The following is a 71,070-nucleotide window of genomic DNA, read 5'->3' as shown; positions in this document are numbered from 1 at the left end:
CCAGGTACACTCCAGGCTTCAATAGAAGACCCTTAGTGTCCCTGGCATTGCTTCATTGTTCATGGAAATCTAATATCAACATTTGTGAAAGAAGTTCATCCAACAGAAGTACTATGCTACTGTAAGCTGCCTTAAATACTCAGGTTCCCTCTCAGCTGGATAAAGCAGCAGGAATTCATCTTCAAGTGAAGGGTGAGGAAGAAAAGCTTAAGCAGCTGACTGCAAAACAATTCACTTAACTGAAGGCAGGGAGGTACACTGCATTTTTTATGGTCTGGGAGAGAAAAGTGTACAATATGTGACATTAGTGCAGAATAAATGTTTCATGAGTTGGCCTTCTAATGGACACATCCCTGAGAAGGGGTTGGCATGGCAGTGACAGCCCCAGTGCCTGTAGGAACATGCTATGAAGTCTCTGTTAGCTGGTGCAGTTCTGTCAGAACCTAGTTTTTAATTTTTGTTTTTTTCTATTGAACTTCCATAGATATTTGATAAATAAAACTGTGGCCTCTTCATAGCAGAAAGGTGGAGTGCATCTGGCAGACAATGCATTGACAGATATTTCTACTGTGAAGAAAGGTTGAGAGAGCTGGGCTGTTCAGCCTGAAGAGAAGGCTCTGGAGTGACCTTATTGCAGGTTTTCTATACTTAAAGGGGGCTTATAAAAAAGATGGAGAACAACTTTTTGCTCATGCAGACAATGACAGGACAAGTGGTCCTGTCATTGAAAACATGATAATAGCATTGGGAAAACTCTGTGTGGGAGAGAGGAGAAAATTCTTTCCTTTTATCAAACTCATTGTTCTACCTTTTATGCTATCTCAAATATGTTGAAGCAACACAGGTGAGAGAAAAGTTCTTGTCAACACCTTGCAGTGAAAACAGCTGGTGTGGTGAAGGAAGGGGAGGGGTTAAAACATAGATTTTTTTAAAAGTTATATAATTCTGTAGGATACTTTGGCAAGTATTTAAAACTATTGGACCTCCAGGGCATTGTTTCAGCTTCCTAGTATCTAATATGGATGTCTTATCTAAATATCTTTTTAGAGTAACAAAGTCAATTACTCCATGTTCTTCTCCCAGAAAATCACTTTCCTCCACTTTAGGAGTGAAGGATGAGGCATCTCTTCCTCCAGCTGATGCTGATGGACAGGTCCTTTCAGAGTCCCACCACCAGAAGGTGCTAAAAGATCTTTTTACTGACAACAGCATAGTGATCATCACTACTTCTGAGATGTACAAGTCATCGATTTTAATGCCACAGTGGGGTGACTCAGTGAATAAGCTGAAATATTAAGCTGGCCAGAGCACTGAGTTACCATGAAGAAACCAGGCTTGAAGCTTGGAATGACAGTGCTTTTACCAGGTGGCTGGGGGATCAATTTTTTTTTATTATTTTGTACAAAGCTTGAGCAGGATCTCAATGTGCTCGTCTGGAGGTCAGCAGTGCTACTTCTGCGCTTGTGAATACTTATGCAACTTTTTTGCTATTTGGTCTCGCCCTTGGCGGCTCCCATGACAGCTAAAATCAAGGTAGTTCTTCCGGGCTTCTTACTGCTTAGGGGAGCTGCCTTTCACCAAGATCCACCTGGAAGCTGCCTGGGGCAGGAGGGTGTTGTTATACAACTCTCCACTTAGTGTCCTCGCATGCTTGGTTTTTTGCACCAGCTAGGGAAAGTGAGCGATCTCGTTTCAGGAGGGACAAGCCTAAGTACAAGAAGCCTAAATATCCACAGGCGTTGAGTAACGATTTAAGCTTCAAAAACCTTGGGGTTGGCAGCATCTGCCTTGATGCCTGAAATCTGTCAAGTTAGGTTTCCAGATGCAAGCCACATTTAGTAGGCAATGTAATGCACATTCCAGGGCTTGGCCTAGCTCCTCTGAAGCCTGCGGAGTGCTGCAAACTAATTGGCAGGACCTGATAGAGAGCTGGGAATCCCTCCTGATCCACCAGCCCTCCTGACCCTGAGCATGGCAGACCCATTGTGGATTTCCACATCATATCAGCTAATGACTTACTGAACATACTGTAATAGTCTCATTTTGGGCCCTGGTTCTCTAAAACGTCTGTGCCTCACACTAAAGGTAATTCCTCCTTCCACGTTTCCTGTAACCAATTGGGAAACCTCATGTAGTTCTGTTTTTATTTCAAGCTGAAATAAAGGAGAGCTACTCATCTATTTTTTTTTTCTTGACTATCCTTGTTAAGCTAATAATACAGCATCTACCTTTAAGCTTCATATGACACATTAATAAGATCTTATTTCCTAGATGCCTAATGCTGGAAAGAATAAGGTCTGTGGCCAGTAGGCCATGTAATGGAGGCACATCACAGGCCTCTTGACACCATGTAGAACTGCAGAGGAAACTCCTCACACTTCACCCTCACACAACTCCTCAAAACTGAAATGGGTCTCTTTGTAATGGACATCATTTTAATAAACCAAATAAATGAATTTGTTACTATTTAATAACTTCAGTATTATAACTATTGCCTTAAAGAAACTTCTTTGCAGCTTTTGTATTATGCAAACAAGAAGGGCACAGAACAATGGGGCCTGGTCCAAATGTTTTCACCAGCTTGGATAGAGAAGGGATTGAACCAGGGCCCCATGTTGCAGATCAGCCCCAGGCTTCGGCCTACTAATTGTTGTGCGGAATCTTTCTTTTTGTCCTTGGGACTGTGGAGTCCTGAAAGCTTTACTTCTGTAGCTGGGATGAAACAAAAACCTACTTCAAAGCTGAAGTCTTTCATGAAGGAACAACATTGTATTACAGATGATCCTAATTTTACCAAGTTCCCCTATTTTAAAGTCAAAAACTGTGGGGGTTTTTGACATCTTATACAAAGGCATCTTGTCTCCATACAAAAGCACAAATGGGAGAAAATCCAGCATTTCCATCAGGGATTTGTTCCAATGATAAACACTGACTTTGGTTTAGAATACTTTGCCTTATTTCTTCTTTGAAACTTATCTAGCTTCAGTTTGCAGCAAGTCACTCAATTACTGCCATTCCCTGTCAGGATAAACCCCAGAGAGATAAAATTTCTTGTTAATGGTGAATGTTTGGACACACCAATTCATGAGTCAGACTTTCACCCAATAATTCTACCAACAGTTTAGTAGCTTGATAAGATGATCACCTCCTTCATTCGCATTTCTGCTTCCTTAGCTCAAAACTCATCAATAAAAATTCTTCCAATTATTTTATAGGGCTTCCAACCTTTGTTCAATTGATCATTGAATTGTCCACTTATATGTTACAGCAATGTAAAGCTATTTAAATCCAGCTTAATTTGATCTTGCTCCTTTGCTATAAAATTTTTGGTTTCTTTTCTTTGTCCAGCCAAATCGTAGGACCTGGACCTCTGATTTGGTCATTTTTCTTATGAATACTCAGGATCCAGCAGGCCACTTTGTCTATTGGGATCCAGTTGGCAGAGCTGTTTTTGTGTGGAAAGACAGGAGAAGATCCGGAAAAAAAAAAAAAAAAAAAAAAAAAAAAAAAAAAAAAAAAAAAAAAAGCATCTCCAGGATGTACTCTGAGAGCAGCTGGAAGGTTTGGTGTGTCACTTGTGTATTAAGTGTTGGATGACTGCTGTCTTTAACTAGGTGAATCTCTGACAGCAGAGCCTGTTATTGATGGTACCAGCAGTAGGACTGCATCAATGGGCCAATTTTCACTGTAACTGTAAATCACACTGCATTTCTTTGTGGAAGAGAAAACCCACTGAGAGAACCAATTCTATTTAGGTGAGTTGTACTGAAGCAATACTGCTATTTTAGAAATAACTGTTATTGGTTTTGATTTGATGTGGAATACAATAAAGCCCAAGCTGAATTATGTGGGGTTACTATAATTATTTTGAAAGCTCAGCATGGAAAAATTGGTAACAGCTCATGTGCTCACATCAGGGATCATTTCAATTTTACCCTCACAACCAGTTGTTCATTCATTGCTGATTGCAACAATCTTTTAATCAAGAAAACAGCATGGATATTTTATTCCAGCTGGTAACAGGGGTTGGGGGAAATGGTGAGATTAATTTTACAAGCCAAATTTGAGAACTGAATTTCTTCAAAGTAACAATACTTGCTAAAGAGAATTAAGTAGCTTTAAAGCTTCTTAAAAAGAATGATGGTGTCAAATTCGGTCTTTGAGCAGTGAGTTGCAAGTGTGCTCTGATCCTAGAAGCAGCAGTGGGAAGGTCTGTGGCACAGACAGTCCACAGAGCTGGCTTTTCCCATTGCTCTTCGTGTGGCAGCAATGGACTGGAGCTCTGGTTTGCTTCCACCAGCAGCAACTGATAAATCACTAAGTGAATGAGCCAGCACACAGCAAAACAGCTGGAAGCAACGATCACCCCATTCATTCTCCTCGCTGCCCGAATTAGCTCATTTAGTGCTTGATTTCTCTTCAGTGCCCAAACCCAGCATCTTACTGAGTGCCTTAAGGGCTGATATGCCAACAGAAAAGGTGGATGGATGCTGCAGCTGGATTCCCAGACAGGTCGATATAGGGAGGGGATCAGATAAGTCTTTTCTGTGTTTTCAAAGTCCTGTTTCCTTTGCAAGTTACTTGCTATCACAGCTGTCTGGGAAGCACCTCTCATTATTTTCCCACTCCTAATGTGACGGGTGGGAGAAAGGCAGCCAGGTGGATCTCCTCAGCTGTTAGTGAAACCTATTGCATGGTTGTTTTTTTTGTTGTTTGTATGTTTGTTTTTTCATCAGGAATATGGTACTTCTGTGTGAAAGAAACCCAGCTTTTCTGATCACTCTTTGACCAGCTTGAGGACTACAACAAGTCCTTCAAGTCCTGTTTAAAGTCTAAGAGTGTTTTCCATCATCATTTTTAGGCAGAGTTTGTCCTGGCATGAATAACACAAGCAACAGTACTTGCATTGCAGAATTGTCTTGGAGAAGCACCCATAAGGGAGTCAGTAGTGCCAATTGACTGTTCAGCCTTGGATTGTTGCATGGCTTAGTTGCCTGCTTATGCCTAATCTGGCTCTGACATGGACCAGATTGGGTCCGTGCTTCCTCATGGGGACATGGAGACACCAGTCTGAGAGTAGGATGCTAGTTAGATTTCTAATCATGCAGCCCATCTGAGGAGACACAAGAGCAAATGAGAGTTTACCCCATGGACTTCACAACTGGTTTCACTTACCAAGTTTGGGAACATGTGAAGGAAACACCCAACCTGCAAGAATCTGGTCTTATTCAGACTACTGCAAATAGGCAGGTATGGAATAGGACCAAAGCCCTGCCAAGGTATGCAAATAACTATCTGACACTCAGGAGATGATTAAGTAGTCTATGCTGAAATTGGGTGCTTTGCCTTTATAAGGGTTTCTTTAATCTACTTAGCAGAGGGAAAAACTGCATCAAAGATAAATTTTTAACGGTGAAGTGGCACAATTAAGTTATGTACAGTTTAGGAGCTTTTCCTTCAAGTATAAAAGAGCATGGGCAAGACATTTTTGTCCTTTCTAGGCACAAGTGGAGTGACTCCAGATATCCAAAGGTACAACTAAGAGTTTTCCCACCTTCCTGCCCCAGAATTCTCTTAGTGGTTTCTCTGGGAATCTTGCATACCTGAAGAATTCAGGTTAGAGCGAGATTCTGTTAGTGCAAGAAGAATCAGATGGGAAAACCCTATTTAGGTATGCCATTACTACCTGTTTTCCCACCTTACTCTTCAGATATATAGGGCATCGAGGGCTGTTTTTTTGATGTGTTTTGTTTGTTTGTTTGGTGGTGGTGGTGTTTTTTTTTAATATTGCAGCTGGTGGTGAATGCCTAACGTCATTCTCCAGGAATGCTTGTAGGGAGATGGAGACTTGACCCTATTCAGACTGATCCCTGGCAATTTCTCATACATTTGTATATTCAGATCATTCCATAATCAGGAAACGTTTGGATTTGTTACGTAAAATCAAGCCACTTTCATATGCCATGCTTTCCACTTCCCCTTGCATTCTATATGGAGGGAGTATAAATTTACCTCTGTCATTGTCATATTTTCTTTATCATTTTAGTGGCATAAACACAGGCAAGTAAATCTTCTGTGGAAGCTCCTAGCACAAAAATTAAACATAAATATTTAATCCCCATGGAAACAGTTTATCCTGGATGGAGGATTTCCCCCAAAATCAGATTTTGAGCTTCCAAGAACACATCCTGGAAACCGTGATTTCACATCAAAACTGAAAAGGAGAGTGGGAGGAGGCAAGAGGAGCTTTTGGGGCAGGGGGGAGGGTGCCCAACTGCTGGCCTTCACCCAGCCTGGGCAGTCTCAGCCTATGAGAGATAATCCTGTGGATTTAGTGTACATGTGTGCACTTCCACAGATTTTAAGCACTCCAGGCAGAAGTGCCATTGTTAGGTATTTAATCTGAAAGCAGAGGATCATCTTTCTTCCTTTCAAATCAAAATCCCTTGTTAGCTTAATTTCTTAGGAGAAAAACACAATCTGATCTTTTTCCCCTGAACATAATTGAGAGTCAGTCTTTTTTCTTTTATTTCTTTTTAACTCCCAAAGAAAAAATACAGGTCACAAAAGAATGCTTACTTTTTCTTGAGGATTTTTTTCTGATCAAGTGCATGGGATGTGTCAGCTCCTTAAATCCCTTTATTCTGTGTCTGAGTCTGTATTCTTTCAAGTGTTTTATTTTCAGTCAGCTGTCACTTTCTGCTTTCCTCAGAGGTTCTTCTTTTAATTACAACATTTTAAAACTTGACACCTGCATATTATCATGTCCAGACTATCTTCTCTGGTCTTAGATTTCCCACTCCTGTTAGTGGATCTCTACTTCCATGAGTGAACTAGGAACCCCTGCCCATGTGACCCAGCATTTATTTTCTTCCTGCAAATGACTGATCTTTTTCTCATACTTTGTTATGGTATGTCCCCAAATGTCACTTGGACTTCATTTTTCTGTAGCTTACTTGTTCAAAGAATGCTGCTTAGGCTCACAAATTATGTAATTCCTCATGATCTTTGCATAACTGAGGGTGACTGCATAGGTCCTGGTTAATAGCCCACATCAGAGCCTTTTATTTCTGATCTTCCTAGTTCAGATCTTAGCTGGGTTCTGAAGGAAAAAAATTGTTTGACAGCAAACAATTTATTTTCTAAAGGTGCATAGATGATATGGTGTACTGAAAATTTTGGTGGCACATCAGTAGAAAAAAGTCCAGGGACTGAATTAGCATGCAATCTTATTTACAGGGTCATGCTAAAGGATCCGTTCAGATCAAATAAATTTCTTATCAGTGCAAACAACCTCCATGGGTTCATTCAGGATACCCTTTAGGTTGTTCCTCGGAACCCAGACTGTCACACAATTCAAAAGATTATGTTCTCGGATATCAAGATGCATGCAAGCAACATGCTTTATCCAAATGGATTTCAGAGTATCAGTAAGCTGAAGGTGGAGCCTTGATGCTACAAGCAACTTTTCATGCATCTGTGCAGCTATATACAAGCAGAGATTCCTAGAGCATTGGGAGCCTTCGTCTGGAGACTACCACCAAAGTCCCATGACCCTCAGCATTATTTCTTGCAAAGAGATTTGTAAAAATAAACAGCCTTCCATAACCACCACCCAACCTGGTGAGTGAGGCACTCGGGGGAGAAGGATTGAGTCCTTGTTCACTCAGGCAACATATCATTGATTTTTCTCTGAAAAGAAATAATTTACTTTTATCAGAACTTGGCAGCAAGAAGAAGAAACATGAAGAGTGGCAAAATCCAAGCAGCATCCCCATAAGATCTCCACGTGGTTTCTGGATGTGAGCAGTGACTCCTCAGGCTGAAACAATTAGTCTGTCTTTGAAACTATTCCAAATTCGACTCTCCTTCGGGAAACACACACACACACACACACAAAAAAAAAGCTAACTTGTACCAACCACAATGCAATTTCAGTGACTTTCCATTTCAAGGCAGTCCTTTTTCGAATAAATAGTCTACATTTGTTTGTGACCTGACCCTAATGCCTAGCAGATGCACTGAGCAGTGAGTAGGTTGTTTCCTTCTAAAATTTGCTGTGTGTGAATGTTTCCTATCAACCACCTTCAAAACTGCGGGGCAGAGCACCTTTGTTTTCCCATTTCCCATACGTGAAATGAGGTAATAATTCCTGCAAGGCATCATTTACTGATGTTAGTAAAGCACATGGTAGTTTCAGCTTGGGGATTTCAGAGGGCTGAAGTTCTGTTTAGTGTAAGTACCCTGAGTTCAGCAAAGCTATGAACTAGATGAATATCTCCATCTTGTGCTAGTAACTCCTAACTAATCTTATTAAAACCTTTCCAGACCCAGATCAATATCTGAAATGCACTCTGTCCTGTAATTAATCTGATGAGACATGCTATCCATGTTTACAGGTCCCTTCAAATTTTTCTTTAGAGCTTTTTATTTTAAAATTAAACTGGTTAAGTAGAAGCAGGGTCATGATCTCTGTTTCTCGGTAGCTTTTTCATGCACTTATTAAATATCCTGTACTGAGTGCACTCAGTAATTCAATGATCCTGCCCTGGTGAATACTGTTAGATACCAAGGTCTTAAAGACCCTGCATGGAGGCAAGTCTGTCAGTTCGATGGTTTGCATGTGAAAGGCACCAGTCAGAGCAGCCTGACATATGCATGGATATGTACATCAAAGACACAGATGTGTGATGAAGTGTGTGGAATGGCATGAGTTAGGGCAGCACCATGTCAGCAGTCCTGGCTCCCACCTTGTACTCTCACACCTCCTCTGCTGTATTCAGTCTGCTTCACCTCCTGAGGCCAGGGGCAATCTCTTCGGACAGTCTTCTGACACCTGGCTCTTTTGGAGTGAAGGACTATCCAACAACAGCACTGTTGATTAGTGATGGACTAAGGTACTTAGTCTTGATTTGTGAGGGCATGAAAGCACCAGCCTTAAGTTTTATGTGTCTTCCAAAAAAATGGGCATGTGATCTTAATAGGATTCAGCTTAGAGAAAAGGAATCTGAGGGGAGGCCTCATGGTGGCCTGCAGCTCCATCACGAGGGGAGCGGAGGGGCAGGCGCTGAGCTCTGCTCTCTGGTGACAGCGACAGGACCCGAGGGAACGGCATGGAGCTGGGACAGGGGAGGGTCAGGCTGGGGGTTAGGGAAAGGTTCTGCACCCAGAGGGTGGTCAGGCACTGGGACAGCCCCCCCCCCCCCAAGAAGTGGTCACAGCACCAAGCCTGCCAGAGTGCAAGAAGCATTTGGACAACACTCTCAGAAACATAGTTTCATTTTTGGATACTCCTGTGTGGAGCCAAGAGTTGGATTTGATGATTCTTGTGGGTCCCTTCCAACTCAGAATATTCTGTGATTCTATGATCCCTGAATTCATTAATTGTATAGGTGGCAACAAGACTTGGACAGAAGTAAGCTGTAGGAAAGGAAGGAATTAATGGAATAATATTGTGATTTAATTTTGTTGCCATTGACCAATAGTCTCATAGCTCACATATGGGAGAAACACTCCTCTTTCTCTTCCTTCTGCTCTGGGTTGGGATCCAGGGCTCAGTTTGGCCATACGTGTGAGCCTCGCGAGGGGAGTGACCCATGTACCCCCATTGCTGCAACTGAATTTTAGGAGAGGTTTCTACAAAGCTGGAGTATCCCAGTGTGAAGTGGGGGAAAGGAGGCAACTCTGGGTCTCCTCTCTCCCTTCCTCCTCATGGGAATTAAACATGAGAGCTAAGTGCTTGCTTTTCTGAAGCTATTATTGGCAACCAATACAAAATGTCCCTTTTCATGACAAGTAAATGACCTGCTAAGTACAAGCTATAAAAATTCAGGTCATGTTTTCTGTTTCATTAATATGCTGCCTGACAAAGCCATTGCCTGCTGGGGCTCTCCGCTGGGGAATGGGAGATAGAAAACCCTTAAGGATTTCTCACTGTCATTATGAGATAGAAAGGCAAACAGGCTTCTAAAGGAAAGAGGGCTCCCAAAAGACAGGCTGCCTTTGTGTCCTGATCTCATGAGCAACCACAGGAGGAGGGAAGTAATGCCATTTACACACAGTCCCAGTAGTGTGGGGTCTGAATGCTTTTATGTTTCACTAATAGCTGGGCCTGACTGTCCCAGAAGTCAATAGAAAGGTTTTCCTTGATTGCAACAGGCAGTGGACCAAAAATGTTATTCAGCCAGAGAAATGTTTGTAAAGTTAGAAAGCAGGGGGAGAAAAGCAATATGAATCAGAATGAGAATCCAAGGGAGAATCTCTTTGAAATGTTTTCTACAAAAATATTTGCTACCGTAGTGTTTGTCCCAGTTGCATCGAGAAGTTACTGGAGACTGTTGTTCTTTGCACATAAATCTCCCTTTCAGAAATCCATGAAGAGTCTCCCTGCAGGTGAAATCCAAAGTGAGATCAGAGGGTGCATCACTTCTAGGTGTAACTATCCGGCTTCCCCATAAAAAACGCAGGGAGGATGGGCTTGGCTAAGGCTGAATTCTGCCATCATATAATTCTGAAGACGTTTGAATCCATGGCACTTTTCCCTTTGTAGGAAGTTTGGGCTTGAAGGAGTTTGAAGAGCACTGGCTTTTGCTCTTGGCAGTGTTCAGTAGGATGCATCCTCCCCCCCCCAGTTGTGTTCTCTGGGCTTGTGTTCTCTGACGTGCTGGCAGTGAGGACATGCTGCCCTGCCTAGGGCTGAGGTTTGGCTTTCCATCTCCGGATCAGCTCCCATTCCTCTCACCTATCCTGCTTCCTCAGCTATGTGCTGATAAGGTGAGTTTCACATGGAGGCTAAGATGCAGCAGAGAGATCTGGGATGTGACCTGACAGGTCAGTGCCGTTCAGAGGGTTATAAATATTTCTTCAAGCCAACAGGTATTTCCAGGTTTGGCATCCAGGTGTTCTGCTGAATTGCTTCCTACCAGAAGTGGGTTTTAGGGATCAGGCTGCTTCATTCTCCCTTCTGTGTTTTTCACCACCATGTACCTTGTTCTCAACAATGCTCTCACCGGCAATGCCAATGTTTTGGAGCAGCACTATCAGGCTCATTCCAGGGATACTCAGCCTGCAATGAATGCATTGATTCATAGCTTATTTTTAAAGCCAGAAGGAATTACTATGCTCATCTGCTCTGACCTCGAGTATGCAATGGGTACAGGAGTATTTATAGCTCTGTTTACAGCATTCTGCTCTGTATACAAGCCAATAAGGCCAAATAAAGAGCAGGGTCCCTGCCCCACTGTAGGTCTGACAGCCATTACAAGCTCAACTGCTTTATTAAGGTATTGCCCTCAGTAAGTGGCAGGTCAGACTAGCCCTGCCAATTCCTGAGTGCATGGGGCAGAAGGTTGCCTATGCACAGGGCTTGCTGCACATACAACTGTGGCCTGTTTGCAGCAGAAGCAGAAATAAACTCCAGGTGCAAGGACAGCTATCTGGGAAATCCTGGATTTGTGCTTTAGTGTTTCTTGGGCTCCATGCTGAGTCTGTCTCACATCTCTTGGGGGAGCATCCCTCCTATGTTCAAACTGTACTGTGGCAGGCAAAAAGATGCATAAGGTCATCAAATGAGATGGTTGAAAAGAGACAGAGAAATAATAAATAACTTGTAGGGAGGTGCCCGAGAAGAGCAGGACAGAGTCACCAACAACTGCACACAGCTGCTACAGCTCTCCCAGCAGAACACTGCTCAGTGCGTGTTCCCTGTTTTGTACCTGGAGTTGGAGGCAAAGACACGGTGTGTTCCTGAGTGCCTGCCATGGTGCTGCACCTCAGATGTGATGCTTGATCTGCCCTTCCTAAGGCTCAAGCACTCCAAGATGAGCTCTCTTGTAGGTATGCAATTGAGATCACTAAAACTGAAGTAATATTAATAGATAACCCCACTTCCCATGTGCCATGCTCTGTGTTCAGCATGCAGCCTGTGTCCAGGCCACTTGTCTTTCTCCTATGCTTAATTTTGTTGCCTCGGCTCTTGACATGCAGTGAGTGTCTGACCAGAAACTTCAGCACTAACTAGACAAATTAATTACACAGATTAGCCACTTTTGCTTCCTGTTTGATGTTAGCTCTCTGCAGGGTAGCGCACTGCAACTGCTGTTGCGCTGCCAGCAAAATGTAAGAAGCCCTTGTCATTCTCTTTCCAGTTAAATGGCAACTGCAATGTTTCTTAGAATAAGTTTTTAATAGCTAAGTTTTGTTAGTGTTGACATGTGTTCATTCAGGTTCAAATTCCCCTGAGAGCCTGCCTTCTTCGTGAGACTGTGTTTGTGAATGAACGCCCAACTGACTGTATCATTGCATATTGCTTGAAATTACTAAAAGGGAAAGTAATTGCCTTTTTACATGCTGAAACAGTAAAGTCAGCCAGAGCTAATTTTTTGATAGCTAAAGGGAATTGGTTATTAATGGTTCTGTGTGAAGACAGCACAGCCACAGAGACCCTTGCAACTGTGAATGTCTCGGTCTTGCTCTTGGGCAAAGTGTATGCAGTCATCTCTAATCTGTTCCATCTCTCCACAAGCAGCTCACCCAGCAGTGTGAACAAATTGCCTGGAAATGTCGTCATCAGGCTTCATCTGGCACTATCTCCCCTTCTGTCTGGGTCATTGATTTCCTCATCTCCTCTGCCTTAAAACTCACATCATACATTAATTTGCGACTCTCCAGTGCTGAAGCAGCTGCACTGTGCCTTCCCTGCTCAACACCAGCAGCTTTCAGCCTCTGAAGTGTCCTTTACTGCTGCTCATCTGAAGACCTCCTGAATGTGTCTCAAGTGGCCTCCCTGCCTGCTACATAACAGCATGTGCTCTGCCAGCTTTTGTTTCATCACAAAAGAGTTTAGAGCTGTTCTGCTCTCGGAAATTGGGTAAGATACGGTCTCCTTCCTACAATGACTCAGTGTGCTGGAGAAATGACTCTTGCCTTGTGCGAGCAGCTATCACAGTGCACAGAGCTGTGCCAGCTTCTGCTAGCCACCAGCTCCCCTCAGGAGCGCCCCTGAGCCAGCAAGGAGCCAGGGCTGCTCCACCCTCTGCTCTTATGATTGCTAAATATAGAGTCCATTGATAAATAAAACAAATCCATGAAGGGTGCAAGAACCAGCAGTTGTTACAGTGTTGTCTTAGCTAACACAGCCTTTTCTTTTTCACAGCCCATTCTCTTTGTGGCCTTTCCTTTGCAATTTGAGTACATATCTGCACTCCCAATTAATAATCTATTCTCATTGATGGGTTTCCAGGATTAGGTATACATTATGTGCAGTTCAACCCTGAAAAATTATTCTGTAAGAGAAAAAAATCTCTTGTCTTACCACTCACTGAGGCTGTGGTTGCTCTGTGCTTGCACTGCTCAGAGCTTATTCCCAGTCGTGGTCTGCTGTAGTCATTTTGATAGCCAGGTACCACCCAGCTCCTGCATTAGACCTGTTTGCTGAGCTGAAGCAAACCAAGGCAGCTAAACTGCAAATCTTTGCCTACTGTAGGTTTGCACGGCTATTTCCAAGGATCTAATCTGGCCTGCAGAAACTTACTTTTCTTGAGTTTTATGAGAAATAACAAGGTCCCATCTGTCCTCAGCACTTGTAAACTGAGTGCATCTGACATGGAAGTAAGTGCAAGATGGTAAAGCCCCAAATGTGAATCTCTTACCCCTAAATTAATGGTAATCTTAATGTGAATAATTCCATTCACAGGAAGTGTCAGATGAAGTGAGTCTATTTCCTTAGGGAAGTGTGTTCTTCTATAAAGCTCTGCTGATCCTTTTCTCTCTAGAAACCAAATTGTCAGTCTCTGTTTTGCAGCCAAATTCCTCATCCCAGGTCTGGAATAAGTATGGAAAAATATTTCCAGAGAATCCCGTTATAAGAAAAAAAAAAAAAAAAAAAAAAAAAAAAAAGAGCAGCAGGCTGAAAAAGGGTATGGAGAAAGGTTTCACCTCTTGTACTAGGAGAGAAAAAAAAATATCTTGATCTGGAGGCTGATGTTTGCAGTGTGTGTTCAGGGTGAGTCACATGAAAGACAAATTGAGATAAGAGCAGAGTCCTGAAAGAAAACTACTGATTTTAATCTCTGTATCCCAGCTTGCAGGGACTTTGCTGCAGAAATTAAAGAGCTGTGTTTCCCTGTGATGTCTTCTTGTTAAAAAGTGCAGCATCACCAGCTCCCCAGAGCTTTCTATGCTCTGTATGAGCTCTGTATGGAATATGTGCACATACATATATATATATTTACATGGTATATTATAAATATATATATATATATAAAGCCTTTCTGGGGCTTTTCCCTCATGACCTATTTATATTGGGTGCTGCATGGTCAGCTTGTCACAGCCCTTTTGCAGCTGTTACAGCCGTACTGTATCCTATCTTTAGCCAAGGCATCTTTTAAGCAGTCACACATGAACTTTTACCGGGTTTATGTAGTTACATCTGAATATCACTAGATGTCCTCTCCTGCTAAGTAGCTTTACCTCAGTACATGCCAACAGCCACAGAGAAGTTTAGTGAAACAAATCTTAGCTGTTTAAGCTATGTTTTCTATAGTTCAGTTGTTCCAAGTCCATAGATGCACAGTGATATTCCTTGTCCATAGCCTGAAGGAGTGCTCCAATACCTCTTACCCACTGGACTTACAGTGAGAGCAAATGTATTGTTTTGGTTTCATGCAGATTTGGAGCCATCTGGCATGTCATAGGAGCACCCCAACTTTATCCTTTGCTTCTCATTTGAGACTGGACCATAAGGCAGGGCTCAGGCTTTGGCCTCCTTGTGCTCATCTTCACGTTCAATGCCCAAGGCCAGGCCCATGGGGCTCTGTTCTAGTGCCATCTGATCCACTGTAGGATGCCACAGGAGTCTCTGCGGGGTGTAGTCGGGAACAGCCCCCTGCTCTGGCGCAACCCAGCTGGCCTCCAGGCAGTGATGCCTTGGGTTATCTCATGAGAGTACCACTGCTAGCCCCCGGACCCCATCTCCATCCTCTGCCTTCTCTGCAGTGACCACTTATCATAGAATCACATAATAGTTTGGGTTGGAAGGGACCTTAAAGACCATCTAATTCCAACCCTCCCTGCCACAGGCAGGGAAACTTCCCACCAGACCAGGTTGCTCAAAACCCCATCCAACCCTGAACACCTCCAGGGATGGGGCACTATCCCTGGCTGTGTGACAGTAAGGGCAGCACTACACTGGCAGGAACTTTTACAGACAAAATTTTACCCTTGCAGAGAAAACACCGCTTATTCTGTGCAAACAGTCCTGCCGTGCTATGCAAGCCCATGTGCCTGCAGCCACCCGCCGCAGATTTCTCCTCTACATACAGCATGCAAGGGGCAGGCAAGGGAAGTGTCCCCCACCAGCCTGAAGAGCAGCCACCAGCAGAAGAAGCCGAGAGGCCACGTGTGGTTTGTACAACATTAACACACTCAGCTGTAACATGGGGCGGTAAAGAGCCATGCCATCTAGCCCTAAGAGTGAAATGTTACGCTGTACAGATAATACGTCCTCTTAGAGACGGTTCGCCTGAGGTACAGGCTGATCCGAGCAGTTCAGAGACTGTACGATCACTTTAATCTATTAAGGGATGGTGAACCAGACTGGAAATGTCATGTGCTTAAAGCCGTATGGGGTAAATCGCTGGCTGAAATGTGAAGGCACTTTTTTTCTTTTAGCTTTCCATAAAGTTCCCAAGTTTGAAGTTTTGCCCATTCTGCACTCACGTCCTGCCAGGGAGGGCTGGTGCAGGAGGGCTCTTCATGACAACGCATCTGCTGTCAAACCAAAGGCAACCCTTTGTTTGAGGGCTCCTTGGGGTGACTCAGCAGGATACAAAAATGCACTTAAATAGGAGCTGTATTGTGTAAGCGCCCAACCACAGCAGCAATTCCCCTGTAGCAAAGTTGTTAACTAATACACGCTACAAGACATTTAATGCCGCTCCAGATACTGGCAGGAATTGAAAGAAAGATGAAATAGGAGTTTTTGGCTTTCCTCCTTACATAATTTCAGTATTTCACATGGGCAGGAAGACTACTGAGAACTGAGGGATACCCAGGAGACCTAAGTGCGGGAGCCAGTCCACGGGGCTTTTTCTCAAATGCTACTTAAGTTGGTATGAAACACAGCCAAGATTTTCAGATCTGGGTGTCTGAATATTGGGCTACTCTTGGTTAGGTACCTCCACATTAGCAGAAGTTTGTCTGCTCTGAACAGACATCTGTTTAAAATGCCTAAGTACTAAGCTGGATGCTCAGATTTAAAGATCTAATTTGGAAACCTCTGGCCTACTGGTCCCAGGACTGCAGTCTCCCCAGCATTTAGTGACTTTTGTGACGTGCCAACAGGCACCGCTCACCTGTGGAGGGCACCGCTCACAGGCAGGTTTGCCAGATCATGGCGAGATGTGCTGATGGCAACAACAAAGTTTGCTCAAAGCTGGCCACCTCCATCATTGTACTGCATGCGTAAAAGGTCTGACAAAAGTCTGCCCTGAGGAAACTGAGACATTTTGTCCAGGAAGGAAAATTTGTAGCCAAAAAGAGGAGCTGAGTTTTGCACCAAATTCACATGCAAACCTGAGAGCGCTGTTGACAAACCTTTGCCTTGCAAGCCAAGCTGTTGATTCATGTGAACAAAATGTCTCAGTCCTGCAGTTCAGTCAGAAAAGCCTACAGGGGGTTCTTCTGGACTTGTTTTCCATGCCTTGAGATGGAGCGAGATTACTGAAGAATTTACAGGTGAAGGAGGCAGCTCGCTGCAGTATGTGTTTGCGGCTGCTCCACATGATAACAAAAGCCAGCCAGTTCAGGCCCTCTTTAAATGAGCAGGGCTCACCCAGCTCACCTAGCACTGTCGGACGTGAAGAGCTGAGGCTTTGTTCCTCACGGAGCTCCAGCAAGTCCAGGGTACAACAGCACTGAGGCTACCCCAAGCGCTCGCCATCTCCCATCCTCAGAGGGCAGGGGCCAGAGCTGCCAGGTGCTGGACTGCAGACCCCCGAGATGCTCTGGGGGTACCTGAGGATCATACCCATGCTGCTCTGACACAGGGACAGGCTCACACGGATTGCTTTCACACCACTGTTGCCCACATCCCAGGCATGAGCAGCGTGCGCGTGGAGGTGGGTGCTTGTGCAGGACTTCAAACTCCTTTCGGCCACCACCGGGAAGGTGCGAGGCAGCGAAGGGACCTGCAGGTGAGGCATGGGCACGAAGCTTTTGTCTTCCAGAGTCGAGGGCACGAGGACGGGATCAGAAAAGCGAACAGCAGCCCAGCGTTGCCTTCAAGCCTCATCCGAGACAAATTCTCGGAACTGCGACAGGACTCGGCGAGGCCTCCTGCCTCAGGCACCACCGTGCACGGAGACCCTCCGGCGACCCCGCGCTCACCCGGCGGCGCCGGGGCAAGGTCATCACGACCCCCCCGCCCACCCCAACCCCTCCTAATTTACACGAAACCCCCCTTCCCGCCTCCTCCCGGCCTCTTTAAGGTCCCTCCGCCGCGATCCACCTTAAGGCGGGCGGGCCCACAGCGGCGCCGGGGGCCTGGGCACGGCCGCCCGGTGCCCCCGATCCCCAAGCGGAGCAGCCGCCCCAAACCAACCCCCCCTTCACTCCCCGGGAGCCGATGCCGGGGCCCGGCCGCTACCCTGGAGCCCTCCCTCCGGTGTCTGCCGGCCCGGCTCGGCTCGGCCCGGCCCCCGGCGGCGGGGCCGCTCTATTTATAGCAGCCTCCGCGGCGATATAAGCCATGGCCGGCCGCGGGCTCCCCCGCCGCGGCAGCCGGGGCGGGAGCGGGCGGCGCTGCCCGGCCGCCTCCCGGCGGGCATGGGCGGGCTCTGAGGGCGCGGCGCGGCCCCGGTGAGCAGCGGGGAGGGGGATTGGGGGCTCTGGGGGGAACGGGACGGGCAGCCGGGGCGGTGAGGGGGTCCCCGGGGGGTGTCGCTCCCACCGGGTCCATCTCCTTACCGGGTGGAGCCTGGTGGTGGGGGAAAGGGGCGGTGGTGGCGGGGCCGCTTCGTGCCCCGGGGGGCGAGGTTTGGAGAGTGGTGCCCGTGGGGTTGGGTGCTGGGGGTTGGTGCTTCTCCTCCTCCCGAGCGTGTGGCGGGGAAGGAGGGGGCTCTGCAGTGAAACCTCGCTGTCGGTTGAGGGTTTGTTGCGTTTTGTTGGGTTTCTTTTCTTCCCCCCCCCCCGCCCCAGCGGTTTCAGATGCAAGCTAATCTTTTACTTTCCTGCCCTTCGCATGCTCTAATCTGGGGATTGCGAGATCTCCTATCTTGCGTTAAAATTGCTTTTGGACCACTAAGTACTTTGTGAAAGCTTCCAGATTCATTTGTTCGAGCGTTTGTTAGGCTTCTCTGAGAAAGATGTAGATGCTATCTCTCCTTACAAAGAAAGAAGGAGAGGAGGAGGTGTTTTCTCTTTCTTTTTTTTTTTTTTTTTCGTTTTATATTTCTTTGCTTTAAGAAAACCAGCTGAAACGCAGCTGAAGGACTAGGCGTTTTCAGCTCATGTGTTTGGGATTGCAGGGGATTAGAAGGAAGCCTTGCAACTTTTTTTCTTTTTCAATCCAATGGCTCAAGGTCTCTGGAAGCAGTGTGTGGAAACCCTGGTTCCCAGGCAGAGAAACTAAAAGCCAGGCTGGCCGAAAGTTGAGGAGCAAGCTAGAGTTAGGTGCTGGGTGGACCAGGCTCAGCATCCTGCACCTTGGCTCTCTGGGACCCCTCTCTGCGGATCTGATGACTTTACGCAACGCATCGGGACCTTACCCTGTGGCGGCTCGGGGTGGAGGCCGGGATTTTGTTAGAAGAGCAAAGCAGTGAGGATCCGACCCCCGTGCGAGGCTCTCCCAGCACAGGTAAATGCAGCACTTCTGCACACACCAGCTGGCACTTTTCTGCATTGGTTGCTTAATGTTATGAAAGTGTGAAAGTCTAAGCCATCAGCTCCTTAGTTATCATATGAATCATCTGAAGTTAGGATTTTGGTGGCAGGCTTAAAGGGATGCTACTGACTAGAAGTATGTATGCCTCATCAGGAAACTGTTGTTCATGCGGTAGTTGGCACTAATGCATCAACTTTGTAGTCATACCTGGGCATAGATGTGCTTTCTGTGTTTGTTTAGCTCAGGCCCTTTTTGCACAAGAGAGATAAATTTCAAAGGCCCAAGTTTGCTTGGGTAAGCTGTCATGTTATTTTACTTTACGAAGGTGCTTCTCTGTTGCTCAGAAGCTGTTAGGGCCACTGTAAAAATGGGGTCCAATTAGCTTAAGAAAAGCTATGGGAAGGTAAAAGAAATGACGGGTGTGTCAAGGAGATGATGGAGTAATAGTGCCTTTTTTTAAAAAAAATAAAATAAAAGCCCTTTCAATAGCATGGCTTTGGACTGCCTAATAGGGATGGGAATTCTTTCAGTATACTGCAGCCTGGAAACACAAAGGTAACAGCATCTCTTTAAAAATAATTGTGTAGCTAAAGAATGGGCATGCTCCATATCATAGGTCTGCATCAGTTCGTTTGACTTGCTTTTATGTTGTTCCTCCATCCCTGGAGATACCTCATACAATGCAGAGTGTAGCCTGGGTTGCAGAGGGCCGAACACCCCTCTACCATGACTCTCAGAGCAGCTGCAGCAGGATCGGAGCTGGCCCAGCATTTGTTTTCAGAACTGATGTGCAAGGCAGTTTCTGTTTACTGAAGTTTTTGGTGGGTGTTTTTACCAGCTCAAGATTCTTTGTAGAGGAACTAAGAGTTACAGAAACAAAGCTTGCATTTTTCATGGGGAGAGCTCTTTGAGGTTTGTGTGTGTGTTTGTGTGTTGGGTTGGGTGGTGGCTTTTCTTTTTTTGTCCTTTGGTTGCCTTTTTTTTTTTTAACTTTTCTTGAACTGAGGCTAACAAGAAGGAGGAATAAAACTACATATTCTGGCAGGTAGAGAGAACTTATTTCCTTCTCCCCACACCACCTTTGGCACATGATAGAGACCTGCTGGTATTTCAGGACTGGAAGCAGCAGCAGCAGGAGGAGGAGGAGGAGTAGCCCTGTACCTGAGTTCGTGTTGTCATTGGCAAAGCAGTACATGAGGGCACTGTGAGGATAAGTGAGTATAGGACAAATGATGGTGAGCCATTATCATCACTGCCATCGTGCTGTGGTTCCTTAGTGCTCTTCTTTAGCCAGGGACTGGCACGGTGTCCTGTACGGAGACCTGCATGGCCCTTCAGCTTGCATCATGTGCTGTCGGTGGCTGCCTGGGGGTGTTTCACCGTTGGGACCATCAGCGCACAAGCTCTGCTTTGTTCTGCTCTTAAGTTTGCAGGAATCCTTGAGGAAAGCTGTTTGACTTTGTTTCTGCCCCCCCCCCCTTTTTTTTGTCTTCCCTCTTTGGGTGTGAAATTTCTCAGTGTGGCTGGATTCAAGCCAGGAGTCTCTACGTACCTCTCCTGCTTGCAAAGCCACGTTCCCCTGCTGACCTGTTGCATGCAGGTCAGACAATTTGTTAGGATGAGTTAGTCTGCTCCATGAAAGCTTTAGGATCTAGACTTTAACTGGACCAGTCTTTCTTTTGGTTTTGGCTGGTTTATTTGCTCTGCAATGCTGTCACTCCTGTCAGCTCCTCACTCCTGTCTTGCTCAGTCTCCGTGTCCATGTTGGGGCTGTGGTGTGGTGTGTTGCCACTGTGTGTGGGAGCTGCTCTTGTCCCTGCCTCAGTGTTGTAACTTGTATGCAACTGCACCTCCCTTTACACCCCTTACCTGTGTAGGTTGGAGGAGGGAGGGATTGCACCTTAGTGTGGCAATGTGCAGCCCTCAGCGCAGAGGGGACTCCAGCTCTGGCTAGTAACATGGATCCACAAGAACAAAGAGGCACAAGAGACTGTTATTTGCATAAGCCGCGCTGCCATAAATAAGTAGATCAGGGCTGAGGGGACAGATTGAACATGGAAAACATAGAATTCATTTCCAGGCTTTCAAGATACTGCCATAGATGGGGCTGAGGAAGAGAAGTGGTCTTAACAGATATGGAAATGTGCCTTGAAAGTGACCTTTCAAAAATCAATGATGTTATTCTTGGTGTGTGAGACATCCAAACTTAATAAAATGTAAAGCAGAAGGGGCTGGGAGGATTTGGTCCAAGTGAAAACAGAACAAGCGTGGGACTGGCAGATGGGAGGAACATTAGCCCGCTCCTTGGTGGAGTTGTTGCATCTTCCTGTTGTCTGCAGAAGGGACTTGATAGAAGATAGTGGGGAGAAGTGCACAGGCTGTTTGCTCTATTTGAATGTCACTGGATATAGTTTTTTGCATAGGGAAGTGAAAGTCCAACAGTGCAGTGGGCTGTATCCTGAGTGTTCCTCATGTAAATCCAGAGCAAGTCCATCAACTTCAGTGACATCTGCAGTAAGCCATGACTGGCTCTTTCTGAACAGAGGGGAGAAATGAGCAGCTGTAGCTTAGGAGGCTGGATTTCTTGGCTTGGATTTTTTTTTTTTGAGATTTATGACTCTTTTCTGTTTGAAAATGTAGCGGAGCAATTGCTGATCCATGCATGTATGTATGAGAAAATGTCAGAGGAGGAGTAATACATATGGAAATCTTGCATAGAAAGATGGCAAACCGGCCACCTGCTCCTAGATGATGAAATAATTATACAAAAATATATTTACTGAAGTAATCATAGAGAGAAGAGGTGGGGGTAGATTTGGGGAAAGTTAACTTTTTCTTTTTTAAGTAGTTTGATGCAGTACTTACTGCTGACCCTGCAACCAGCTTTACTGCTTCAGACACCAGTTATTTAGTAAGTGGTGGCTAATGCTGTACAGGTCTCATTAGTTCAGAGCTAGGTGGAGAGATGGGAAACCTGCCTCCAGATGCCTTCTCTGTCACAGACTGCCTTTGGGCAGGTGGGCTTAGATCTCTTACCCTTGTACATGGATATCTGGATCTGTGAATCTGCCTCTCATTGAACCCATTTTTCTTCTTTGTAATGCAGTTGTTTTGTTCTTTGTGGGGTGTTTTTGGGAGCATAAATATAGCAAATGCTGAGATACTAAAGAAGGCATCTCTGTATCTGAGATACTCTGGGACTGAATTCTCCATTCTGCTGCTTATATTCTGGCCAGAAATGGCCAGCAGAATTGCTTCTACAAATAAGGCTGCTTATTAATTTTTGACTAAATATTGACCTTCCTTGTTTGTGTTTGTCGCTGAGAATTTGCTGTTGATGGGCTCGCGATTGAAATCTCAAACTACTTTTTTACAACTGCTTTTTCTACAACTACTATAGAGCAACTTGAAAAATGTGCTGACTCCACCTTCTCCTAGATAACATACTGCTTGTCTTGCCATGCCTTTTTTTTTTTTTCTGGAGGTCTGCTTCTGGAAAGAATGTTGTACCAAATACATAACTTTATGTGGTGTGGTAGAAATGGTTTATCTTTCTTCACCATCTCACCCTCCTCCACTGTCTAACTCTTCTTTGTGGCTCCAAATTCCACATAATTTCATAAAAAGCTAATCTTTTGAATGTACAACAGTTCCTATATTAACTTGATAAACTTAAAGTAGTGTAAAAAAAAAAAAAAGGCAGGAGGGGAAAACTGATGTGTTTTCCCAAATATGGGGGGATTACCCCCAACTAGGTTGCTGAGCTGTTCTCTCCATGTTTGGTTATTGCTCTGTCTCCCAGCCAGCTCCTGAATGCATCTGCCTAGTTCAGGGTCCAGAGATGAGTGTCGCTGAGGACTTGCTGGGGACCATTTCACATCTGAATGGTAACTAGTGATGATCAGACATGCTGGACCAGCTTTCTGGTTGATGCAGTGACTGGTGTTAGGCCATGGAAGGCTAGACAACTACAGCAAGCTTCCATCATCTACAGTAAAAAATGAGTAAAAACTGCATCAGCTCAGAACCAGTTTGCCATAAACCTGCTCCCTGGGTGTGGGTTAACCTCGCTGTGCCCTGGAGTCAAGTCTGTTGCTCTTGTATGTTAAAATAAGTCTTGGTTTGCTTTCTGATTTACTGGAGTGTAAATAAAGCAAGAAGGTCTTTCACGTACAAGCTCACTCATCGGCATATATTAGTAACGCTCATCAGCTTTTGACTGGAACTTTGATAGCATAATTACTCTAAAAGGGTAACATATTCAGAACTACCTGTGTGACTTTGGGAGTTGGATTCCTGAGAGTCGTAGTCATTATTTTAAATAGGAATCAGCTTTCTAAGCCACACATACTCCTGAAAGTTTAAGAAAGAGCTTCTGTTATCATGTCTTTAAAAATGTCAGTTTCTGGGACAAGTGTGGCAGCTCTGCCACGCTACTTATTTCAGATATTAACTAAGGAGCTTGAAGAAAGGATTAGATTACTGAGGAAAATAGCTTCTCACAGGTAATCTTACATTTTTGCAACTTAGACTACTTCTGTATGTTCTGTCACCTGACAGCAGGATGGATAAAGGTATATATTTTCTGGTGCATCTTTAGGACAGCTAGAAGGACAGCAGATACCTTGGCTATCGATGTAGACAGAGTAAAACATGCATTTCTTCAGATGCTCCTTGGTGCACTGAATTCAAACAGTATGCGATCGAAACAGTTCAAGTCACCAGGATAAACACGGTTATCAGAGCAACAGATAAACTGAGAAAACAGTTTTCCGTACTCTGTTTGCGTTGTTAAGGCTTTAATTTGCTTTCAGTCTTAGGTTTCTTTTTCAGCAGTGATGGATTACTCTTGGTACTTGTGGGGCAGTTTTTTAAGCATTCCTGGAACACTAATAACACAAAATCTATTTATTTTGCAACATACCTGTGAGATAAAGACCTGCTATTTATCTCACTTCTACAGCTGGGGAACTGGAGCATTTGCTGAAGCTAAACACAGCACGCAGGATCGTACAGAGAAGTCTGCAGGAGGACAGGCAGGAGGGTGCTGAGGCTGGGTCTCAATTCCACTGAAAACCACCAAGTTTTGGCCCATACTCTACCCATTAGATTCTTCCTTGATGCTTCTGAGGCAGTCTGGGACATTTCCTCAGCTAGACGAGGTGGGATTTGTCTCCTCTAAGGAGGAAAGGTTGAGGCTGGGCAGGCAGGGAGGGAGAAGATGTGTGTCTGGGACGAGATGGGGAATGGGGAACATCCCCTAGCTGGAGGTGTCACCTCTGCTGCTTCAGTGATCCCAGTTTCTCTGATGCTGGCACAAGCTGCCTCACAGCTATCAAAACTCTGTTCCTCTGGACAAATCCATTTTTCCTGTGCTCAGGGCCAATTCTGCTGGTGTCCCCTTTTGGATAGAGTTGATGTAAGCGTCTGGGCTGGCTTTGAAGCCTTCTGCCCAGCTGCTGCCACCGTGCCATGTCCCTGAGCTGCCTGGGCTCCTGGGCAGAGGATATCTGCCTTCGCTCCACCTTAGCCTTGCAAGGAGCCCCAGAGTGTTTTGTGGGGGGGAAGGGAGCTGATGTAAAGCTGGAATCTTCTGTTTTGGTTGCATGGTGAACAGTAACAATATGAGTTTTATTTCTCTGAATGCATCCACGTTTATAGGATGCTATATTTAAAAAGGAGAAAAAAATGAGTCATGGAGAGCTATGCTGATGCTCAGTATTTGTCGTCTACTTGTGAGGCTGAAGGCAGCAGGAGTTGAGTAACGATCTTGTGAAGTACCTAGAGGATTTAAGGATCAAGCTGTAGCCTGATGAAGTCAGCCGTAAGTCATGCAGTGCCTTGTTCTGGGCCCCTATCACGTACCCAGTGCTGCTTACAGTGAAGTACTCTCCTTGAAAACCCTGGAAGCGCTTGGTGCTGTCAGCTTCCCTGGACTTGGGTGTGAGTTGCAGGGCTGGGGCTGGAGCTGCTGAGCAGAGGTTGCTGCTCCTCTGCTAAAAAGTCATGGTTGTGGTCAGCAGTGGGATGTCCCTGTGTCTCAGGCCATGCCTATGGCACAAGCTGGAACCTGGACCCTGAGTGGGAGCAGGCAGAGCCTGGGCACATCTTGGCCACTGCCTGCTCCTTTACAAGCACTGGAATACCAAAGCAATAAGGCTGGGTTCTGCTGCAGCACAGGCTGCTCTCCTTTCAGAGCCTGCTGGAGTCACAGAGGTGCCAGGACTCAGATGCTTTCCTTTATGCATGTATGTCATTACACTAATTCAGTTAGTTTACATCTAATTATGAAGTGCATGAGTTCTTTCTTTTTTAACAAAAAAAGCCTCTTAATGAAATAGTGGTCTGTTTGAGAGTGCCACTAAATTCAGCTTTCCAAGAGTGTGCCTGCCAGTGTGGCTCAGCCCCAGCTGCAGGTAGAGGAGGATCGTGGACTGAGACTTCTCTTCTGGGTAGGCCAAGGACAGACAATAGGGTTACTTGCTGCACCAAACAGTGTGAACAAACCCAGACAGCACGGTGTGCCTAGAAAATGCAGATCTGATAACAACAAGGTGCTCTGCAGCTCCTCTGGTTTGCTTACTTATTTGAGAGAAAGAGGTGCAGAACTGAGCAGAAAATAACAATTGAAGTGAAATCTTTGGATTTACTGTTGTTTTTTTTTTTGTCTTGCTTTTTAAAAATCTGTTATATCGGTGTCAAAATGTTTAAGCTTCCTTTGGTACATTTTTGAGGATTATGCTGGAAAAGAGAGAAGGCTGTAATGGCATAAGGCTGGTTCTGGTTTGTGGAAAAACCCTTGCTCATCCTGCAATGGAAAGAAAGGTTGAAAAGCTTTTGAGTAGGGATCTGTCATTTGCGCGGCTGGAAGCAATAGTGAATGTGATATACGGTGGCTGGAACGCAATTTAAAAGGATGGTGATGGACGCTGGTGCAGTGGGAACCCCATCCATTTTTTCTTGAACTGGCCTCCCCACTCCAAGGGCTACTAAAGCATCCCTTGTAGCGTGTCTCAAGGCACCCAGTCACACCAAAAGAGCATTTAGAGAATTTGCTTCTGCAAGTTGTGAACCTGTGATAAAAGCTCCTTTAATGGCTGTTGTGACACAGACTCAAAAAAGGTGTGAAATGAGATAAAGTACGTAAAATTTAAAAAGCACATAGAATTTAATCTTTTAGGCACATCCAGGCACTGTTATCAGATCTGTCATCTGTATTTAATGTATCCAGATAACTCATGAGAAGTCTGCATAGGCAGCTGGTGACTTGGTAGAGATTGTGATCTTCACAAAACATGCAACTGATGTGTTGTGTAATACCTGGTATGGAAGTAGTAGTGCCCCCAGTGTAAGTGCAAGACTGGCTGGGTGGGGGACATCTACTGTGAAGGGGGACTTGTGGGAAAAGTTATTCAGTGCCCAGTGCTCAATCCCAGAAAGAGTCCTTGAGGGCACTCAGAGCCCGTGATAAACCAGGAAGGGGAAAATTGCTGAAGGAATCCCTTTGGTTCAGGGTTGGTCACTGCTGATATACAGACTGGAGGTTGGTTTGATGTCTGCTGGCTTCTGGTGGGAGCAAAAATCTATGGTGAACCTCAGAAGAGGAGGAGGAGACATGCCCCAGTGCTCTGGAAAACCCCAAACTGTTGAAAACTGTTTTTGTGAAACAGCAATGCAGCATCAGTAATTGACATCCTAACTCTCAGAGTAGCATATGATCTCACAGGTACTTCTGTAACCATAAGTCTATCAGATGTAATCATCCTTAGAAAAAAGTCAGGTATCACCTGAGACCATCCTTTGCACACCGTGCTTCTTCTCTACCTGAAGAGACCTTGCTGGTAGCTGGTGGAGGATTGTAGCTCTGTGTGAAAGGTCTGAAGATTATGATGAGCCATAGTGATGAGGTGGACTTGAATGAGTACTTGCAGCTCTTCCCTCAGAAAGTACTTTGTAGCTCAAGGGCACAATACTGGGAGACACTTCTGTCTTCTCCATGTGCTTTAAAGCTGTGAATGTTTTTAAATTTGATCTGCAAGCAGGCACAAATGCAGGCATAAGGAGCTGAATGGACCATTTGCTTTTCTGGAGTTTGATCCAGTCTGAAAAGATCTGTAACGCTGTAGTAAAATGTTCTGCTGATCATCGTTTCCTCCACACGATCCGGAAAAGGGCTTAGCGTGGCACTGAGATGCTGATAGGATGCTGTATCGCCTCTTTTGTGAGTATTTTGTTATGAGATTTTACCTGTGGAGTATGAAGACAATTTTCAAAAGTCTGGCTTGCACTATGTGGGACATAGCAAACTTCACTGATGAGCATGAAAGATTTTGTAAGGGAACATGTAATTTCTTATTCTTTTTGCAGTATAGCAAGTCTCTCTAATTAAGCACCTGGGATTTGAATAATTAAATAACAGAAGTTTCAATCCACTTCTGTGTTAGTAAAGATCTCCAGCAAGACATTTTCATTCCTTGGATTTTTAAATGAGGGACCTCAAACTGTCTGAACCTCAGGAGGGTGACTTACTGGGTCCAGGCGGGCAGAGAAATACAACTCTTTTTCCAAGGCCTCCTGAGCACAGCAAGTCACTCCCTGTTTACATACCAGCCTCGCAAGAATATGGGAATCAACGCTAGGCTGGTGAAGCGGCGGAGAAAAGCTGTTTTTGGGTGTACGTTGCGTTGAAGCATCTGTTTGGTTTTGTGCTGTGTCAGAAGAAATCCTTTCGCCGCACAAAGCGCTGGGAGCAATTCTCTGGTGTGGAGGTCAGATTGCCTCATCCATTTCCGGTGGTGGAGGAAAGAAAAGGAGGGAAAATAACAGTAGTTACGGTTTGTGTGGGCTCGGGAAGGCTTGTAAAGAGACGAACAGATCTAGCTGAGAGGTGGGAAGGGGCCAGGCTAAGCCAAAGTGGTGAAGGGCTTCTAAAGGCAGGCAGTGGGTGGAGGAAGGAGGAGCTGGGCTGGCAGGTGTGGAAAGGGCTGAGGTGGTGTGGGGACAGCAGCAGGCGGCTCTGCACAGGGTGCCCCTGCTTGCGGTGATGTGGGGGCTTGCTGACAAAACCTCATGGCTCCAATAAGCTCCCTAAATGCCCCTGACCTCGTGCCCCGCAGGCTGTCCTGGTCCCGGACTGGTGTGCCCTCGGTCCTGTGTCAGACCCACGCTCTTCGAAAGCTCTGTCAATCGGGGTGGGGGGAGCTGATGACCCAAAATATCAGTTCCCCCTTCCTAAGGCTGGGCGTGTACCAAGCTTGTGTCTCTGTGTGGTAAAAGGATACGGACCAAAAGTGCTGAGAGATGCAGTGGTTAAATTGAAACACGCTGTGGCAGGATGAAAGTAATCTTGTCCCTTACCAGCCCTTAATGCTTTGGGGCTTTTTTTTTTCCCTCCAAGTGGCTGTGATCCATGCTGTCTGTATCTGTGCTTCTGTGTAGAGATAATTTTATACGCAGGAACATGTTAAGGCACCATCAGGGTATCCCATCTCGTGTTATGTTATAGCTCATGAGGTCAAGATAAGACATAAGGATATCTATGGTTATTTTTCTGATCAAGTTTTTTTTCTCCAATGTCCTTGAATGTACTGGAGCATATGAAAAAGACCCCTTTGTGGAGTGCATGTCCCCTAGGGAGAATCCAGCCCTTCAAGGAAGGGCCAAATCCCAATTTCTTGTTCTTTCTTTGAGCTTGATATTTAAAATGTGGTGCATAAGAGCTGTACTTGAGTTGGCAAGACTAAGGCTGTCAATCTCTTGTCTTGGTGCTTACAAATAGTGGTGCTGTGCAGGCAGAGGAAAGACACACAGTTAAGCCACTTGTGCCAAGACTCAAACTTTGTCCAGTTACTTTGCTTTGTTCAGGTTTGTTCATGGTTTTGCTCATGAAATGACTCTTCCCATTGCATGGGTAAAGCAGAAATCCTCTATGCTTGTGGGAGTTAGTGCTCTGTACGTTGCACATATAGCTGCACATACTGCCACTTGCATTTACAGAAAAATGAGTGTGTCCAGCCCCGGTAAATGATGAGAAATGTGATGGTATCAGTTTTATCCTCTTGTCCCATCGCAGGTCCTTGTCCTCCCCTTTGCCAGCACCAAATGGTGTGTTTGCTTCCTGCGGGGAGGGAGTGTAGCCCTGCACATCTCATCCCACCAGGAGAGCAGCCCCATCAGGGGTCTGACTGAAGTTTCTGGAAATCTGCTATTTCTGACTAGACAGAAGACATCATCTTTGGCGTGGGGCACTGGCAGGGCTGAGTACCCTGGAGGCTGACATCTGAAATGGGCCTGACTGCATGTGGTGCGTTTCCTTAGCACAAATGCTAGAACCCAAGCCCATTTGTAGTGCAGAAGCAAAAGATGTTATTGTTTATGTGTGAAAGATGCTTTGTGGCGATGGCAGCAGAGGGTGTGTCTCTCCCTTTTCCTCTAGCTGGGGAGAGATTCTGCTCTTGCTTTTTGGTTTTATTTTTTTCACGTCCAAACAGCAATTGATTTCTTGAGCAGAGTTATCTTTTCCTTAAGTTGCAAGTGAGTTTTTGATGTGATTGCACAGAGGTGGTGGTGGAGCCCTGCTGTTGCCTTGCTCATCTGAGGTGCTTCAAGAGAGTACAGAACACTTTTGAGGTACAATTTTCCATAGCGTGCTAATCCAGTGAAGTGCTGCAGACTTGCTTGCTGGCACAGTTTAAATCCATAATGCAGCACCACCTGCCAAACCACAGGGCATAATGGAAGTGTTAATGAATGTACTTATAAACCCTCCTACACTGCAGCAAATTGAATAACTTAAAACTTGAGGCAGACTTCAGGCTGAGCATAGAAGGAACAGGCTTAATATGCCCTGATGCAGGTCTTCGCTGGAACTGGGGGGTGGCCACAGGAGTCTGAAGTTGGGTCAGCTGCTCTGTAGGGTGCTCTCAAAACTATGTTGTTTTTTTGGCTTCTGTTCTCCAATATGTGGAATTGTCCACTCAAAGATACTTGAAAAGCAACTTGAATGCCCAGCAGGAAAGTGCAGGCACTGAGCAGCACAGGCTGGGACCATGGCATTTCTTTTCCAAAGGGCTGGTGGTGCTGCTGCCCTGCATCCCTACATTTGCACCCACAGCATTGGAGGCCAGTCCCAAGCTCTGCCCACACCCCTACAAACAAGCCCATGGGATTTGTGAAGTATGGAGTTGCCTCCTAAGCATACTGTACATAAATAAGAGACACCTGCTGTGGGTGCACATTATAATGGGCTGGGAAAAAAATTATTGTAATGGGTTATGGTATAGAGATGAGATCCCAAAGTTTTTCTGAGTGGCAGAATAATGACACAGACCTGGGAAATGCCTAGCAAATAGCCTTGCATGTGGTTCTGGAATCTATAGTCATTAATCTGTCTGAAATCTGCCAACTGCCTATTTGTATAAACATGGGAGGTGACAGGAGGTGGCTGCTCCTTCATCTTCTGAAGTCTGTGTTGACAAAGCTCTTCTCAACCTCCTGCATCACAGACTAACGCGTACCATGCTCTTTTCTACCTATAAATGAGTGTTAAATGAGCCATGGGGAACAAGGAGGACCATCCTCAATCCAGGAGCTTGAGACGATTGATGGAGCCCTACACAGCCTGCCCTGAGGTATAGAAGTGGTGCAGCCAAATCTGCACTGCTCTGTAGCTCACAGGTAGTTCTGAGCACCAGGATGCAGAGGGAGGACAGGCCGTCTGTCCATAGCTGTTTTTTCCATAGGATACAGATAACAGTCTTTTTGTCTAGAAAGGGTGTAGTTATGAGTTAAGTTTTGGAGAAGAGGTGGAGTACAAGTATTGGAAACAGTCTTGAGTTCCCTACTTTGCTCACCTGCCTTCATCTTGCCCAAAAGGCTGGCATCAGCCTGGGACTTTGCAGGATTCACCCATCCCCATGTGGAAATGCCATTACCCAGGGACTTTCATAGCCTTCAGCTCTTTACTGCTGTCTGAAGAGGTGCAAAGGTTGTTTCCAGGAGGGAAGAGAGTCTTTTTAAAACCAGTTACCTCCTGAGAGACATCCAGTAGCAACACCAGGGACGAATAAAGCATTAAATACCTAACTGAGCCTGACGGGAAGACAGCCTTGGAGCCACATGTATTGATCAAGTTGCAGAAGGGTGACTGGAATAAGATGGTCTCCACAAACCACATCTGAAGCAACTATAGGTGCTGTAAAGCCTGTGTGTTGACCTAGCAATGCCTGCCCTGTGGCAGGCTGTGATGGAGCTGGCTGGGGCTCAGTGCATGGCACGGTGAGGATGCCATCAAGCACCCCTTCTTTTGGCAGAGGGCTACAGGACCATGGTGAGGAAGGCAGGGCAGAGCAGCAAGGACTGTCCATGCTGGGCAGTTTCTGGCACTGCTCAGGATCCCTACACAGCTCTAGTCCTGATGTATGAATTTTTGGCACCAGAGCTGTTTCTGCCTGCCCGGGTCGCGCGCCTCTGGCTGCATCACCTGGTTCGCTACAAGCCGCGTGTGGGCAGCAGAGAAACCAAGAGCGGCCGTGCTGCATGGGCAATTGCTTGGGAAACCTCACTGAGCAGTACAGCAGAGCAATGAAACCACCCAGGGCAGTGGATTTGGGGTCTTTTTATTGGTGTGTCAGCAGGCTGGGATGTGTAAGAGGGAAGCTGCCCATTTCCAGGGATTGTGCTAGCAGGAAGGGCAGCTATTGGAATTTGAAGCCGCTTCCTCCACTGCAAATTTATTCTTTTGTGTTATCTCTGGCTGGGCAGGGCAGGGTAACATCTTGGCTATCTGATTCTTTTTGCTACAGTATGTTTAGGTCAGCTTCATCGTTTCCATGATAACATAGGAGAGGCATTCCTGGCCTCACTAGCAAAGAATTTTCAAGAGTAGTACAGGAATCTGTCATCCCCCAATGTCTCCCAAGAGCTTTGGAAATAAGAGTAAGGAAATGGATGTTTGACTTAAATACCCAAGAAGTGATGGAAGTAAAAGCAGCTGAGCCATCCACCTTGTCAGGCCCCAGCCTGATGGGCAGGGATGCTCTCATTTCACCTTAGCCAAAGGGTTGGAACAGCCTCAGGTGGACACCCCTCGAGTGGAAACCATATAGTGTTAGTCTTGGTCTGAGAGAAACAGGAACAGATCACACATCACGTATCTGGATTCTCCTACAGAAGTGGTGGTGGCAGTGCTGCAACTGTTGAGATGACCCAAATCTGACTGGTGGTCTTATTTATTTGGAATATGAATCTGGCCTCTTCATCTGACTGACTTGTCAGAGTGACAGGAATCTTCTAATGTGTTTTGAAAAGGGCAGTAAATCACCAGGAGGAACACGCTGAAGGTTAATGGAGTTGTTGTGGGAGGTGGAGAAGGAGCTGGGGGAGGGAAGTGGAGCTGTTTTGGATGACATTCGTCAATGTGACTGACGTGTGCCGTGTGGCATTTGCATACAGAACAGCAGCAAGCACATGCTTAAAGGTAAATATGAGTGAGCCCCGAGCCCAGCCTGGCCAAGGGAAAGCTGCTGCCATTTGTCAGTGCTCAGCATTACTGCAAGGGCTCCTTCTTATTGCTCAAGAATTTCTGGGGGGGGGGGGGGAACAGAGGAGGCCGCCTACGACCCAAGCAATTTCCAGTGACGTGGCTTTTTATTATTATTATTTATTCAGGCTATAATTCCATGTTTCCTGAAATAACTACCAAGTATTCATCAGACAGCTACTGCCTTTAGCTGCCTTTTGTGTGAATCTCAAGTGCTTCATTACTCCCCCGGTGAGTTTTCTTTCTCTTACAGTAAATCTGAGCAGCATCTGTGCAGTGGGGGAGGTGATGCGATCTTGGGTTGAAAAAGAGAAAAGGTCTAGTTGGCAGGGAAAGGCAGCAAGGAGTTCATGGAGTGCAGCCCTCGGGGTACAACATCATTTTTGCACTGGAGGAGAATTCAGGAGGCCGCTTGCAGGGCTGCAGCTACATCCCCTAAATCAAAATTCAACACGTGACGCGACTGGGTGGGTTGAGGATTTTATTTTTAAACAACAGTTGGTTTATGACTCTCTTTTTCACCCTCTTCTTTAATAGCAATCTGATAATGCTTTGATCACTGATCCAAAAGGAAATACCTGTAATTTCCGGTGCTGGGCTCCATCCGATCTCCTGGAAGCTGGTAGGAGTTTAGAGTGCTCTTACCTGGCATGATCCTTCTTAGAAAACCTCCAAGAGTTGAAATTTCACTTGGGCTTTGAGCAACTTGATGCTAAAGGGTGTCAAGCTTTGGCTTCCCACGCAGTTGGTCTGTTCTGTAGTAACTTCCCACTGAAGACATATCCTTTTGGAGGCATTGACCGGGCAGGAAATCTGTAAGGCTGGAGGAAACCTGGCTAGGAGTTAAGCATCTTTATTTAATAATGACTGGTGGTGGTTGTTCATACACCTGAAAGTCCTTTGGCTCTTGAAGGTTTGGGTTCAAGCCAATTTGAGGGAGAGTTTCCTAAAACTCACTCAGTCCTGATCAGCGTGACTCTAGGGAGACAGCTACCTCCGAAAAGGGCATGTCCCATGTTTCAAGCGTTCTCAGTAGCTTCCAGTCTGGGGGATTGCATCCAACATGCAAAGCTGAACTATTTTGGTACCTGGCTAGCGTCTCTGGGTGTGTCATGGTGGTTGTGTGGCTGCAGCCTGAGAGAGGAACAGAGAGGGAAGTGTTCAGATCTTGCAGAGTTTCAGCCCTGGAGGCATTCCATGGAGCTGCTACTGCTTGCAAAGTGACTGGGTAAAAGGGTGTAAGCGAGTAAGCTGTGGCTAGAGGAAGAGTTATTAATTGCAACCGTAGGAGTAGTTGGCTGCATCAGCGGCTGATAGCCCTTCCTCAGCCCCAGGTGAGGTTGGTGTCTTCAGGTACGCAGAGCTCTGGCAGGGCCTATGTGAAAAGTTACCCATGGACCAAAGGAAACCAGTGACAAATTCCTTTGGTGACAGGCTGGTCACACTGGTCAACAAATATATACGCATAAGTGAAATCTCAGCCTACTGCTATAGCAGCTGCAAGCCCCCTGAAGTTGTTCTGGGGGAGCTGCAGCGAGGAGGAGGGAGCTGGCCGTTCCCACACAGACCCTGCTGCAGCTTTCTTGAGGTTTCGTAACAGAATTAAATAATTTGTCACGTGTTGCCATGGAGACCGTAAATCACTGTCATGCTGGGCTTCTCTGTCAGGGAGCTGATGTCTTTAATTGCACCAACCTCCGCTGCAAAGCCAGGGCTTGATTTTGAGCTCGTTGACCTGGTGTCATGGCTTTGCCCCAGGAGCTCTGCCTCCGGGAGAGCAGAGTTGGAGCCAGGGACAGGAGCGCTTGCATGTTGACTGTCAAACATCTGGGGTAGATTTCAGTGTTGTGGTACGTGGCCACACCTCTGCTCCAATGAGCAGGAAATTATGATGATTTACACAAGCTGAGATCTGCCCCACTTACGTTCAGGGCAAGTCTCCCCATGGGGTGGGGGTTAGGTGTGCTGCGTCCATGGGGTGGTGACCCAGTGGGGCTGGGTGGCCCAGCTGCACAAGTGAAGCTGAATTTCTGTTATCAGTACTCACGTATCCCTTGGCTGCTCCAAGACATCCAGACAGGTAAATGGGGTTTTACACCATTCTCTCTGCCTCTGTGCCTGACAAGAAATCCTTCCTGCAAAGGAGAGCACCATCAACCTCGGTGGCACTCTGGGGTCACCATTTCTCCTTCGCCTTGCCATCCACTGCAGCAGTGGCCACGTTTCCAACTGTCTCAGTGTTATGGCCTCTTGCTGTCAGAACGTGGATCTTGCTGGTGCATGTGAGGGCAGCCATGTAAATCAGCCTCCTTCCAGTGATTTGCACAGAGCCCTGCCAGCGTTTGTCTGCGTAGGGTATGGATCGTTCTCTTGGCTCTTTCAAAATAAACAACTGTAGAAATTGTAAGATGATTATCATCAGAGCTTATTAGTGTATCACCACATGCTGCTTTGTATTCAGACAATAGATAAAAATGTCTGCGCTTCATTTTTCTCAATCAGATCTGTAGCAAACACGTTTATCCTTGTTCCCTTCTGAGGAGGACTCTGTCAGTACTCTTGCCAAAAATGCATGAAAATCAGCCCAAGCCTTGTACACTTGCCTGTAGCCATGTAACCAGCCAGCATGAAGCTCTGTGTACCTTTGTGAGTGTTTAATGCTTTCCAGGAGCATTAACATGACATATGGTGTTTTCAAGGTTTGATTTATTGGATGGCTAAGATTATAATCTCATCAAGGCATGAGCTGTCTCCTTGCTTTGATTTTTCAGGGCAGATGCAGGTGCAGAGTGGTGGAAGTACTTGGATTTTGAAGGTTTTGCATTACGTACTTGTATGTATTTATGAGTATGAGACTTCTATGTCCTTGTTGTGTTACACACTTAAGAGCATGGTACATGCTAACTCAGTAGAAAGAAAAGCATTTTCGTGAGCATTGCTGGTGTCTGATGAAACATGACTGTCTAGCTTTGGACATGAGTGTGTCTTTTGGGCTCAGAGTGTACGAGGACACTCCATAGCGAATACTCGAGGGATTAGGGCAGTTTTGTGGCTGTCATCACCTCAGGGGACCTTCAGCAGTGCGCTGAGGATGGCATATCTGGGCAGCATGTGATGGGGCCCTGCTGCGCTACTGGGTGCTGATGCAGTAGAAACAGCTCTGTGGAAACATTCATTCTTGCTGCCTTTTGACATTACGATAGAAGTTTTTGTCTGTTTATGCTGACATCACCTAAAATACGCCTTTTGTGCTTGACAAACTAGTTTGCAGTGCCTGATCCTTTTGTGATTTTATTTTTCTAGTTCCATTCTTGCTTGTTCTGCGCAGGCTAGCTTTCTACTCAGTCAGGTAACTTAGGCATGCAGTATAACAAAACTCTTGGAAACAACTGGAAGCAAATGCCTTGATTTGACCCCTTTGAGTGTTGGACAGAGTCCAACACTGGGGCTACAGTGGGCTAAATATTATCATGGTACTTTGGGAAGTGTTTCATGCAAGATCAGCTCAAGGCTGCTTAGGAGGGAGTTAAAGGGGCTGTTACTGAATGTCAGTGAAAAAGTAATGCTTGTCTGCTGAGCAGTAGCTTGTGGTTTTGTGATGAGGTCAAAATTGTACACAAACGAAGTATGGTTTTCACATCTGTGGCCTGTCCTCTGCCATGTGTGTAACAATTGGTCTTTCATACAGCCCATCCGGAGACGCACAGGGTGACTGACTCCTAGGCACTCCAGTGTAAATAAAGAAGGGGTGAAGTCTTGGCCACAGGCAAAGCAAAAACAATGTTGTAAAATGTGAGGGGGAAGGAATGGACAGTTTTTAGACAAGGTCTCAGTCCTAAGGATCGTCTGACCTATCAGGATGATGCTAAAAGAAAGCTTGGTCTTCCAAGCCAAAATGAGACACCTAGTTGAAATTCATAGGTTCCTGCAAACATGCAGCCAAGCATATTGCTTGTTGATGGTGTGATCTTGTAAACATGAGAAAAATCACTTGCTCTTTCTAAAACAGGGGTAAGAAACTTTCACATAAGATTATGTTGAGGAGTTGAAATTACAGTGGGTGAGAGCTCAGCTGGTGCTTGATGTCCTGCTCCCTGTCCAGCTGCTGTTGCTTGTGGCAGAAATGCTATTCTCAAGAATTGCTCCAAAGATAGTTTAGAAACGAGCTGACTTGGTCATGTTTCTTCTAGCTCTGAAAATGTTGGCTTGTCTCAACTCAGACAAGAAGTCTTTTTGTACTTCCTTCTAGCCTCAGCAATCTCACCTCAGTGATAACTCTTTGTCCCTCTGACAGGGTTTCCTCTTAGAGGAGAAACTAAGATGGTTCCTACGCATTTGATTTAAGGAGAAATGTCCAGTACATGACCTTAACTAGAGGCCAAGGCATTCTACTTACACAACATACAGCTTATGCATATGGCAAGTTATTTTTGTATTTGCACCCAAGCATAAGGGGTACCTATCAGAGGGAATTTTCCGTCACTTAGAAAATGGAGGGGTTTTTCTCTTTTGGCATTGAGCTGTGACTGTAGCTGGTAATGCAACTCCCAGAACTGTGTCCTGCTGGCAATAGCTGGATTATAGTGTGGTAGTCAGAGGCAAGAAATAGCAAAGAAACCTTGTTCTCATGTCTACTTTGCGGACAAAAAATGCATACGTGTACAGCACAGTGAATCATTGATGTTTCATTGTGTTTGGACACTGCTATGATTTGAACAGTGGTATCACAGCATGCTTCAGGGTTGCCTGCTGATGCTGTTATAATTTTGGGGATATATTTTAGATTACAGCTTGAATTTCACAGGCTTCTTTGGCCTGAGAATCTCTTTCCCATAAGTAAAAACAAACTCAAACTTGAACGTTCACAACTGTTTTTATTTTGCCTCCTTTCCTGTGATTGCCTGCATGCATGTGAAGTTGGATACGTAATGGAGGGAAAGCTCTCTAGGAGAGCTATGAAATGGCTGTGAAAAGCCCTTTGTCAAAGGGTAGGATCTCCAGTATACATTAAGGAATTTGGGGACACCCCCCCCCAAGCACTCTAGATGAAAAGTGCCTTTACTGCTCAATAGCTTGGATTAAACTGAAATAGTGCTGTGGGAGAACAGGACTAGAGAAACCAGAAACTAAACTTGGAGGTTAGATACCTTCTTCACTGTGATATCAAACCATTTGGGGATTATGCTCTTATCCGTTTAAAAAACGGTCCAAGTTGGTTTTTGAGCCTCTTGGGAAATGAAGAATCAGTCTTTTCTTTGAAAAATATCAAATTGAAAAGACTTCTAGAAATTTCTTTTCCCATACTATAGGCTGAAATAAAGCATTACTGGTTGATAGCACAGCTTGTACCATGCAGTCTCGGCTCCTGAGCATGAGCCAGGCCAGCCTGTCACAAGGAGTGCATCAGCACCACTTGGTGCTCTCAGAGAATGAAAAAGCTGGGCAGTGCTCTTAAATCAGAAAAATCCCTGCAGTTATTGATACGCAAGCTTTTGGAGGCGTAGCATCCTGATCTGTATCCCCACTGACAGCTTATGGGGGTGTGAAGCACTCCGCCCAGCACAGCCAATTCTGATTATTATTCTTTTTACCCCATTACCCTGTTTAACACGTTAATGAGTTGCACGCTCCTTCAAAGAGCAGTGAGGGCCAGGGCCTGGGCAGCTCACTCTAAGCAAGCTCTTGCTTTTGCAGTGTACCCAGAGAGGCTGAGTTTCACAGCTGTGCCCTGCTCTGTTCAGGCATGCCATGTCACGAGGGTTGGGTGTCTGAAATAGTCCTTGTCCACCCCCCAGTCATCCCTGACCCATGTGAGAGCCGGCAGCGCAAAGCCAAGGTTGACAAAGCAAGGCCAAATGGATGGGAGCAGGTGCCGGCAGTTGGCTTTATCTTGCAGACGCCTCATCCAAAGTGGCTGCCATGCTGTACAAGTGTTACAGCAGGCAGTGCAGCAGGTGGCTGCCTCTTCTCCTTTCTCCGCACAGTTGCTCACAAATGAGTGTGCTCTTGTCCAGTTGCACCCAGTGAATTTGCCTTCTGTCTTTAAGAATCGGTTCCTCTGCGGTCGCCCCAGGGGACAGGAGCGGTATGGCCGCACAGCAGGGGAAGCTGATCTCCTGACTCCCATGGCTGTGTCATAGCCACAAAACCAGCCTTCCTGCCAGGGCAGTTTTTTAAAAAGAGCAAAACAAAAAACACCTGTAGCTCCTGGCTTGCTGCCCTCTGTGTGTGTTTCTTGTTTTTTATTTCTCACACTTGAGGCTGAGAGAGAAGAGATCAGCTAAGTACGTTTTTCTGTCAGTGGGGCCAGGCCTCTAACCCTGGCCTCCTTCACCACCACAGCTCTGCAAGCTGGGCCCCAGGAGTGGTGCTCTGGCTTGTGGCTGCTGTGCCATGGGTTAAGCAGTGAAGAACAGCACAGCTATAGCTTTTCAGTGGGATTTGGTCAACTGGAAATTACCTGGAACTTGACAGCTGCATTGACCCAGGGTGATTTTGGCACAGCTGTGTGGGCCTGGGCCCTACAGGAAAGGTACTCAGATGATAAAACTTGCATGCAGGCATTTGATGGCAATTAGTCATCCCTTTAGATAGGAGCAGGAGTAAATGAGCCACAGCAGTGGGGCTGTCTGCATGCCTGGGCTATGACAGAGCTGTTGGGGAGGGCAGTTGAACTGCTCAGGGCCAAAAGACCTTGAATTCAGGTATGGGGGGGATAATGCTGAGGAAATCCCCTGGTGCCCTGCTATGGAATTCATCCTCACTTCTCAGGTACCAGGTGAAAGTTGCCTTGTGCATGTTTACCTCTTTGTTGCTAATGAGTGATCAGAGGTGGTCTCTTTCTCCAGCAGGTTTAGCACACTGGAAGCATGGCTACAAGTGCCGTTCCCAGCGAAAACCTCCCCACGTACAAGCTGGTGGTGGTTGGAGATGGTGGCGTGGGGAAGAGCGCTCTCACCATTCAGTTTTTCCAGAAGATTTTTGTGCCAGACTACGACCCAACTATTGAAGACTCCTACCTGAAGCACACAGAAATAGATGGCCAGTGGGCAATCCTTGATGGTGAGCAAGCCATTCTCATGGCTCCCTTTCCATTCTAGCTGAATATGGGCACAGGTAGACCTCAGTGTCTTCCACAGCATATTGTACTTTTGTGTCCCTCCCATGCTGTGGGCTGCCAGGAGTCTTATTGCCAGCTCTCCTGTGAGCAGCAGCAACTGACCTTCAGCAAAGCTTCTGGTTCCAGTTGTGTGCAGAAATGTATTTTGAAGACCATGAAAAGGTTGCATGTTTCTTGCATGTGTATAGATCATCTTGTATGGTGGTTTTCAGGCTACTTGGATTTGTGGTATATCGACAGTCTTCAAAATGACAAAGAGGTGCCTATTTAAATCATCTGCATTTAGCAAGGAGTGTTTAATAAGGTTGTGTGGACAGGCTGTGAGCCACTGTGGCAATATCCTTGTGCAGTTGGCCTATACAGTCTTTAAGAAGGATGCTATGCTTCAACAGCACTAGGAAGAAGAAAAGTAGCATATCACTTCTAGTTAAATCTCTGTTTCCTCTTGAGTAATACTGAACTGCTGCACCTGTCTGCTGAGAAACTTCCCTCTTTCCTGTTAACATAGTGTCTACTCTGCTGTTTGCATGAAGATGTGCTGTAGCTGGCTATGCCTCTTAAAGACAACCTCCCAATAGTTCTGCCAACTGTGAACTCTACAACATGGAGCTGCAAGGTGTCTGTGCATGGTTACATCGTGCTACAAATGGCATTTGGGGTAGGCATCCCTGGTGGCAGAATTATACCACAGCGATACTGAAGTTTCATTGTGGTTAGGCTCATCCCATGGGAAATACCAGTAAGAGGGTAGCTGAATGAGGGTTATAACCAGAAGGAACACTTAATCAAAACTGTCATCTGTTGTCAGTGAAGAATTGTAGCATCTCTCAATTCCCATCATTCAGGCATGACGTTTTCATATCTAGTTACCTGTTTTATATAAATACACATTGGGTAGCAGATAGGAGAGCTGATGTAACTAAGATCTTTTTAGTTCTCTGAAGAAAAAGAGTGGGAAAGACAAAACAAAATACTTGTTTTTGCAGGTGAGGAAGAAGCCCAGTATTACCGAAAACTACAACTTTTCAGTTTGTGATGCAAGAGACAGACTGACCAGAGCTCTAAGGGCAATCTTAATGCTACAGGTTTAGTTTGGCTTTATATGATGATTAAGTTGTACATAAAGCAAGCAAATATTTTGTGCATTAGTTTCCCAAGCTCATGTATATGGCCACTGACATAACTGAACTAAATTCAGTCTGACTTGCAGTAAGCTCCTACCTCCACACTCTTGTCATGAAAGCATTCAAGATCTTTGTCTCAGCACTTTCAAAATTGGTGTGCTGTGTCAAAAAAATGGAAGTTGGCATCAGTGATGGAACATGGAGGGTTTCAGGATTTACTGTGAAGGCAATAAGCTTGGTCTGACTGAGGTCTTAGTTGTAATCTAAGGAAATATCAGATGCAATTTAGTGAGTACAGGTGGCCCCCAAGGTCTTAAAAATACAGCCTTAACTCAGTATTTCTAAAAATAATAATAAAAAAAAATACTGTAATCTTGCCAACATTTGTCATGGTGTCACCTGTATCAGAGATACTTGCTTTCAGTTAACTGTCCCATAATGTACCCGTGTAACGTTGTGTTTTAAATATCAGTGTTGCATTAAAAAAATTAAAGATCCTGTTGTAAATGAAATTATTTCTCTCCTGTGCATTACTTGTTAGTCCATAGTCCAACCCTCTAAAATGAGCAACCGTTACCTTTGCTGGTATTTGCCATATTCTGATATAATAGTATCAGCTGTTGTGCACATTGATGTCATCTGAAACAGTCTGTTTTTTGTAAATTGTTTGGAAGAAAAAGCATCCTTCACTGATCGCTTATATTGTTGTTTATTCAAAAAGAAAATCAAAATCTGACCTGGGGAAATAGGTAGTTTTCCAACAAGTAGGGACTTAACCATTTGTTTTCATGTAAAAGCCTTTTTTTATTTGCTCAGATGAAGTTCAGTGGCTGTACTTGGGCTGAATCAAATTCATCTGTGGCTTTTGATGGCATCCCTGAATTTCAGAGCTCTTGCGCTAATGGAGGTGAAGCTGCAGCTTCTTTCTCTTTCCTACCTCTTGAGATTTTTGAACAATCAGAATTTTAAAAGAAAGACAATATTCTTACGGAAACACGTGAGCCTGTACCATCTCCCCAGTAGAAATAGGGCATAAAGACTATCACGTCTTATGCCACAGCTTTGTGTCATGGGCTTTTTGGATCTAGGAGATTCAGTTCTCAGAGATTGCCATATACTTGAACAGCTGCTCTTGTTGTGGTAACACATGGCTGCATGAATCATTTAAGGTGTGAAATTAGGGACAAACATGATAGGAAGGGTAGAGATGTATCATGATAAATTCTGGACTTTTATGGCTAAATTCTTTACAAGCTGATGTGTAGGGCAGGTTGTTTTTTGTGTTTTTTTTTTTCCCAGTGCTTGTTGGTGGGGGGAGGAAGGGAATAAACAAAAGTCTGTTTGCCTTGCCCTGCCTACCTCCAAAATAGGAACTAGTTTTAGAAGTTGAGACTATCAACTGTGTGAGGGGCTTCATAGGTTTAAGTGTGCAGAAATAGTTTTAAAATATATGTTGGCACCCAGCAAAATAAAGCCCACCCTCTTCCAGGCTGTTGCCTGAGCAGTTCTGTACAAAGCATCTCTAGCATGTAATATCCGCACCAGCATTATGTTTAGGGAAGGAAAAAAAAAAAAAAAAAAAAAACACTTGTGCTAGCCAGCTTGCATAAAGCATTTGGCTTCCCTCCATGAAGACCTCCACCCACATTTATTTGATAGCACTACTGGCAGTGTGATGAAGTGCTTGACTGTTTTTTTTGTTTTCCCTTTGCCAAAATCTCTCACTGAAAGTAGAACTAAATGCTTTTATTTCAGATCTTAGACCTTGGAAACAAGCCGGAGTCCAAACTCTTCTTTTACATATTTCCTCTCTGGCATGGGCAGGTCTCTATATATGTTCTTATTAAAGAAGAGTCAGTGATTGTGCGATGTATACTTGATGTGTTCAAGTCCAACACTACCCTGGGTGCTGAGTGCCAAGATTCTTTAGTGGTGGCCTTATGCCAGTTTTCTGAGATCCAGTGTTTGGAGGACCAGTGTCATGGGGTAGAAGAGTGCAGTTAACTTGGATAAGGGATGCACAAGCAGTTTGTGGCTAGCCCCTGTTTTTAGGCTGCTGCCTCCCCAATGAGGCTTTCAGATCAGCCTCCAATTTTCTCTGCATGTGTTATCTTCATTTACTCCCTGCTGTTCATACTGAAATCAGCACAGTGATGTGCTTGGTTAAATGCATTCACACGCAGGTGCTGTGCAGACGCATCAGGTTAAAATTAAGTGAGGACCAGGGTTAATCTGCTTTGATTAACTGTTGCTCCAATCGAGTTGCTATCATTAATTTTGTATGCTTCTTTCTGTGTGCAGGCTAACTTGGCAATTAGCAGAGGATTCTTTTGATGTGGCTGTAAAGTGCCAGTCTGGAATTATTAATCTGGGTGTGAAACCAAAAGTGGAATATCTCAGTACAGCAAAATTTCCCAGTGGTTCAAAATTCCTTGTAGCTCATAAACCAAACACAGATTTAAAAAATGGTGGCGGAGGAGAGGAAGAGATGACCACAAACACATGGCTTAGGCACATGGTGATGAATTGGGCTAACCCCTTAGCTGTCAGTAGCCCGTTGATATCAGTGAAGGAAGTAATTGTGCCCATGTTCTGGGCAAAATGAGGTGGTGGTCTCTTCTGTCCCTCCACCAGCATCATTGAGATGGAACTCCCACTGCCCATAAGTTGTATTCCTACTACTGAGCATTTGTTTTACTTTTTATTTCTCAGTTTTATTTCTCCTTCACACAGTTCTCCATCTCAACCCCTGGATGTTCTTGCATCAGCCTGGACGAGTCCAGTCCTGGTGCATGGCTGTGGAATAGCAGCAAGTGGGCTCCTGCTGGGCTCTCTCTCCCCGCCCAGCATGGGGAGAGCCATGTCTCCCATGCATTTCTTTCTGCAGAGGGTTTTTGCTCCTAGTCATCTCAAGACAGGCTGTCTGCTTTTCTCTTCAGGAAGCTTGGGAACAATTCAGCCAGGAGGCCAGAGGGAGATCAAAGGTCACTTGAGATTTGCAGGCAGAATGGTCGCTTTGCAGCTCTTTCTTCTTTTTCTTAGTTGTTTTTTTTTTCTTTGTTTTGTTTTTAAACTTTGGTTAGTGTCATTGAAATAAATTAAGTTTATACTTTCATTCTTTTTAATTCATGTGTACAGTATTTTCCCTCCCTTAATAGCTTGGATTTTGCAACCTTGAAAGAGGTTTTTTTTGTCTTGGTTTGTGGGGATTTTTTTCCTGCCAGGAAAATTTTGATGTTGCAACACAGAACACAGAAGGCTTTGAATAATTGGCCTTTGTTAGAAAAAGAGCTCCTTTAAGAGTTCACATCTTTATTTTGTGTATTGATGTGGAAGCCTGTCATCTGAAGGCTCTTCTTTTCTTTTTCCTTAAAGAAAGGGCAAGGATTCAAGTACTCGGGTTTTCCGTGTTATAACATCTGTGTATTTAGTTAGGGCACAGAAGGGCTTGTAAAGCCCCATTGTTTCCCCATCACATGTTTTTCCCTGTGAAATGCTCTCATGCCAGGGGCAGCATGGCCGTATCTGAGCAGGCCAGTGACTGTCAGTGACCAAGCAAAGCACTTGCCTCTCCTTGCTCACAGCACAGACACCTTCTGTATCTCTGCAGGGTGATTCGGGGTGTAGGAATACGAAATGCAAGCTGGGCCCTGTGCTCTGTCTGCTCAACACCCAAAATACCAGATCCTCAGATGAAGTCAATGGGGTCATGTGGGCTGCCCGTGTGCTGCTGATGGAGGGAGGATGAAGACTGGACATGGTTTTACTCAGTCTGAGACTGTTTGGTTTGCCCTGTCAATTCAAGTTTGGCTTTCCCTTGACCTTAACTATGAAGCCGTGGGGAAGCTGGGAATGGAGGCTCTCTCTGGCCCCACCTTTGAAGCAGAGCTGCAGTGCAGAGAAAAAAGCAATACTCAGAAGTGCCAAGAGGAGTCTGGCTCCGTAGCCCATGATGACAGCACTCCCCTGACAGTGCCACATTCCTAGTTCTGCTCTTTGCTCCAGGGACTCTTTCTGTATTTTGCATTAAAAAGAGGCACAAAATGCCTGGAGTCAGGCTTCTTGTTGCTGCTTCTCTCCCTGGCGCTGTGAACCCAGGTTCCTGTCTGCCTGCAGACCCGTCCAGCCTCTTCAAGGCTTGCACGCGTACTGCACGTAGGTAGCCAAAGGGATGTCACTGCAGACTGCTTGCAAAAATCAGGTCATGCGCATTGGGCTCGCCTTTCTGAGCGAGAGATCAGTGTGAACACAAACAAAGGTGAGCTTTGTGGTGCCGCCTTCTGGAAGGCAGGATGCTCTGAGAGCTGTTCTCAGGTCTGGCTGTAGCAATGTGCAGATGCCATTGGTGTTTGATTTGGGATGAAGGATAGAAAATGGTTTTAACCTGCTTGTCTGGTCATCTTTTGGTCCCTGAGATGCCATGGGGAGCGGAGAAACTCTTGTGTTGATCTGTATAGCTAACTGCACAGCAATATACAGGTAAAGGCATAGGAGGCAGTTTTGCCTAGGCATGGAAAAAGAAGAGCTCTCTTGCACAACCAGGTCTGAGCTCCCTCAAGTCTGAGAATGCTGTTTTTGAGTCTGCGCTGAATCCAGCCTAGGCTCTAGAAAAAGCAATGTCATATCATGGATTTCATAGTTTGTATGTCTCTGCCCTTGGTTTAGGTTTACATGCCTGTTATAGAGGTGCTGCCACACAGAGGGTTATAGAGGTGCTGCCACACAGAAGACACACCTGGATGCACTGAACGCTTCTGTTTTGGGCCACAGAGCTTCCCAGGCTCCCAAGTCTGCTCAGAAGTGCTTTCTCTGAGCAGCCACACTCTTGCCCAATCCATCAGGACTCACAGGAAAATGGTGTGTAAAGCTCTAAGGACCCCATTAATGCAGAGCTCATCCTAACAGTTGTGGTCACATCCACTGGAAGGCAGAAAAGGCCATCGCTTTGCTTAGCAACCTCTCATCCTCAAAGCAAGAAACCTCATGCTGGGCTCTCACAGCCTAATTGCTCTTAGTTTATTCTCCAGCTGATTTGCATGATAGATCTGTGAAATGCCTTTTGAACAGCCACCTTTGGATGTCTCTTCCTACTTCCGACACAGTTGTTGGCTTCTCACTGCTCACCCAGAGGATTTCATTAGTGCTCCTCCTTGCTTCCTCTTTGGTCAAGTTTGTGGGAACTATACCAAGTTTGTGCAGTACAGGGAGAGGGACTTCCGACAGCGATCTATGAATTTGACTTCAGTTATTGGAAGAATGAGGTAGGGGAAACCCGCTGAGCTTTCTTCCAGCCTTATTTCCACTTTGGCTTTTATGTGCTGCCAGGGTGGTAACTGCCAGTAAGAGGCAACTGCTGATTTTAAAGAGTACCGGGGAAGAGAGCTTACAGTTATCCTCTGTTCACGATTCTTTCTGGGTCTTCTGGGCATCCTGTCTGCAGAAACTGGGATTATAAGGACGTGAATGCTCCTCACCTGGCTGGGAAGCTGCCAAGTCACCTTCCCAGTTTCACCTTTCCAGGACTTCTGCTTGTTTCTCTTTTCTGTATGAAGCAGTCGTGCTGAAGCTTTTGTGCCAAGACATTGCACTAGAGGCAAAGCTGCTTGCATCTGGCCCTTTTTTGGAGCTGGTGCTTTCCCGGATGTGTCCCAGTTCTGCCTACAAAAAGATGCCAATCACACTCTCACTGTTTTTTTCACAATCTGTGCAGCACAGAACCATTAGGATAGGGTGGCTCTCTCTAAGAAGAGCACATTTAAAGTTAAAGCAAGGACTTCTGGCCAACCACGTGACCCTTAACTTTGTATGAATAACCCATTGGACATAGTTTGCACTGCTGCATATCTTCTTGCTTGGATTTCTGAAGTGCCATTTTAAATGCTGCCTGGACTTGCACTTCTTTCTATGAATGCTGCGAGTGATTTCCCTGTAAATAGTAGCTGCTGACACAGCAGCCCTGCCTATGCTCAGTGTGATGCCATGGCCAAGATCCAGGAGAGGTAGGAGTGGCAGGAGCGTAACCCCCGGCTGCTCAATGGGGATCCCCTCAGCCCCCAGGGCTCCATCCCTGCCCTCTCCCAGGGGACAGCAAAGCTCTGGAGGGGCCAGCAGCCGGGCATGGGTTGGTGGGTACAACAGCAAGAGGGGGCTGGATGCTCCTCTCAGGAGGTTTGCAAATGTGTCAGGGCAAGGGGAAGTCTCTAAGCAAATTGCCATGCAGGATGCGGCACATCCCTCTCCACCTTCTTGCCCTCGGCTTGTGCTTGGGCACCTGCCCTGTGCCAGGGGGATGACAGGCTGGGCTCTCCTGCCCGTCATCCCCCTGCACTGCAGGTTGAGTGTGCGAGAGGGGAAGGGAGTGTATGTGTGTTTGTGCATACGTACACGGGCTGTCAGCTCTCAGCCTTGCCCTGACATCGCTTCCAGCTGGTGCAGGAGTCAGCTGAGGGCAGCCCAACCTCTCCTTGCAGGTCGGGTGGATAGGAAGGATTAATTTCCTCTTCCATCCCAGCCACACAGTCCTGGCCTTATTCCATGGCAGCTCTTCTGCCCAGGGCATAGAAATTCACCAGTGCATGCAGTGTTGTTGGGTTGTTTTGCTTTTTTTCCTTTTATCTTTATTTTCCTTCTTGTTTTTCCTTTTTTTATGGCCTTTACAAATAGCCTGAATGCCTTTGAGATGAGACCCTTGTTTCCTAGATTCAGGGGAGGGAAGTGGGATAAAAAGCTATGGAAGGACACCCATGACTTTCTAGCAAGTTCCAGCTTCTCAGCAAACAAGCCTAAATCTCGGAGTCTTTGCAAGAGCCTAGAAGCTCTGTTCATCATACAGATTCCTGGAAACAGCCAGTCAAGACCAATGAGGGGAGGCAGATGAATATGGCTGAGGATTTTTAAGGGGTCTGCCATCACCAAATACCTCCTCCAGCACAGCTGTCTTTCCTCCAGCCACAGAAGAAAGGTGCAGGCCGGTCTTGGGGCATGCTGTGATGTGCAGCGTGTTGAGCATGTCCCTGTGTGGCCACCTGCGCTGATTCAGCAAGTAATGCTGGCAGTGAAGTGGGCTTTATCCTAGCTTCATCTGGAAATCAGGATAGCTGGAGTACTTACCCTGCAGGGAGCATCTTACTAGGACTGTGGGCCTGCTTGGACTAGAAAAACCTGTATCGAGCCCTGCTGCTCTGTCAGCAATATGAACCTGCCACTGTCTCCATCCACCAGTACCCAGGGCTTTCCCTGTCACTTGTGGGCAGCAGATGCTAACACTGTGGCTATACAGCGGAGGTGGAAACAGTTTTCCCACCCTGCACGGTTGGCTGGGATGTGAAAACATTCCTAAACTTCACAAAGGTCCTGTGTTTGCCTCTAGGGTACAGCGATGCACGTGGACAATGACTTCAGAGCAGCCAATGCATTTTGAACTCACCCCTTGTTTGTGTTGATAGCCTAAACTGCCGAACTCCTTTCATACCCTCCTCCTGCCGGCCAAAATCGTGGCAGCGTACTTTAGCTGGAGCCTGAGAACTGGCAGTGCTAATGTGCATCAGCATGGGCTGTTTACCCAGAAGGCAGGTGTAGGACTTCTAGATGTGGTTCAAGAAGTAGCTGATGGGACAGCCTGGGAGGCGAAGCGCCAGAGAGCCAGTAGGTTCTGGCCGCAGGGGAGAGGAGGTTAGTCTGTTGGGCAACAGCAGCTGGGTTGCTGCCACAGCCAGAGGTGTTTTAGGGGATTTGAGCGTAGATCTGAGCATTGTCACTGGCTGCCCTGGAATGCAAGCCCACACACAGAAACATGACTGCTGTATATGACACACAAGTCACTTAAAGCTTTTCTGCCTGTTTTAACTCTCTTCTGAATATCAAAGTATGACTTGCGACAATGTCTTTAGGGGAGTTCTTCAAGGCTCTACCATCTTGCTCTGAAAACGCATAATTGTGTACAAATAATATCCAGACACTGAGAGAAGGAAGATACTTACAGCTATCACTTTGGGTTATCTCCTAGCTCTGCTGCACCACAGTCTGCAGGCTGTCCCTGACATTTAAATTGCCATTTACTTGCTCTTCCAGTCTTGGATTTTTCTGTGCAGGGATCTGAGAGGTCTGGAAGAGGAGGAGGAGATGGAGGGCTTCAAAATATGTTGAGCCATATCATGGCAGAAGAGAATCTCCTTAGGTTCAATAGTATTTGATATTTTGAAGGAAAGTAAAATCCCTATAGTCTTCTCCATCCCCTTGTTCCTCCAGCTTGCTTTCATGAAATCTTGCAGCCTTTGAGAGGACCAAGCCCAGCCAAGGTAGAAGGGCTGGACACACAGCAGTGATAGCTGCAGTTTCACACAGTAACTAAAAATTTTCATCTCTTTTGTCCTAGTTCTGGATACCGCAGGCCAAGAGGAGTTCAGCGCGATGCGGGAGCAGTACATGAGGACTGGAGATGGCTTCCTTATAGTCTACTCAGTGACAGACAAGGCCAGCTTTGAGCACGTGGACCGCTTCCACCAGCTGATCCTCAGAGTCAAAGACAGGTGGGTGCTGGTGCTCCCCAGCCCCACTGCAGGCTGTACCAGGGGTGGTTGCGTGTCCCCCCGGCCTGTGACCTCTGCATGTCCCAGGGTGATTCCTTGTGTGCTCTGTGTAGGTTTGTAGATCTGCATGTGGGAATGAGAAATAATTTACCTTTTCTGATAAGCATGTAGTTAGTGCTTTCAATGTGGAAAAGCTTAGTGAGTCCTATGATGAAGTGAAAATGGTTTTGGAAGGGAGAAGCTCCAGCCAGAATGGAGCTAACAAACCCTAAAATGTCCTACATGATAAGGGCCTGGGAGCAAGTGTCTTGAAGGGGAAAACACCTTGGTTCAGGAGGAGCTCTGTTCCTTAAAAAGGCTTTAATGCAGTTAACTCATCGTACTATGCAGCAATGAATAAAACATCTCTGTGTGAGTGGGTAAAAGCAAGACAGGTTGCCTGCTCCTTTCCTTATGCGTGCGTGGGAGAAGGTAGCGCTTAGGGCTTAATCGTGGTGAGCGATTGCGTCCTGGCAGACTTAAAGGAAGCTGCCAGGGCTTTATCTTGCAGATAACTCCCTCTTCCCATCCCGCTTCGAGAGATGATGAGTCCTTTCGCACTGGGTGGGGTGTGAATTAAACTCTTATACGTCTGCAGCTTTGAAACGCTTAGTTTTTTCCATTCATAATGGCTTTTAATTATGGAAGTCATCAAGAAAAGCCACCAGAGGGTTCAGGCCTCGTTGCTGGCTTCCTTTTGCAGTTCTGAATAACTTCCCCACAGGAAGGGTGGGCGCGTATCATGTGAGGTTCACAGCTGACAGCTCTTCCAGTAAAGCATCCAAAGCAGAGTCCACAAGAGTGGAAGGTAAAGGAAAATCCGCCCTTTGATTTCATCTAAATGAACAAAAATGTCAGTCACTCAGCCTGCCTCCTGGATAACAACGGCGTTTCCTTCACTGCCAACTTAGCTTAGGGCAAATTCAATCTGTTTTGGAGAGCTGAGGAAGACAGGACTGTGTTTCCTCTAACCTGCTACAAACAGACGTTGGTTTTATTTAATTTAGCTTCATGAAAATAAGATGTGGCGTTCATTGTTTTGCTCTGGACTGAAACTTCTACCCCTCCTTGTGCCGTACGAACACAGCAGCAGCATGTGAGAACCAGGAAGTGAAACTGCTTTTGTTTCCCTGCGCTGGAGTGCATAACACCAGGAGTAACACTTCATCCAGAGCCTGAGATTGTTCATATTGCTGTGATTTTCTAAACAGCACAAAAAAAGAAACTGTCCTGCCAGGCCTGTGCTTAGCTAGGAGCAGGACATCGCCCAATTTTCAAACTAGCGGCCAGTTTTGAGGGTTTAAAATCCAAAGGAATTGCAGGCTGCTGCTTTAGTAGAGCTGCTCAAAGCCTCCGTCCCCTTTCTTTCCATAACCTTAATTACAGTAAAACTTCCAACTATAGTAGCTTTGTCCAACTAGCAATTGTACAGCTCACAACAGGGAACAAAGTCCCCATAGAGTTTTATGCCTGATGTAAACAAGGCAAATGAGGTGCTGTCCAAACGTAATCTCTTTCTTATCGATGTGCCACAAGCTAAAAGGAATCAAATAATTCACACAAGCGAGCGTTTTGCTCCAGAATAATCAGAGTGAAGATGTATCAGTGCTCAGGTATTAATGTTAAATCAAATCCACATTATCAGAATGAATAACTGTAAGAACCATTTAAAATTCAGAGTGCAGTACAGTGTATTTCCAGCCAGAGCAACAGGGCAACGTGCCAGGGAGAAGATGGAGGCCTTACCGTCTCGATGAAAAATGACACAAACTCTGTTTGAAAATCCAGGAAAGTCTTTTATGCAGCAGCGAGTGTGGCCAGCTGCTCCTTACCCCAGTAAAATCAGCTCTGTTACAGCAGAGAACATTGGAACCATTTTAGGAGGGTTTAAAGCTAAATATAAGAAAGCAATGCTGCAATAAACATGCGTGATCAGAAGTTACCTCCTCCGTCCTAGCAGTGGGTAAAACCCACAGCTTTGCTCTGTGTAATGCAGCTGGGGGAGAGGCTCTTGTGTGGAAGGTGGGGTGGGATGGAACTGCACTGCCAGCATCTCCCAAAGCATGAACTGGGTCAGTTCAGTCACCAGAGCTATGAGGACTCTGCCGGGGCAGAGGATGATCCACAGTCCTTGTCAGGAAACCCTCACATGAGGCATGCTGTGGATGAATGGGTCTGTTCACTTGTGGTGTCTGAAGACAGGCGCTTAGATACCTGGCAAAGTTCAAGAAATAACAAGCAGCATTATAGAGTGAGATGCTCTTGGTACAAAAGGACACTTGTTCACCAGGCTTTTGCTCTGGAATTATAAGCAGGAGATGGTAAGTAACAGCATCTGGAAACACAGCAAAAGTCTTCCTTTCACTCCAGCCTTCTCCCAGCTACCCCTGCCAGTCTTTCAGTTGGTGTTGGGGTAACAGGAGTCATTTGGCATCAGTTATTTTATTCATGATATGATGTCTCCCTAAGTGCCACCTCCACAAGTCTGTCTTTTCTTCTCCGTAGGTGCTCTCAGTGAATGAGCATTGTTCTGTCCACCACCAGGACGTGAACTAGTTCCTCCAACCTCTTTACTTTGCAAATGACTAGAAGCTGCTAAGATATGCAGTTATGAGATACCTTAACTGTTACAAAAGAGCCCTATTTTCCTGTTCACGATCTGCTTCCATGCCTTAGTTAATTTCCTTTTATAGCAGCAGACTAATTCTGTAGTTCTTCAGCTAGTTAGATCTTCAGTCCATTATCAAGTATTGCAGAAATGATGGCACTTAAGTCCCTGAAGCGCCTGCAAATAAGGGTGGATGCATGCAAGATGTCAAGGTAAATTTTTATGATATGAACGTGCATAGTATGTGTGGCTCAGTCTGATGGCTGATGCCTCTATGATCTTTCTTTATATGTTATGTGGTATGTCTGTAGCCAAAAAATGATCGATAATATCAGCATTAGAAAATGAAACTTAGATTCAGCATTTTGTATTGTAGTCTGCTATTAATTGTTTTTGTTGTTTGTTTGTTTTTCCCCAGAGAATCCTTTCCAATGATCTTGGTGGCGAACAAAGTTGATCTAATGCATTTACGGAAAATTACAAGAGAACAGGGAAGAGAAATGGCAACAAAACATAATGTAAGTTTGCAGGACTGTTTAATTGCTCATTGTAAGTCCCATTACAGGCATTCAAAATGGAATTCTCTGCTCATTTGGAGCTGAATTAAAGTATTTTTCTTACAATCGAACATTTACAATTGCACTGTTGACTACCACAAAGCAGTAGCTTTAAAGTTCCCTTTGGGTAGGGTCAGTTCATCATTGAAACTAGAAGCTCTGCTGCACACCAGGCTATAGCAGATATGTGGCCATCATGAAACCACGTGCACAAGCTGTCTGCAAGTGATGAGAAAAGTGAATGTTCAAAATGAGGGAAGAAAGCACACCCTCTTGGAGTGAAAAAGCAGTCAGGAATTAGGAATTATACCCAGGTGTCTATATGAAGTAGGCTTGTTAAAGATAATGAAGTTACAGGGCTGTAAAGCCTATATAAATCTGGCCTACCATCTTAGATCTGCATTATTCATACTGTAGTTTAGCCTGAGAAATTGGTCTTGGTTTGGTGTAGATCACATGGTACTCCACTAATCACCTCTAAATGCCAGAGCATACCCAGGGGGAAGCAGCAACTCCCATAGGAGGAACTTAGTGGAAAGGTAGAGGCAAACAAGCCTGAGACCTTTTGGCAGCTTGCTGTGCCTAGATGGCAAACTGTGATGTGTTTCTAAACAAGACACAATGGGAGTTTGTCAGGGCAGGTCCATCCCATGCCCCCTCCCCAAGGAAGCTCAAGAACAAGTACACCTAAGACACCAACACAACACATTGTACTCATCTGTAGGTATGCGCTTTGTAAAAGGATGTGTATGCAAATACTTTATCAGAAGGCAATTCTATAAATCTTCCAGAGTGCTGGACAAGCACTCTAGGAGGCCCCACCTGTCTGTCAGACTTTGAAGGAGATCATTTTAAACTGAAGGGGAATTGTAGTCATGAAATATTCATGCAGTAGTCCTAATAAAACGTGGCAATCAAGACTTTTTGGCAAGTGCTCATCTTTCAACAACCCTTGTCTATTTTCATGTCTGCAAGCACAACTTAGGGGAGAGAACATCTGACTACACAAAGTCTATGATTACTCTTCCCCAAATCTGAGCTTTCTGTGAGCATGAATGTGTTGATAGCAGTGTCATGACAGCACTTTGTTTACTGGTATTTCTCCAGTCTCTTAGGCACCCAATTTCGCCAGCCCTAAGGTTTTTCATTTTGAAACTAGTTTGCCCCCAACACATTAGCTGTTACAAATCTCTTTTGTCATGTACTTCTCTCCTTCAGATTCCGTATATAGAAACTAGTGCCAAGGACCCACCTTTAAATGTTGACAAGGCCTTCCACGATCTCGTTAGGGTAATAAGGTAAGCTGCAAACACTTGGCTCAGTTAGTGTCTGTACATGGGGCATGCAGGAATCCTGGTCTGGGGAGCCAGGAGATTACTTTTTGGGGCCAGAGTGCGGTGGTTTGGTTGGGGGTGGGGGATTTCTGGGTTTTAAGTTTCCTTGTTTTGTATGTGTTTATAGATGTTACTAACCAGTAGTTTGCCTTTGCAAAATATCAGTATTAGGCAGTTTGTCAACTAGCTGTGGCCATGACAAAAATATGTTAGTCACTCAGCAATGCAAAACTTGCTGTAATAATTGGCTTTAAAAGGCCAACATTAAAAGCTTTGGGCTAGTAGTGTGGGTTTTCATAGTATTATCATCTCAGGGTCTCGTGTTGCTCTAAGTTAAAAGGACTGGCTCTAATTTTGTAGGTAACTTTTGCTCATTAAATGGAAAAAAAATAAGCCATTTTATATGAGAGACAGCATGACCTAATGGCTAAGCCACAGGTTTCCTCCTCAGACAGCAGAGGTTTGTTCCCAGTTTTGGCACGAGCTGCCTTTGTTCGCTTTGGCAAATGCCTGCTCTCTGGGCGAACCCAGCTCCCGCTGCTGTCGGCAAGGTGCTGCCGTCCAAAATCCTGGCTGCCCCGCAGGAAAAGAGCTGTATGCACATCTCAGCATCTCAGCTGATAACCTCACATCTCTGAGAAGATTTGTTTTTCTCTGACATGGGTTGTCTGCCAGATTTTTTGGGGCCTTCGTTTCTCATGTTTTGGGAGGGTGCTGAGCTGAGATAATGCTCCTCCCTGCCATGCAGTCAAAGTGCCTTGCTCGACAATTAAACCATGAGGCATTTATTCACAACGTATCTGTACTTGTGAATATCTTAGCACAGCCTCGAGTCAGCCTCCATCAAAAGCAGATGGTACTGCCCACTCTTCCCACGTATCTGAAAAGCAGGGGGCAGAAAATCTTTGGAGAGCTGCAGAGCTGAGTTGGAAATGTCCCAAGCTGTTTCCCAACTGTTCTGGAACTCAGCATTAGTTGGCCAGATACTCCTTTTTGTTACAGTGAGCTCTTACCACAATCTATTCTATTCTGAAAAAAAAAAAAAAAAAAAAAAAAAAAGGAAACACAGCAAAAATAAGATGGTAAGGCTCTGTTTGCTTTCTCTATATAATGTGGTTTCAGACAGGCACAGGCTGGATAGAGCATTTTAATGATCCAGCACTAATTTTTAGCCCTGAAAATGCACTCCATAACATCACAAATAGGTGACCTATTCCTCAGTTCCCGAGTAGTTACAAAGAGTTGTTGCCAGCCACATGAGACCCCTTCTGAACACAGATGTTCACAAGAGCTTGAACTGTAGTTGAGACTTTTATAAGGAGCAGCTGAGGTCCCTTGGTTTGCTCAGCCCAGAGCAGGCCGAGGGGAGGCCTCATGGCGGCCTGCAGCTCCCTCACGAGGGGAGCGGAGGGGCAGGCGCTGAGCTCTGCTCCCTGGGGACAGCGACAGGACCCGAGGGAACGGCATGGAGCTGGGACAGGGGAGGGTCAGGCTGGGGGTTAGGGAAAGGTTCTGCACCCAGAGGTGGTCAGGCACTGGGACAGGCTGTCCAGGGCTGTGTTCATGGCACCAACCCTGCTGGAGTTTCAGAAGTGTTTGAACAACTCTCTCAGACACATGGTTTGATTTTTCGGGTGGTGCTTTGTGGAGCCCGGAGTTGGACTCCATGATCCTTGCAGGTCTCTTCCAGCTCAAGATATTCCTTGGTTCTAAGTTGGAGAGCAGAGACACATTGTGTGATCTGGTTATTTGCCACAATGCAACTTTGCCTGGTCTTTGGACATTGCAAACTGTCTGCAGCCATAGGATGGTATCGCCCACCAAGCACCGCTTTTCTTTTCCTAAGTGAGCTTTACCAAATAAAATGTAAATTTACAACTCCCTAATAAATATGCTATTCCTGGAATGCTTTACTAATTCACAAGCTCCTGAGAGCCCATGATAGTTTGCAGGGTGAGGACTCATTCAGTGTTGGCACACTTTGTGCTCTTTGCACTTGGCTGATACCCACTTTATGTAGCTTTTTGGGGTTGTTGTTGTTGTTGTTTTTCAAGAAACTGTTGTCTGAAAGTAACCCAGAAAGGACTGGGTGACAGTGCTTGCCCAACAGATCTTTTAAAATTCCTCATACACCTTTTGTGCTGCAGCAGAGTATACACAAGCACCATCACAGCAGAAATCTTGAATGGGTGCAGGACGTGGTTTTCTGGACCTCTAAAACCATTCAAGAATGCTTGTGGCTGCTCAGTGTTTGTTCAAATTAAAGTATTTTTTGATTTCTGCTTTCTTACTCTGAGCTTTCAAGTTTCATGTTTTTCGTGCCAGCAGCCTTCATACTTGCTGAAAACAAGTCTTGCTAGTCAAAGTTGAGTTGATTTTTTTCAGATTGTTGCAAACATTTGAAAGTTGAGGCTGTAAGAAAAACATCAAATAACACAACAATGATTTGTCTCCAAACTTTGTCTCATTCTGCTCCAGATAATGTGGTCTAAACACTCAGCTTAGTGCCTGACATATTACACAGCAAAAGAGGCTGGTGTTGAGCTATTCAAGCTCTTAGGTTTGTTATTTAGACTCGGAGTCTGTGGAAGCTGCCTGTGTTCATATGGTTTATCTTGCTATGAAATCTAAGACTGCATGTCAGGTGTTTGAACTACAAAGCCTTTTTCTATTGAATTTGCAATGCTGGGCTGACTTGAGTGGCTGGTGCGAACAGGTACAACTCCCCTGAAGCCAGTGCACTTTTTGTCACAATTGCAGCATGACAAGACTGGGTATAGCTGATGGTGCAGAAGTGTCTGTATAGCACCAGGTGAGGATCTGACTCATCATTTAACCATCAAGCCTCTTTTAAACAATATGACTGAGCAATATCTCATCTTAATGAAAAGGGAGAAGCCATCAGCAGAACATCAGATGAGATGGAAATAGTATTTTAGAGGTTGCTCACAACCCACCTGACTGATGGGGGCTGCTGCAGTGCAGTGCAGGAGGGCAGGCAGCTGTGTGTTTCTGATAGCTGATTTCAGGCAGCCAGGAGCATCTTCCTGGGGCCAGCCCCAGACAAAGGCTTTGGGCTTGCATCCTGCTCCCAGTGCACTGGTGCACATCACAACTTCCAGGAGAAGGCCAAAACCTTTTTAGCAGCAAACACCATTTTTTATTACTATCTTTTGGAGAGAGGGGGGGGAACGTTACCAAGTCTACATCAGTGCAGTTGGCTGGGGGCAATACCACCTGAAAGGAAATCTTTCCAGGAAGGCCTGTTTCTTTGTGCACCCTGTATCAGTTTTGCCACCTTACCATAATGAGCACTAGCAGCAGTGTGGTGGATGATCCCTGTTTCCCAGGTGGGCATCCCTTGTTGATCCCTAGGAGCATCCCTACCTCCCAGGTGAGCTGAGCAGCACTCTGGCAGGGGAGGAGAAGCAGCAGTTCTCCCAGGACAGCTGGACTCATAGTCCCCTCTCAGGACATACATCCCTGCCGTTAGCCTTGATGTTTGCTTATGGTTTCTTTCCTCTTTCCTCACAAAGGGAGGTGGTTGCTGCTAACTGTGTAGTATGAGAAGAAACCAGGTGGGGGTGAAAGGGTATATGGAGATGAGTATTATATGCCAATATATAGAATCATAGAATCATGTCCCAAGTTGGAAGGGACCCATAAGGATCATCGAGTCCAACTCCTGGCTCCACACAGGTCTACCCAAAAATTCAGACCATATTGACTAAGTGCACAGTCCAAGCACTTCTTGAACTCCTACAGGCTTGGTGCTATGACTACGTCCCTGGGGAGCCTGTCCCAGTGCATGACAACCCTCTCAGTGAAAAACCGCAGCTATGTATATATGCACCCTAAGGTGCCTTTCTGCTGGCTGCCCAGGGTTCTGGATGCCAACACCTGAGCCAGCCTGGTGGCTGCTTGTGTCTCACCTTATTTTCTTTCCTCCCTCCCTCCCAAAACAGGCAACAAATCCCGGAGAAAAGCCAGAAGAAGAAGAAAAAAGCCAAATGGCGAGGGGACCGAGCCACAGGCTCCCACAAACTCCAGTGTGCCATTTTGTGACGGGAGCTCCCGGGAGCACCTTGGACGTCTCCCTCCTCCCCCTGACCCATGGCGAGGTGCAGCGCGAGGCCCTGCTGGGCTCCCAGCGGCAGCTCTGGCTCAGAGGAGGCGGCTCGAGGGGTCCGGACCCCGGGGTGATCGGCCGGAGGGGCTGTGCCTGGGGCGTCACAGGAGCCACGCTAACAGGAGGCAGAAGGAAGTGGCAGGACCTCGATACTCGAACATCCCCAGCTCCTTCCAGAGGCCTCCATGGTGTTTGTTTAAAAAAAAAAGAAAAAAAAAAAAAAAGAAAGTGTTGGTTTTATCTGCAAACATTTCTCCTTGTGACCCGTTTATGAACAGCCATGAATAGCCCCATTTGGTACAGTCGTGAGTGTATGTGTGGGGGAAGGGAAGGGGCTTTTCTTTTCTTTTCTTTTCTTTCCCCTTGTCCTCTTCTTTTTCGTTGTTTGCTCAGCAAGCATTGGGTTGCAAAGAAACATGGCTGGGGTTAGATTTTTTGCACTGAACTCTCTCCTATGCGGCAGTGCCAAAACACGACTTCATATGAAAGTGCATAGATTTGAAGGAAGAAAATGAATTCCAGCTGCTCTGGGTGCTCCAGACATTGTGTCAGACCCTGGAGGGCAGCCAGCTCACAGACCATAAACTCCAGCTTAGGAAAGGAGGTTTGGGCTTGGATATTTTTTTTTTCTTACCCTTTGTCAAGAGGTTTTGTTTCTGTTTTGTAACTTGGGGCATGTCAAACTTAAGATGTTTTGTTAACCTGGAAGTATTTAAATTAAAGTAATTTACAAATGGAAGGGAATGTCATCTTTGGGGGAGGGGGAGAAGCAAAAATTGAACTGAATTTGTTTTCTGGGTGTTGAATTTCTCCCTCATAAATGTGTGTAAAGTGGTGCGATCTAAATCCCTCGTTAATATTCCTTAACCTTTCCCTGCAAAGCCACTCTTGGGTAGATGGATTGTTTTGCTTTTCCCAGGCTCATCTTGCTCAGAGACAAAAAAAAAAAAAATCTGTTTATAGGCTTTGGCTCAATGTTTCTTCATTTCTTCTCCCCTTCCTTGAGAGTTGATGACTTGAAAGGAAGAGGTGTTTGTAATATGGCTCAAGTGGGATGTGTCTCTTCATAAGCTTCGTATATCTAAAACCTTTCACTGAAAACAGCAGAGACTAAATATCTTTATGCTTTGCAAAGAGGCAAGGCAAAAAGAAAAAGAAAAATCTGCAGCAATTCAAGCTGCCAGGAATATGATTGTGCACATCCTGAAGGGAACACATCTTTTTTCACACCTTTACTGGCACCAAGAATTGTAATGACATTTTTTTCTTTAATTTAATGGATTGTCATCTGCTGGACTGAAGCCATCAGTTCCATTCACGGGGTCACCAACCTCCTTTGAAAGTAACGACTTGCTTTTCATCAGCTTGAATCCTATTCAAATATGCTTTATGGGCATGGCTTAAAATATTGGCAGAGTATAAATACTTGAGAGTTGTGTGTCTGAGCACAGAAAATCATAGCACTGGATATTAGGAGCCATACAAGATGGTGGATCATCACAAACTTAATTGTCTATGTTTGTCTTTGCAAATCTGTTTGCTGCTGGATTTCATTTCTTGCCTCTTTGCCAGGTCACCTTGTAAAGTGGGAGTTGGCTGCTGATTATGTTTCAGGTGAGTGCAGCTAATGAAAACATTTTCCTCATTTGTCCAGTCTTCATCACAGCCAAAATACAGCAAATGTCTGCAGCCATCTCAGCAAGCTGCTTAGCATCATGCTGGCTCACCTGCCTCTGCCCTTTTCTCTGTGATGACAGATGCCGGGGATGGATTACCGAGGGGGATATTGAAGGAAAATGTTTTTCCTGGTAAACTTGCAACGCCCTGTGACAACTAAGATCTGGCTACAGACCATCACAGTGTTTCTCCCACTGTAGTTTCCTCATTGGCTGAATTGTGGTGGCTGAAACCTTCCGGGTCAAATCCTGGCTCTTGAGACTTGCCATTATCTCTGAGGGGTGAAGATCTCCCTGTAGGCATCTCTCTCATTTGTTCCGCCTTCACATGGTGTCTTATGCTTACAACCAAAACAATTTGCTGTAAACCCATTGTTGCATTCCTGCCTGAATCCCTGTCTAGTCTGACTACTGGCTTTTTTTTTTTTTTTTTTTAATTACAAACAAGTAATGCTATGGGATCCCACACACAAGAAGATGATGGCATTTTCAGGGAGCTCTGCTAATACCCCCCAGAGTGCTTCCACTTAAAAATAACCCGATTTCTGCTGAAACCCCTCATCCTTATTATTTTTATCGAAACCCTTGGGAATGCTTGCCTGAAAACAGCATGTGTGCATCTTGAGTCACATCTGCAGGGTACTCAGCACTGCATGCTAGAAATTATCTGCTTTTTCTGAAAGCATCTTAATTGTTTCTTCAGCTTCTTTAGCAACTAACAGCTACTGCAGAATAACGTGGGGAGGAGGGGAAAGGAACAGATTAACAACTAAATATGCATAATGATAAAAGGGGGGGGGCGTGCCTCTTTTTTTTTTTTTTTTTTTTTTAATGTTAATTAAACTGTTAGAGCAAAGAGTGTTTTCCAGTAGGGATTGCATCTCTAATGAGTCTACGGTGCGCACGATAGGGAAGGGATACAAAGCTTTTTGCCATCTACCTCACCCTTTTGTATTCAGGTCTGTTATCAAACCAAGAGTACGGTTCCTCTGTGTGCAGCTCCTGGGACCTGGGTTGCAAGACACTGGATGGTGGCACTCCCACTATAGAAGGCACCCACCGTGCTGGTGGGAAGTTTATTTTTTGTATGGCACGTCCACTGGAAAGGGACTTTGCTGGGATCAGAGACAGTCGGGAAAAGGATCCTGTAAGGGTGTGCTTGGGGACCATTTTGTGAAGGTCTGATGGTTCAAATGGCTCAATGTCATAAAAAATAAAAGGCTACAGGCCTACAGGTGGTCGCCTAACACTGAACTTCTCTTAGCCATCACAGACCTCTCTTGGCCGTCTCAGACAAGGCAAAGCTGCTGAATGACAGCCTGGGTACACCTGAACAAACCATGGTCAGATGATGGTGCTGTGCAGGAGAGCAGCAGAGACAGAGAACAAGAGCTTACTGGGAGGCTGAGCTTGCTGGGTTTGGATCAGATGGTTCAGTTTAACAAGAAGCCATTGCAGTATGTTGCTCTGTTCCTTAATCTGTCATAATTAATTTTGGCTGGCTCTTTAAATCTACAGCTGTACTAGAATTTGTAAATTGGGCTAGGCTGAGGGTTTTAGACATACATTATGTGTCTAGTCTCAAGAGGAAATGAGCAGACGGCATTGTTAGGCATCGAGAAGACAGCACTGAAATATTGGCTCAGACTTCTGCTGCTGAAGTGCTTGGGAATGAGGCAAATGCCCCAGAGCTATACGAGCAGAATATAGAATATATTATATGAATAAAAATACAAATATATTTTTAAAGAGGCACAGCCTGTGGGCTACACTGGCTACCAGAGTTCAGAAATGTATTTACTCATGGTGCTGAAAGAGGGGTAGAAAGAAGTTTGGCATTGTAGGACTCCCCATGCCCCTGTGACAACTGTCACATCAACCGGTGTACCCAGAATTTGACAGAAGAGATCTGTCTGGGAACCCAAGTTCTTTTAACTGGGGTTGAATGGAGAGTCTACTGTAGGTTGGGCAGAAAGGCAGACTTTCAGCGCATGAGTGAAGTGCTGCAGTACATCACATCCAACACTGCAGAAAAGGAGATGAACACAGGGAGTGTTGCAGTGCTGGGACATAGCTCACTGAGCAGGGATGGGAGGTGTGCTGGGGAGGCAGTCACACAGGCTCCATTCTGTCTCACATGTGTATGTTTAATGGCATTCGAGGTGCCTCAGGGCATCCAAGGCATTTGCCTGTGACTTTCAGATACACCAGAGAGATCCGTGCCTTTCTGAAGCAACAGCTCACAGCCAGGTAATAATTCACTTGAGCATCCGAAATAGCTCTATAAGTGTATCTTCTGGCAGCTACTTGGGCCCGTGGTGGCTTGAGCGCCCTTCTCTATTTCACAGCAGTGCTCTGAGAAAAGTCTGTGGGTAGTCAAACTCCTCTTCCTCAAAGTGATCCCATGTGTTTTTTAGGAATCACCAATATATCAAAACATAGTCTAAAAGAAAAGTCCCCAAATTTGTGATATGAATTAGTTTCATCTTGCAGCCTGAGCGTTCTCACAGGCATCACTTGCACTTGTGAGTAATTCGGTGGTTGGCTATTGGGGATTCCACTGTTATTATGCAGGCTTTTTTCTTCTTTTTCTCCTTCATGCAAAGGCAATAAATATTTTATAGATGATCTCACAGACACAGTTTCACTTTTCTGGGATGACATGGGACTTGCAGCACTATGGAGTGGGGAGACAGCTCTGAGTGTGCTGGATCCTATGATGGGGATTGACAAGGCAGAGGTGTGCTCCAGGTTAGCTTTTGTTCTAACCACCTGGCAGCTCCCTGCTGCCTCCCTCCAGCTCCAAGGAGCTCCCTGTAGGTGGCCAAGAGGTCAGCAGGCCATGACTTCCCAGGGAAGGAGAAACACGCAGGTGCTGCATCACTGCTGCATGGGGTACCAGGGAAAGGGAGGCTCACCATCAGTGTGTGAGGCCCACTTGGTCACTGAGCACAGGGGTTAGCATTTGTTACAACGCTGTGCATGTCCAGAAGTGGTAGGGACAGACAAAATCACCTCATCTTGCTCTGATTTCCAGCCCTCCCCCTGGGGCTGTCCTGCAGCCCAGGGCCTGCACAGAGCAGTGTGAGCCTCCGCCTGGGTTCCTGGTTAGGTGCTGGAGCCAAGGAGAAAGGACCCAGACACTGGCCTGGATTTGCTTAATGAGAGAGCAGGAGGAGGAGGAAGGAGCCTGGGGAACTGGGCCTCTGTCCTACAGAGCCAAAGCCTCTGTGGGTCTGGGTAGATGACACCATGCCATGGTCAGGACAACCTCTGCCCAGAAATCAGCCCGGCTGAACAGATTACAAGCCGGCCCTTGGCCTGCCACAGGCAGAGCAGGTTATGGTGCAGCTCCTCTGACAGCAGCTCCTCTGCCTGCAATAGTCGTGCCTAACCAGGCCCCCGGGGCCAAGGCAGATTCGGCATGCCTCTTTGCATCTCGATAGTCCCCCATTCCCCCCGTTCCTGTCCCTGTCCCCTTCCCCTGCCCCTGAAAGTGGGAGCCATGGCGCTGGGAACCTGCTGAGCAGCCCAGGCACATGCCGGCGGGGCAGGGCATTCAGAAGGAGCTCCGCAATGAGAGCTGTGCTGTCAACAGCAGGCCCTGGGACGCGAACCGACAAAAAGCAGGAAATTTGAAGTGAAGGCTGATGCTCTGCTCACACAATTGTGGCGGCCGAACAAAGCACAATGGTGTGAGCTGGGGACAGGGTGCTGGCCGGCCCTCCCGCGGGAGCTTCCTGCCTTTCCCTCATCCTGCTTTCCCAAACTTTCCAAGAGCTTAAGCCGTTTTCTGGCATTGAATTTCCCACAGAGCCGTTCACAGGACTTTCTTCCCACGTTCTTGAGGTCTCCCTGTCTCCTCTGGCACCCTCTGGACAGAAGGGTGAGGGCTCTGGCAGGGGACAGCCTTGCCAGGAGGTGTTTCGTGGAGAAGGAGACACGCAGCAGGTGGTGGGGATAGCAAAGTATTCGTGACTGATGCTCTGCTGGCATTTGGGCAGTGTGAATGATGCTCTGCTAGGGCTTGGGCACTTTTACTCTAGAATGGAACAATTATTCTGGGAATATTCACATGACAGCTGCTGCCGTCCGAACAGAGAAATTGGCACTACTGATTCTGCAGTTCAGGACCTCAAAGTGTTTTTCAGCCATTCATGAATCGGTCCAGACCACTTTGCAGCTGGGACACTCGGAGGCAGCAGATCTTGTTCCATAGGTTGCAGAACAAGAGCACAGAGATCTGAACCACAGAGAAAGAGCAAGGTGCAGCTGGTGAGGTGCCGGAGCACCACACACTACTGGGACTCGTGCTCGGTTCACCTCAAACTGAGAAACCAACTAGTATAGACTTAGCTGAAGATAAATACTGAATGCTGAAAGAAGGGGTCCAAGGCCACCCATCCTGAGAGATTCAGTCCCCGATACAAACAGTAAATACCTACTAGATAAATACTTCTAAAAATGGCGTATTTGTCAGTATTGTAATTAATTTCTTTTTCCTAAGCAATCCATCTCCTTCCTAATTTGAGATTCAGATTATCACATTGTGGAGGTAAAACAGGAACGGAAAAGGTCACAAGTTCTGTTTCATATAGGGAAAAAAAAAATGTTTACTCTTTGTAAAGCACCTTTGGGTTTATTTACATGACTGCTTTGTTTTTTGTTATAGAACAAAAGCTTGCATCCTGCTTGTCCCACGCAGCCCCCAGTACCATCAACTGCAGCAGTGATGCAGGACAAGCAACCGAGCACCAAGCTGCAGCACAAGCCAGGAGCCCGCAGCTGAGCTGAGGTTTCCTTTCCAAGGGGCAGAGGCTAATTCTTGCTTTTAACGGGGCAGGTCCTTTGGCAGTGTTATCCTAAGGCACTGACAAACAAGTGCTGCTACCCACTGCTCCTCTCAGCATCCTGACTTTCAGAGCTGGCCGTATAAGTAATGTCATTAGTGCCTGTGCTGGATAAAGTGCCTCCTGTTTATCAGCCTGACCAGTGCTACAGGGAGGAAGGCTGTCTGTGTGTTTCCTATATTTTATTGCCAGCTAATGCCAGCTCACAGGGTTATTCAGCCCTAGCAAGAGTCTCAGTTGGGTTTCCTTTTACTGTGACTGGTATGGGGCTTGTAGCATTGAAAAATCCCTGGAGAGCCAAACAGCAGAAAAAGCTTCCCTAATGCATTAGTCCATTCTCTGTGACGGTAAAATCGCCCTAAAAATGCTGCTGAAAAAGTTGCTGAAGGGGGAGAATGTAAGAGACAACCCAAGCAATCTCCACTTGCATTTTTGGAAGATGCTTTTTACTATTGGCTAGTCAAATGCTTACCCCACAGAAAAAGGAAAGAAAAAGTGGAGGAGACAGCTTCAAACAACACAGAAGATTTCAAGTAGCTCACAGACTTTTTTAAATTGTATTGATCTTCCAAAGCCTGTTAGTTAGACTTAAACCATCATGCCACAGTGCTTACTGAGTAACTAAAACCTTTTGAGGGTTCACATTTTATTCTCCAGGAGATCACTGTAAAACAAAGGGCTGAAAAATCCCATTTGGATGTGAATCTTTATTATGGCTGTTAGGAAAGCTGCTGCTCTGGCATTAATTTGGGCAGATAATCAAATAAGTATTAAAGCACACAATTATGCAAAGATAAAATTAGCACAGAAAAAGCTCTAAGTTAAGCCAAAAGAAAACGGTTTAGAGAGACCGTTTGACAATGGCCTTTCAAATAAAATTAGAACAAAACACCAGGGTTACTTTATATTCAGGATTACAGATTGGCAGCCGTGCTCGTGGTACCTGGTATGTAAATATAGGGCGAGCATTTGTTTTATCCCTCGGAGGCCCCTGTGGATGGTAACTGGAGCCTTTCTGTTGAGCTTAAGCTTTGGGTCGGGCTCCATCACCTTCTGAGCGGGCAGTCCCCAGCTCCTTTCATCAGCAGCTTGCAGGAGGCGAAGAAGCAAAGCTCATAGCAGAACGGAGCTCCAACAGGAGCGCCGTTCAATTATGCCCTAACATAAATCTGTAGCTAATGCGCTTTTACCAGATGTCCTGATGAAATACTATTAAGAGCCGGTGTATTGCATTAATTAAAGTGAAATTTTGTAATGAATTCTTCTTGCAAGGCAGACCGGGGATGAAGCAGTGACCTACATAACCTCCCTTTGAAGCAGCTTCACAAAATGTGTCCCAGGCTGCGGCAGGAGGGCTCTGGGCACCGTGCCGGGGGTTGAGCGATGCCGCACAGCATCAGGCCAGCCTGGGGCCCCGTGCAGGCAGCACCCCGCAGCAGCAGCAGGGCCCTGGCCGAGGCAGGACGGCTTTCCAGGTGTAACAGGCGGCTTTTGAGCTCTTCCTGGCTGTTCTCGGCAAGCCAGCGGTCTGACCCTCTGCCATACAAACAATTAAATGTGCTTTCATTTGCATGGATCAGGCTTAGTCTGTGTCATTAAAATATAATCCACGATGCACAACAAAGGCACAGCTGGCAGGCTCAAACCCGTTTCAGCAAGCGTGTTAGGAGAGCAAGCACTGCATAGCTTGTGCATGGGGGGAGAGGGCAGGCAGAAGGGAGCCCTCTGTTCCTGGCATATGCTTTTAAAAGAGAAAACATGCCTGTGAATTCTGCTTATGCCTGCATTAGTACACTTTCATCTGTGCCCATGGTTTAAAAGATTAAAAGCTCCATATAATGTCCCTGTGCTTCAGCAGCGTGTGCTGCACGGCTGCAGCAAGGCGGGATTGAGCCAGTACATCCTAATTGCCTGCAAGATAATGGTGTCATTAAAGCCTCGTGCCCCTGTGAGCCTTGTGCTCCTCGACAGCAAAGATGCTTTTACTGCTGGTTTCATGGGAGCCCTCAGCCGCTGCTGAACCACACGTCCGTCCGCCCAGAGGTGCTGACAGGCTGTGCTCTACGCTTGCTTTATTTCCCTGCTTCTTGCTTCTCAAGTCAGTGGAAAGGGGAGAGCAACAGAGGGAAATGCAGACAAATGTTGATTTTTCATCAAAAAAGCCAGAATATAAATAATATTCAGTCAGAAACTGTGAGGGAAAAGCAGCTGCAATGCTTCCAGCGGCAGGACAGGAGTGTGCTTCTGGGAAAGGAGGTACATGCCACAGAATGCCAGCTTTGCTGGTGATCCTCAGTTCGGGAATTGTTTCAGCAGAAAAGCTGTGATCTGCTTCTTTATTCATACAAAAGGCATGCAGCCCTGCAATGACGCCTTAATTCACAGGACAATTTCAATTAGGAGATGACCTCACTTGAAAACATTCAGTTCTGCTATGTAATTTATTCCTCCCTGCCTTGGTAACACCTCTACAAGGCAGAACGATGTTTATGCAGGTAAATTGATCACATGTGAGTTCATGGGGGTGCGTTATTTCTTTTCACCTGCATTCCCAGCCCCACTGTGCTTGTGCTTTGGGAATTGCCCTTCTGCTGGCTCTGCCTTGCTCAGTTGAGCATTTTGTGTTTGCTGGGGTCAGTGATAAAAGGCCACCCAACAGTGACAGTGACAGGCAGTGGTGGCATGCAGAGATATTGGATTAATAAGTGTTTTCTGCATTTTTGCCGTACAAAACTGAAATGACATATATTTAATGTCTAAGAACTAGTGTGAGTGATGTCTGCTAAGCCAGTACAGTGGGCTGCTTGCCTTGCTGAGGGCCTGCTGTCCATCTGACCTCATAAAACCATTGCAGCTAAATGGACTCTCACTTATGCTGAAGGTACTTAAGGTAAGCCATTACCATATAATCCCGAGTGCTCACCAAATGCATGCATTACGGATAAAATTGCTTTGCAGTGCTGGTGCAGGATACTGCCGAGTGGAGTACTTGTACTTTGCAGCACAAGAGTAAACCAGCACTACACAAATTGGTGCCCAGATCATGTTTCCTTTCACGTTTTCCTTCTTTTCTGCCCCTCATCCTCTTAGCCTTTGTGCCTCCATCACTAGGCTTCCATCTCAGCCCCAAGAGGCTCATTCAGGACCCTGGCACAGGCAGCGCCCAGCCGCAGACCTGCAGCCTGCAGAACACGAAGGCAGAGGTGCAGCCAGTATGTTCACAATAGGGGATGGTTTTCTTCTTGTTATAAAGGAGCAAAGCACAAACGGCAATAAATCCATGAGCCTTTTGGCTTAATCCCATCTCCGACACAAGAAAGAAAACCCTGCCTGACAGCCACAAGCTCTCTGGGAAGAGTCGGCTCTTCCTATGTTTCCCTAACTATAATTTTACTCAGTCATGTGCTGTCATCCTCCAATCCTTCTCCAGTGTCACTTGAAAAAATCTGTTGTCGATTATAATGACAATGCACTGAGGATGGCTTGCAGTGGAGAATGGCGCTTTATAGCAGCCGGCTGTGACAAATCTGGGCTGCCAGAGAACATTGTGTGTGTCCTAGAGATTAAAGCTTTTAAAATAAAACCCTCATTCTCATTCCCTGGGGCTTTTTAATGAATTGCCACATGTAGCAATGCCTTAAATGAAGCATCAGTGATTAGCCATGTACCCATCTGACTGTGGCTCGCTGCGAGGTATTTGTGAAATAAAATCAGGGCCAGCACCCTGTGCAATGCAAACCTGCTTGAAGAGCTCTGCTGATCTGCTGGTGCTAAAGGTACCCCCAGCTTTAAAGGCAACGATGTCGTAGTTACCAAAGGTGCAAAAGCTTTCAAAGAGGTGGGATTTTGGATACTGCCCCATGCCCTGAGCCACACACCAGTTGCACCACAGTCCAGGAAGCAGGCTGAGAGCAGCAGGTGCCACCCTGACCCCAGGATTATTTGGACACATGGACAAAGGGAAATCATGGCTCACGCTGCTGGCAGGAGCTGGTATAAGGCCAGGAGGAGCGGTTCTGGCAAGTGATCCAGGGGAAGCAGTTCCTCTTGGACCACACGGGTACGTGTCCGTGAGGCTGCCCAGGGTCCCCTCGCCCAGGGCTCCGGGTGCCCAGCTGCCCAGGCTGGCCGATACCCAGCCATCTGTGAGCTCAGAGCTGGCAGCCCAGCATGCTTCCTCGCTGCCGGCCCCATGCCCGTCTCCTGTTGCTTATGGGCTTGCCGGCAGTCAGGGTAGATCTGGGTCAGCATCTTTCCGCAGCATTTCTCTTCCTTTCCTGTCTTGGCCAGCAGAAGGGGATGTGCCAAGACAGCACTGAAGAGCCATTGAGTGGTGAGGAACGACAGACAGGGAATGGCAGGTTTTGGTTTAACTATGCAGAATCTGTGCATGAATGTACAGACACACAGAGCATGAGCCGGCAAATTTCAGTAAAATCAGAGCCTGATACATGTGTATGAATATGTCGTTTCCTCAATGTATTGCACAGATCCATCTGAGTCAGTGGGAAACTCAATGTTTGCTTTTCTACTGTGGTTAATAGCTTCTCAGTTTTTCATAATTTTAATACATTAGTATGAATGCATATATGTAGCAACCTAAGGTTAAAACCTTACTTAGAACCAATGCAACTCTGACTGTTGGGAAGTTCACAGAAGAAAACAAACAAAAAAAATCCATCTTATCCCTATCCCCTATCTCAGAAAACGTGCAGGAGAACTGGGATGAGTAAAAGCTCTTGTTAGTTCTCTCATGCTTTGCTGTTAGTAATTGGTTGATATTTTGGGGATGGAATAATCTGTGGAAGTTGCTTTCTGTAGCATGCGTTGCTAACCCTGTGGTTTCTTAAGAAGATCCTTTTGAAATTAGACACAGCTTCTGGAATCTACTCAGACACTGCTTTTCAAGCCAGTGGCATTGTATAAGCATCATCAATCATGCCACTGGCTCTCATTGCTACTGTACATCGCCCTTCTACCTGGTCTGAATTCCTAATTGACCTGGGCTCACCACTGACCGCCTCGAGGAGCGCGGTGGGGTGGGTGCGGGGTTCAGGGCTTCTACAGCTGGAATCTGGAGGCTTTCTTGCAAATTGCACTGATAAAGTCAATTTCCTGGAGAAAACAGACACAAAGCAGTTGGTAGCAGGGTGAGTAAGAGTCGGATGTGGTGGGGTATGAGATGTACCAAAGTATGTACGGCTGGCTCCATTATCATCAGACCAGTTGGCCTGGCAGCTGCTCCTATCATGTGTTTCAGGCTCGTGCGCTGTAACACAAGCACATGAGAAGTTATTTGGACAGGAATGGAGCAGATAATTCAAGAGACAAGACTGATTTTCTGATTTAGGTACAGAAGAAGCTCTGTGAAATGTGATTTTTGATGAAGGTTTTCTCTTACTCTGCCTAGGAAACCACTGCTGCTCTCCCTTTCCTGCAGCCCTCATTTTACACCTAACTCTTTATTACAGTGAGCAATGTTAAGAGGGTGAGAGCACCCCATGAGCTGGTGACCCCAGGCACAGCAATGGGCAAGCAATGATGGGCCACGGCCCTGTTCAGCTGCAGGCACAAAATCCAGGGTGGCTTGGAGCTACCTTTGCATCTCAGGTACAGAGAAAGCACAAACAGGAGCTCAGTTCACATATAGAACATTTATTACATATACAGGACATTTATTTCATTGTTTTGCATCCCCTGTAGCCCCCTACCTCACTTATATTAAGCACTTACACATGCTGCTGGAAGCCAGGGCAGCTGTACTCATCTATCAAAGCCTGTCAGCTTGAGAACATAGGCTCTGCCCATTAATTAAGCAAATGTAATGTGATTAGCTAAGGCTGTAAATGTTTCACTTAGCTACAAAACACTGAGCCTCACAGCCCTCATTTTCACACACTTGTGCAATCTTGGATGTTCCTCTGGGGCTGAGAGGTTTGTTCTCAAATTTCTGCATACGAGAGAAAATGGGAAGATGTAATAGAAAGTATTGGGGATGAGTCTTACTTTGTACTCTTTAAGTTGCTGTTTGAATTATAGGAACCTGAGGAAGAAGTTAACTTCAGTGCTTCTTTTTTTCTAAAAAAAAACAAAAACAAAAAACACTTCTGCCTACCTTTAAAAATGGATGTAACAAGAACTGCTGGAAACTAAAATTTGGTAAGAACGTACACCTTGTTTAAGCTTTCTACATGCTTTGATGAAAAATATATACTACTTAACGTTTAAAGGTCTAAATTGGGGTACTTTAGGCTGTCAAGCTGAAAGCACATAGAACATTCAGTGAAAGCTGGGTGTAGAATAAGAAAATTCTTGGAGTTAGAATAGTATGAACAAGACCTACTTAAGGACTTAAAAACCTAGTGCAGGATAGAGGTGTCTAAATCCAATACTGTGATCCTGAAAAGCCTTGCTTTGGCTTTTGGCAGACTTTCAGGATGTGTGAAACCCAAAGGCACCTCCCTGTTTCCCCAAATGTTCACCGTCATTGTAACTTCTTGCTCCCATCCTCAGCATGTAACAAGCATCCACAGTTCTTTGGGATCCAGCAACTTAGCATTCCTTTCCCTAAATCCCCATAGCAGCTCAGCCTGGTCAGCATGCACTAAGAATACCCCAGACAAAGTGGCTGTGCCTACACAGACAAATCAGGCCACTCTCAAGCTTCTAAAAGGGCTTCCCACCG

General features: G+C 45.9%; 1 protein-coding gene across 4 annotated transcripts; it reads left to right on the top strand.

The window, feature by feature from the left end:
• Window positions 1-18,582: 18,582 nt before the first annotated feature.
• Window positions 18,583-59,043, top strand: MRAS (muscle RAS oncogene homolog). 4 transcript variants are annotated; one of them, XM_035331785.1, is made up of 7 exons: window positions 18,583-18,853; window positions 32,549-32,651; window positions 39,272-39,482; window positions 49,039-49,192; window positions 52,258-52,357; window positions 53,615-53,694; window positions 57,696-59,043. In XM_035331785.1, exons 3-7 carry the CDS (start codon window positions 39,290-39,292, stop codon window positions 57,793-57,795), a joined length of 627 nt encoding a protein of 208 aa, XP_035187676.1. In that variant the 5' UTR covers window positions 18,583-18,853; window positions 32,549-32,651; window positions 39,272-39,289; the 3' UTR covers window positions 57,796-59,043. The 4 variants fall into 4 exon arrangements, with proteins under 4 accessions (XP_035187676.1, XP_035187675.1, XP_035187674.1 ...); XM_035331784.1 differs by having other exon boundaries at window positions 39,269-39,482; XM_035331783.1 differs by lacking the exon at window positions 32,549-32,651.
• The last annotated feature ends 12,027 nt before the right edge of the window (window positions 59,044-71,070 follow it).

This window comes from Oxyura jamaicensis, chromosome 7, assembly GCF_011077185.1.
Source record: "Oxyura jamaicensis isolate SHBP4307 breed ruddy duck chromosome 7, BPBGC_Ojam_1.0, whole genome shotgun sequence".
In the NCBI taxonomy this organism is placed as follows: domain Eukaryota; kingdom Metazoa; phylum Chordata; class Aves; order Anseriformes; family Anatidae; genus Oxyura; species Oxyura jamaicensis.
This window is presented reverse-complemented; position numbering and strand designations above follow the sequence as displayed.

Bases quoted from the DNA above. Each gene is read 5' to 3' on its own strand.
- MRAS (XM_035331783.1), top strand. From the start codon at position 39,290: ATGGCTACAAGTGCCGTTCCCAGCGAAAACCTCCCCACGTACAAGCTG. The intron at 39,483-49,038 runs GTGAGCAAGCCA...CTTTTGTCCTAG, and splicing joins CCAGTGGGCAATCCTTGATG to TTCTGGATACCGCAGGCCAA. The intron at 53,695-57,695 runs GTAAGCTGCAAA...CTCCCAAAACAG, and splicing joins GATCTCGTTAGGGTAATAAG to GCAACAAATCCCGGAGAAAA.